This window comes from Podarcis erhardii (assembly GCF_964252035.2).
Source record: "Podarcis erhardii genome assembly, chromosome: 5".
Taxonomy (NCBI): Eukaryota; Metazoa; Chordata; class Lepidosauria; order Squamata; family Lacertidae; genus Podarcis; species Podarcis erhardii.
In genome coordinates this window covers 48,701,661-48,773,749 of record NC_138509.1, presented here as the reverse complement: position 1 = coordinate 48,773,749, position 72,089 = coordinate 48,701,661, and the positions used below count along the sequence as shown (strand labels likewise).

Here is a 72,089-nt window from a genome sequence, read left to right as displayed (position 1 = left end):
CTACTATTCAGTGGTCTGAAGTTCTCACTGCCTTTTCTATGTTTGAATGTACATCTTATTTGGATGTCAATCTCATTTGGATATCCGTCTGGACTGCTTATATTTAAGTGTGTGTGCATGTATTATTTTCATTGTTAATACCAGCTGATCATGTTTCCCCTCCACTTTTCGTTATATTTGCAAAACAAAACTTTTTTAAAAAAACAAGTTTCATAATCACTGCCCAGCATGTCCCTGGTTTCCAAAATGAACTGGTCGTTAAGGAAGGACTGGGTTGCCATAAAGGGTTTTTGTGAAAGTTTCGATTGTGTAGGTAACTTATGGTAGGTGAGATATCATGACAGGATCCATTTTGGGTCTTACACCTCTAAAAGAACATACAGCTGTCCAGTTAAAAAGCATTTATGTTGATAGCCTAATTCATTTTATGTGATTATAGTGGCTGTTCTCATTAGCTTAGTTCACGTCATTCCCTGGTTATTTTGTTAATTCATGTTGGTAAAAGACATGTCGTGCATTGGGATGGCAGCAGGAGCTAAGCATTATGGGAAGGAGAGGAAAGCATGCAGGAGTGTATTCATTTGTAGCTTATTGTCTCCCTTTTTGTCTGCCATTAAAAGGACTATTTTTCTAATGCAAAAATTTATTTTCCAAAGAACTTTGCTTCTGTTCTGTGTAAGGAACTTACTGGACATGCATGAGTGCATGTGCTTATGATCTTCCATGTGTCAGGTACTATTTAATTTTCCAGTCAGGTCTATTAAAATAATTACAACTGGATAAACATTACAATGCTAAAGCCTTAAAATGCCACAATGATATGCCATGTTATGGCTATATAGGGTTAGAGTCATGGTATAAACATCCCAAACAAACGAATGTTTATCTGTCAACCTGTAGACCATAGCCCTGAACTGATCCCACTTGGGAGACAGACTCTGAATAATGGGCCATTATATTTTCATGAGGTACACAATTGCCTTGAACTTGCCAGGAGTTCAGGTGTGGGTATATCTGTACTTTGAGCGGCGGCAGGAATGTCAGAGCCTGCATCCTTGCATTTATGCATCTGCTTGGCATAGCCCTTGTAGAGACCCAGCTCCATTTCACTTGAATAACTTAAGCTATTCATGAACAATGAGGTTCAAATTGTACTTTTCTTCAACACAACATTAACTCTCAAAGAGCTGGAAACTCAGTATTTTGTTCCTTCAGCTTAGATTCCAAATCAGTCACAGAGAACATTATATGAGCCGTAATCCCATTAAATATATCATCTTGCAAATATCTAAATCCAGTTAATTAACTTGTATTGCAAAAGAGCTCCAAGATAGAGGGGTTTTGGTGAGTAGCCATAGTTTTTAGCTCTCAAGTTATACTCCAGGTAAAATGTCAACGTGCCCCTCCTCCTTTATTTCATAACTGGGATAGGACAAAGTTACCAAACAATGATACTCTGTATATTATTTTAAGTAATGAAACACAGGTACTAGGTTTGTGTTTTTTTAAAGAACTGCTCTTCAGCTGATAAGCTCTAAATGAACAAAACTGCAAAATCAGGAGAATTAGGGCACAAAACTTTGCAAGTCTCTTTATTGAGTTCAATGGGCCTTACTCCCAGGTAAGTGTGGACAGGATTGCAGCCTTGTCTTAAAGTGCCTGTTACCATAGGGGGAAGCCACAGGAGAGGAAAACATTATTATACAGCAGAACCATTTCAGCATTTAAATAACTAAAAAATTTTGCCTGCTCTCCCAGGTCTATTTTTATTTTTAGTTGTACTTATGGCACTTTCTCTAAATTAGTTCATAAAGCCCAATGCACAGGACCTGACTTATGTGTTTCATATGTTGACTAGGGTGGGGTTTATTTTTTTGGGGGGGGGTGGTACTTCAAACTCATAAACATTATACTTTTTTAAAACAGTTAATTCAGTATGAAATGAAAAATAAACAGGAATATTACAAAAGGTGACCACTTATGAATCACCAAAAAATAGAGAAAATGTGTCACCCCCCAAAAAGAGGACACAGATTAGCCTTAAATTTCCATGTGTTGAATGATATGTATAGCTAGCTATAAATTTTGAAACAACTGCATCTCCTTATAGTGGAGAAGACTGTTAGCTGATGCCTTCTCAGTCTGCTGTCCAGGTTTGGACTGTTGATGGTCACTTCAAGGGACCTCCTCTCCCACCTTAAGGTTCTTGATCTTTAAACCAAGCTTCCACCAAACAGCCCCTCAAATAGAGGAATAGCCTTGGTAAGTAGGACCTGACAGCAAAGCTACACCTTCAAAAATAAAGCACCTGGACCAAACTTCTGAGATTGTTGTTGATTCAGTACAGTCTCAGAACCCTTTGAGCCTCAGAACAACAAAATTATTGATCCACTCAGTATACTTACATCTAGCAGGTGAGGCATGGGCACCTCCCAGATGGGGGGGGGGGATAGGCCTGAATGAATGACATGTGACAAATACACTAGAGCCTCCAAGTGTCCCCATTTCCCAGGGACAGTCCTGGATTTACAGAAGCTGTCCTGGTTTCTGTTTTGATGCTGGAATGTCCCACATTTCCCTAGGATGTCCCTATTTTTGGAGGGTATGAAGCTATCTGACTCCCGAGCCATCTGAAGGCAGCCCTCTACAGGGAATCTTTAATGTTTTATTATGCTTTTATATATGTTGGAAGCCACCCAGAATGGCTGGGGCAACCCAGCCAGATGGGCAGGGGGTTGGACTCGATGGCCCTTGTGGTCTCTTCCAACTCTATGATTCTATGAAATAGTTAAATAAATAAATAAATAAATAGGACGTCCCTATTTTCATCAAAGAAAGGTTGGAGGGTATGGTACACTACAAGTCTGTCCTATTGTCTTAAAGTACTGTTTCTTGTGTTCAAGTCCAGTATTATTAAGAAAATTGCTTATTATTATTATTAATTTAATTACCTGCCCTCAGAGGTGGGTTACAAGAATTAAAACACAAAGTCAAAAACAGTTCAAAGCAACTATTGCAGAAATAAGGTGGACCCTTTAAAAAGGAGCCACGTCAAACAAGGGCTAACTGGTTAAACTGGAAGGGCAGTTTTGTTTACCGCAAAGCCGTTAAAGGCGGCCTGCTTCTGCACGCCACATTCTATCCGTTTGCCTATGCAAGCCGGCTGCATGCACTCCAGCGGTACCCTAATGACATTATAATTAGGAGTATCATTGTGGTAATGACTTTTTTCATCTGGAGAAAAGACTGCAAGAGAAAAGTGCGTCTTATTTGGCTAGCTTCACCTGCCGCTCTGCGATGCCCTGGCTTCATTCTGACATCATAAAGGTAATGCAGGGTGTTTGACAAGGCCTCTGACTTGGTACTCATCTAATTAAAGAGAAATGCACCCCAAATTGTAGTGAATTATTTTACTTTTAAAAAATGCTGCCCATTCATCTTGCTTAAAGATTTACCTGCCTCTGTGAGTTCAATTAATGAAAGGGACAATGGGTCTCTTGTTAGCACAGCTACAGTCACTTGGTTCAGGGTCAGCAGGCCCAGGGAGAGGCAACGATGGCTAAATTTAGTCCCCCACCCGATCCCAATTTTATTTAAAAAATCCCAAAGACTGACAAGTTTCTGATTTTTATCAGGCCAGTTTAAGACTGAGGGGTTGGAATACAAAGCCTGTCTCGGTTTGCAAACTTTATTCAGCAGTTATTGGCTTGTTTAAGTTAAATACTACATATCAAACGCCACACAATGACATAAGAAGAGATGGAGGAGAATGACAACTACCTAGTGCAGGGAAAAAAGCTTTCCATAATTTAAAGGTACACTTAATTGTTTTTCATTATTTTTATTCTTGATGTTTTGAATGTGAAATCACTTCAAGCTATTTTATGGAAAGTGTTTTATAAATGGGATAAAATCATAGGAATACGAATAATAGTAAGAATAAATTGTGCCTTGAAAATAGATCTGTTGCAATGGTAGTTGGGAAAATAAGCTTGTGAAAAATGCATTTATAGAAAATGGAATGCATTCAAACCTGGCAATTTTGAAAATCCAAATGAGAAACGTATAGATGTTTATATTTGACCAAGATGTTCACTTATTTAATGTGAACCAATGAGTATAAACCAATGAGTATAAGTTTCAATATCTGCTTTCATTCAGGATGTGTATTTAAAGGTGTGCTGAGAATAAAGATACTGGGTTATATTCAAGGATTTCTGAATGTACAGTAGGAGGAGGGAAGGAAAGTTCTGTTCCACAAGTATTAACGCCTTGCACTAACAGAATGAGTGCATTGCTTACTGCCCAATGTGTTATTTCATTTTGCTGAGTTTTAACTTGAGGTTTATGTTGTCAGTACTTTCCAAAGTGTGTTTGCAAAACCATAGAACTGAGCTATCCAGTTGCATTTTAGGGAAAACCCATCTACTTAATATTCAATTGGGCTCAGGTTTTGCACAGGGCTTTGCTTTCATCTGGCAGGTCCCCCCCCCCCCATAAAAGTATCAAACCTGTGCTGCTCCTGCAGTAATATTCAGGAAATCTCATGGAAAGTGAAACAGGTTACAGCAAAGGCAAAGTAGGTAAATTAAATTTCAAAACAGGAGAAAGGCAGATGAACCTCAAACTGAATCTCCTGCTCATTGTGAGCAGGTTGTGGCAGAAAGGTAATTTTGTTTAGCCTCAAAAGCCTAGCAATTGTCTTCCACAAATGTATGGGCTCAATCATGTCCACCCTGTAATTTGGCTTGCCATGGCCACCTGTTCCCAATCCATCCTTCTTTCATTTGCATAGGTTTTCATGCCCGTTTGCAACCATTTTGGGGGGTGAAGACACACACTCCATTACCCAGGCAATGAAACCAGTGTTCACTGCCTTACTATACACAGTCCTGGCCAAGGTTCCAATATCTTTGCTGTGGTCCAGCTCTCCTTACGACAAATTGGGGTAGAACATGGCTGGAGATGCACATGCCACAGAAACATCAACATTGCACTACACATTGGGGAAGGCAATATTGGCTCAGAGGCCTTGGCAATAGGGGCACATTCCCTCTTCCCCATAAAAACCCACCCCGTGGAAACAGTTTATCACCGTTTTGTAATGGGGTGCAAAAATTGCTAAAAGGGGTGACACTTATGAGATAAGATGCAACAGTTCTGCAGCCTCAGAATGTTGGCTTACGTTAACAGGTGGATAGATTGTATCTGTGACTGAGGGGAAATTTGAGCCCTTCAGATTACTGCTTAATGCCAAAAGTTATCCAGTGATGATAGAGGAGGGGTAGGAAAATAGATATATACACCCCCCCCATGGACCAGGGTTGGCAGGTGGTCAGGAGCAATCAACTGATTATCAAGGCTTCACAAGCCCTGCCCATAATGCCTCACAATCCCCAACAATCAGCTGAAGTTTGGGGTTTGCCAAACCTGGTGGACAGCAATTTGCAACCCCCAGTGACCAGCTGATCACCACAGCTTGAGAAAGCTAGCAAAGCCCCAATGATCAGCTGATCACTGGAGCTTGCAAAGTTGGGTGCGCAGAGCTTTACACAGCTGCCTGCAACCCACCTTGCAGCTCACCTGCATCTTTACCTGCCCCACAATAGACCAGGCATAGGCAAACTCGGCCCTCCAGATGTTTTGGGACTACAATTCCCATCATCCCTGAACATTGGTCCTGTTAGCTAGGGATCATGGGAGTTGTAGTCCCAAAACATCTGGAGGGCTGAGTTTGCCTATGCCTGCAATAGACCTTACGGAAAGCATCATATGTGACGTCAGATATGTGGCAGTGGGTGTGGCTTGGCTGAAACAGCTTCATGGGCCAAAATAGGGAGCCTGGTGGTCATAATTACACTTGTGGGTTCTCCACCACTGACCTAGAGGAAGTGCACACTAAGATAGAAACAATATACTTCTAACTCCATTGTGGTCAGATCAAAGGACACAGCATCTCATGTTTAATTGTACCAACAAAGCTCTGTGGAAGAACATAGATTTGTTGGAAGTGATCTGAAGAGCCCATTATTGCTCGTAAAAAGACTCATAATATTAAGGACTGATTGGCTGACCGCAATGCACAAGCCTGTCAACTGCCAAAACAACCAACATTACTAGAGGCTGCATTATCACAAGACTGTTCCTCTTGTGTGTTTCTCCTAAGTTAATTTTGAGAATCCAATTTGCCACTTGCAGCAGTTTCCACAATTTTTATGCCATTGATGCCCATGAAATAGATTTAATGCAGGTGAGACCACTAGAAAAAGCCTTTCAAAACATAAGAAGCTGGTGAATGGACGAGGATGCATAAAAACATACTTTAAAATCTTTTAGTGTAATAATCATGGAGACTTCTCAGGATGTTTTAGTATATTCTAGACAGGCACAATCCCAGGTGTGAAATTTAAACGAAGCAACAACAACATATTATCATGAGTTAGTTTTATTTATTACTTTTAAAGAATTTTAATATTTACTTAGGAATAATTCATTAGAGAAGTGCAGTCCTATCCTATGGCATCAAAGACCTTGGATTTCAGAGGAATTCATTCCTATGCAAATCTATCTTCTAATAAGAGAAAAAGCCACACATCCCAGGGTTACTTCTGCGCAAACATGGATAAAATTGTGCTCAATCTGCAATACTATAATATATCTGAAGATTGCAACAGACTATGTTTGACTTTAAAGGGTATACCCAGGAAGCCGCCTTATACCAGGTCAGATGATTTATCCTCATAGGTCAGAACTGTCTACTTGGATTGACAGCAGATCTCTGGCAGAGGTCTTTCCCATCATCTGCTGGCTGATCCTTTCAACTGGCGATTCAAGGGATTGAACCTGGGACCTTCTGCATGCAAAGCAGATGCTCAACCACTGAGCTACATCCTCTCCCCATTGCATTTTCAGAATTACTGAATACATGCTTATTTTAGTTGCCCTTGAAGAAAGGTTTCATGTGTGAAATGTGTTGAACATACCACAATAAACTGATTTCTTTCTCTCCCACTTGCTCTGCTTTTGGGGACAGTCCTCTCTTTTTCCCCCTGACTGTAAATATCTTCAGCTTAATCCCAAGGAAACACTGCATTCCTTAAATCATTATTTTGCAAGAGACGCATTGCGCAAAGCCATGTACTCTCGGGACTGTCAAGGATGTTCACTCAGTTGTTGCTAGAGGGCAGAACGCAACCTTTCAAGCACTGCACCTGGGACACCCAAACTTTGTGAAAAGCGTGTTCCCAAAGCCAGCTGGTTGGCAGAGGCCATCCTGTCAAAGGAAATGATTCACTTAAACTGAATGGCAGATTGCGTGTGTGCAAACTTCTTCCTAGAATTTATTGCCATGCAAGAAGAATTAAAACGTTCCCGCCTCTGTGACTGGCATCTGTATTGCTACAACTCGCCATTCTGCATCTGCAGCTACTGATATGGTGGCTTCAGTGTTGGAAATGCTGAATTTGATGCACATCCATCTGCTGATTTTTATAGCACTTTTATAGGACTTCCTTTGGCCTTCCTTCACTTTCCTCCCTGAGGACTTCTGTGCCCCACCTTCCATGATGTTGAAAAGCCCTTTTCTCTCTTTCCAAGGGAAGAAATCTCAAATCTAAATCCTCTCTGGGACTTCCTCTTCACAGGGGCTACAATATTCCCTTCTGTTATCTCTTTGAAGATGCTGCCAAGTTGAGCTAGTGTTCTTCTGTGCACAACAGGGGTCCCTTGCAGGGAGTGTTTCATAGTTTGCCCAGCATATCTATACAGGCAGGGCAGCAAAGAGAAGAGGCACTCACTTGACCCCTAAAAAAGTGGTGCTTGAAACCTTTGCACATCTGCCTGGAGGACTGATCTCACATCTCAACCTAATTGCCAGTGTTTTGTGCCTAAGGCCAAGATGATATCTGGATTCAAATCACTGCTGGGTTGGGGTAGCACACTGCATCCAGATCTGTGTTCGACCATATTGACATCTGAAACTACTAAACAGAAAAGGAATCAAACCACACAACACTGATCACTAAGGTCCCTGTCCTCCTGTCAGTGGAAAAAATGAGATGTTTAAGCTTGCTGCATTTGTATGCATTTACACTTATGTAGCATTTGCATCCTGAGCAGTCTCTGTGATAATTTTACTAAAAGAAGCCAGATATATTATCCATTGCCACTCCAAGGTAAATTGGAACAGCTGTATTTGGGGAGTAAAATTGCCATTGCAATATCACCCATTCCTGCTGTTTGCAATGGGAAGAGCATTCCTCCCGTGGTGAATAGCTGGCGCGGGGCAAGAGATTCTGATTAGGACTCCATTTGCCTGGGGAGGGGGCTGAAATTCTCCTCCCTGCATACCACAGTCCCCCCCCCCCCATGCTGGCTATTTGTTTAACAAAATCAGCTAAGCAATGCCAAACTGTGACATGCGTCATATCTAGTTTGGCCCTAATAGAAAACAACATCATAGCACAGTTAATGTATTGTATCAAGGCAATTACAGAAAAAGTCAGCGATACAGCAAAATGAAGAAATGTTCAGCTGAAGCAATTCAGAGTCACTATCTGAGTTTCAAAATGTTCTTCCATCAAATGAACTTGTTATTCTCCGTGTAAATGTCCACACGGGCACAAAAACGTCTTTCAGTAAAGGGCATATTTGCTATTCAAAATTTCTCCTAATTATTAATTCAAAAATAACAGATTTGGGTAGTTTTAATTTTTCAGCGCTGATGTCACTTCTAGGGAATTGGTGGGCAAACCATAACCCTTTCCAGAAACCTGCAATTACCTCTTGGAATAAAGACATCAATGTCGTGATTCAAGAAATAATGGCTAATGATATGTCTACCAGAAGGAAATGGCGTTATTAATTACCTCACTGTGAACACACCATTTATTGACAGCTTTGAGGGCCATTCGTCCAATTAAGTAGACTGAGTAAAGCTTCAATTAGCCCATCTGTACAGCTTTGTCGAGCAAAAACATGAGAGCATTGTTTCCCAACAGGTGCAAGAGTAAATCTGAAGTAGCACTATAGATTCTAAAGGTGTTACTCCATGTTACATGAGTAGCATTAACTAACCACAAAGATCTGAATTTGGACAGTTTTTTATAGTGCATATAAACTTTGCTACAGTAAAAATAGTATTTTAAAAATAGTATCTACCATGTTTGATTGCTACTAAATATTCTGCAATACCACATGAATTCAAAATGAAAAGACAAGGTCCATCCTACTCCATGAGACCCTGGTGAAAGAAATATGCCAGTTATGATGACCACAGCATGTGGAAAACATCAGGTTGGGAAAACCAAGTCAACCCCATCCTGGCTAGCGCTAATGGAAGTTGAAGGCCAGATTAGGGTGCTCTATCCAACTTGCGGCTTCAACTAGACAAAAGAAAGAACTTCTTCATACAGTGCATGGTTAAAGTTGTTGTGCTCAGCTCACCGACAATTGGGAAACACTGGCCTGCGAGAGCTCCAAAGGTGTCATGGGCTTTGAAGACACTCGGACGCAGGACAAAACGAACCAAGAGGAAGGCATGTTTGGCAAACCCTCACCACGATCAACTCCCGCCTGGAAACCTATGTCCCCACTGTGGAAGGATGTGTGGATCCAGAATTGGCCTCCACAGTCACTTACGGACTCACTGTTAAAACCATGTTTATGGAAGACAATCTTACTTGGCTACAAGTGATTGCAAAAGAAGAAGAAGAGAAGCAGCAGCAGCTCAGGATCTGCTTGTGGACTTTCCATAAGCATCTTGTTGGCCAATGTGAACAGGATTTTGGACTAGATGGTGTAACCGGAAGAGCAAAATTGGGGTTAGCAGGACCTTGAAAGCTGTGTAGTATTTATTGTGTCCCAACCATTTTGCATTAATAGTTTGCAGAAAAGAGTTATTCAACAACAACCTTGTTTGAAATTGGGAAATGCAGCATATGAGTTCATAATGCACAGTCTTCATCCTACTCACTTCTGTTCAGGGAACACTAACTGAGTTTTTCCAGTTCTGGATTTGATGGTGACTGGTGGGCTGAGTAATAAAAACTTGGGCAACAGTTACTCACCTATCAATGAATGGTGCACATGGCTGTTGAAGGTAGGTGGATGAGTACTTATTGATGAGCACTAGAAGTAACCACTGAAACTAGGAGAAGACAGTGGCATGCCAGAAGAAGAGGGGAGTAAGGGAAGGAATGATTGGCAGGAGGATAGGCTATATGGGAATGGAGTGTGCAGATCAGAGGCTTAGGAGAGATATCATCCTGTGGCTTCTTCATAGGGATGTAGGAAGACATTCATTTCTCTTTTTTTTATAAATATTTATTGAAAGTTTTTTTTTTAATAAATTACAATACAAATAAAGAAACAAGGTAACACATATCGTAACATATTTTCTTAACTTCTTTGGACTCCCTTGCATCTCCCGCTCCTGCGTTCCTAATTTATAAATATCTAACCAGCAATTTATCACCTTATTTCCATTCTTGTTATCTAATTTTCCAATGTTGTGTCTCTAATTTTAGATATCATTTATTCAAACCTTAAAAGTTTAAATTTAGCCTAATAATTATCCAAAATTTGTCTTTTCTTAAATTTAACTTATCTTCATATATCACTTCATCTAGCTTAATGGTGCCAAGTTGTTTATAATCTAGCATCCTTCTTAACATTCATACAATTTACAATGTTTCTGTAGGTAGGTCTTAAATTTCTTCCAGTCTTCTTCTACCGTCTCCTCTCCCAGGTCTCGGATTCTGCCGGTCATCTCGGCCAGTTCCATGTAGTCTATCAGTTGCATCTGCCATTCTTCCAGTGTGGGTAAATCTTGGGTTTTCCAGTGCTTGGCGACGAGTATCCTTGCTGCTGTTGTTGCATACATAAAGAATGTTCGGTCCTTCTTTAACACCCTCTGGCCGACAATACCCAGAAGGAAGGCCTCTGGTTTCTTAGGAAAGGTATACTTAAATACCTTTTTCAGGTCATTATATATTATTTCCCAGAAAGCCTTCACTCTAGGGCAAGTCCACCAGAGGTGAAAGAACGTTCCTTCATTTTCTTTACATTTCCAACATTTGTTATCAGACAAATGGTATATTTTTGCAAGTTTGACTGGGGTCATGTACCATCTATATATCATTTTCATAACATTTTCTTTCAAAGCATTACATGCAGTGAAATTCAGCCCAATGGTCCACAACCTTTCCCAGTCCTCAAACATGATATTATACCCAATGTCCTGTGCCCACTTTATCATAGCCGATTTGACCGTTTCATCTTGTGTGTTCCATTTTAACAGCAAGTTATACATTCTTGAAAGTACCTTAGTCTTAGGCTCTAACAATTCCGTTTCCAACTTCGATTTTTCCACCTGGAATCCTAACTTTTTGTCAAGTTTAAAAACTTCTTTAATCTGAGCGTAATGTAACCAATCTCGCACTTTGTCTTTCATTTTCTCCAGACTCTGCAATTTCCAATTATCTCCATCTTTTTCTAATATTTCCCAATACTTCGGCCATTCGGCCTCCATATTGAGTCTTTTCCGGGCCAGGAAGACATTCATTTCTACCCTGACCTGTTGCATTCAACACTATTTCTGTTCCACTGCAGTTCAGCTTCAAACAAAAACTATGTTATTTGTTTCTCCATCTGCCGTGGCAGAATTTTTACATAATTAATTATGTTATCAATAATCATTACATTATTCCACTCCATTCCATTTCAATGTAAAGGAAACACAATAGAACTGGGGGGGGGGTCATTCATTACATATCTTACATATCATTTACAGAATGAAAATAACTACAGCAAATAAGTATGGATTATTTCTATTCTGGACATAGCATGAATAAGCAAACATAGCAATTTCCGCTCCTGTTTCCATTTCCATTGGAATTCTCTGACATCCCTACCTCTTGGAAGTAGTTTACTTATCCCAACAGGATCACAAGGCAGCTTGCAATAACTGCAAGCAATAAAACCCAAAACAAAATGCAATTCACAGTAACTAAGAACAGAGAGCTAAAATAAGAGCCAAGTAAACTCATTGTAAGGAGCAAACAACAAAAGCAAAACACCTCAGGTCAAACCAAAGGCCTCAGTGAAGAAACATGTTTTTATGTTTCACTGAAAGGCCATCATAGCAGAAGCCCCTTGGACTTTTCAGGGAAAGAAGTTCCATGGTCTGGGTGCCACAATGGAAAAGGCCATGTCCTAAGTCCCAGCCACACAAATAATCAATGGGAATGGGGACACAGAGCAAGGCCTCTGATGATAAACACATAGAACATGAGGAGTCCCATGTGGGAAAAGGCAGAGGGTTAACCCTTTACCAACCTGCTGGCATCGTATCCAAGACTTTGCCTCCTGTAGCATATGAAAGAGGTGGCTGAATTCACTGGAAAGCACTGACCCAGTACCAGCCTACATTTATCTACAGTGGTACCTACCTCGGTTCTTGAACGTAATCCTTTCCGGCAGACCATTCGAGTTCCAAAACAAACAAAAAATGAGGCGCAAACAGCTGTCTGCAAATTCAGCTGAGAAAATTGAAAGACACGCAGTGGAAGCCATTCAACTTCCGAGGAGCATTTGAAAATGGAAGCATTTACTTCTGGTTTTTGGTGTTCGGGTTCTGAACGGTTCGTCAACAGAGACATTAAAAACCGAGGTACCACTGTAGATTATGAAGTAGACATGGCTAGCCTGAAAACTTGTGCCATATCAAATCTGAGTACTGTAGGCATTACCCATAGCCAGAATTAACTGCCCACCATAGCTATAAAATGTGATGGCTAACCAGCTATAAAACCAAGACCACCCTAGCCTCTCCCAGCTTCCAATCTGTCTGAGGCAACACCAGAACTGAAAAATTGCCTTCAGCTGCGTACACAACATACATTTAAAGAGCATTATTTTACCCCGAAGAATTCAGGAAACCAGTTTCTTAAGCGCTCTGGGAATTGTATTAATGCAAGGGGCAAACTACAATTCCCAGGATTCCTTGGATGAAATAATGTGCTTTCCGTGTATGGTATGCAGGCAGCCCTAGTCGCTTTTGTTGTCAGGGCCTTTTGTTTTGTTTGAACAGCAGCAGATCATTATTAACATGTCCTGAACCTTGACAATCCTGCAGCATTTCAAGCCCCAATGGGATAGAGAAAGAGCAGCAACATTTGCAAACATGCCGAACAGCATCAAAAGCGTACAAACGCTTTCGGCACGTGCCCCTGGGAGCAAACTTTTTGCATTCACCTGCAACCTAAGGCTTGATCACACTCCGAAATTCAATATTTATTGCCACATGAAATGTGAGAAATGCTTTCACTCCAGCAGAAAGTGACATTACTGCCAAATGGCAGGTGATCACAAGGGCTCCATTTCAACAGTGCACCACATACCAACAGACTCGCAGCCGCGTAGCATCCAAGACTGCCGAACGTATTACAATTATTGCATCTAATTGCACATAAATACTTCAAGTGAAACATTTTCAAATGACAGCCTCTGCAAACTGAACAGAACTCCAATAATTATCGAAGATGCTTTATGACAACACAGAGGTTAGCCAAGACATAACTCACCCATGGAAAAATTGTCTTGGCAGCAAAGTTTCAGTTAAATATTTCATCATAATAGCTACATGAAGGCTAAGGGCCTAACGCGGTAAGACACCATTCATGCAATTACCAATTGCAGTATTGCTGTTATTATTACTATTACTATTACTCAGTGCCTTTCTACTAGAAAAAAATGGTGCTGGTACTCACCATGAAGTACCCTTTTCGGCCAACCAGCTGTGGGTGCTGCTGGGTGGGCTGGGCTGTGGGCTGGGCTTGATGCAGGGCGAGAATCTGCTGAGTACCCAGAGCTGGACTCACCACAGCCGGGAGATGTGGCCTTCCTCCTCTGTGCCATCCATGAGGCCTTTGAGGAAGTTGGAGTCCTCTTGGTGCTGCCCGGCCTGGCTGCCGCCAAGGACCCACCCTGCTTGCTGCCTGCCAAGCGCTTTCTGCCGACCTCAGAGCTGGCTGAATGGTGGCAGCAGGTGCAGCAGCAGCCTGAAAGCTTCCTGAAGCTGTGCTGCCACAAGAGGAAGACAAGGAAGAAGCGCCACTGCTGGGGCTGGCAGTGCCAAGGGGCCCACTGCCATGGACACATGAGAAAAGGTGCACCCTTCTGACACACTCGCTTTAGAAGCCAAGATTTATTTTTTGGAGGGGGAGTGTCGGTACTGTGTACTGGTGAGTACCACCATAAAAGAAGCACTGCTATTACTATTACTGTTAGAAAGCATAGCCCCTGACACATATTGGGCTCTTGGCAGGGAGAATAGGTGGACTTTAACCTGTTCTCCCACAATGGGGGCGCCAATCAAAACTGGTTCTGGTGCCTAGCAAACTTAACACTAGTTGTTTAGTCCTTTATCTAGTAGCCTACCTTAATGTACACAATCTAAGCATTTTGAAGCACATCAGAACTATATGGGTTTTGTATGCTAATATTATTTATAACAAATACCACAAGGAAAATGGGAAAGTGTTGTGGATAGACATATATTTTATGATGATTTGAAATCCGAACTTGTGTGTTGGAAACAGAGCTGAATATTCTTTCTGGCATGGTTTTAGAACTTCCTCTAGATATGATTAAGAAGCAGGTTTGTCAGATGGCACTGCTTTCATCGTGGCACATGCTGAGCTGCTAATGAAACCATGGGGACTGCAGAATTTTAATCATTTGCCGTGTCCTACCAACCTACACAGAGCTGTGTAATGCATCTCATGCATGGAAAAATTTGCATTGTACCTGTACATTGTACAGAAGGCTGGGGGAAAGGCTTAAAATGGAAAGCTTACAACATACTATGCTAAAGGGTGAGCCATTTGATATCACAGCAATCACTGCCTCTTATTCCCATTTTAGTCCCCGAAGACACCTTCCTGCAGAAGGCATGGGTATTTTCAGTTGTGGTCTGTACCTAACACAAATAAAATAGTGGGGTTCTGGACAGGCACAGACAATGCTTGCTATCATTAACAGAAGTCATTTTGTCTTTTCCAGGTAAGATCTTCTTCTGCACCACAAAAATGTTGCAGAACTTCACATTCTGGATGCCAACCCATATGTTCATATATGGAAGGCAGCTTCCAAGAATAACACATTCAAGTTTTGCAAACAAGCAGGCTCCAACAGCAACAAGAAATGCACCGCTGTAGACAAGATGCCTCAGAGACAAATGTACTGCATGCCACATCATGCATCTCAGAACAGGGATTCCCAAATTAAGTTTCATGAGATCTTTGCCTAGCTGCCAAGCACACTGACACCTTGATGTGGGATTTTCAATACTGACATATGCTGTCTTATTCCTGCACAACATACACAGACTATCAGGCTGCCATAAACAACCACATCAATGACTAAAGATCACGCAACCAAGGCTGGGGTTAGGCAGTTGTTAGAATAACCGTAGGCTTAGTGCAGCGGATGTGGGGGGTGGGGGAGCTACATTTATAAACATTTGTTTTGAACAATTTTGGCAGCATTAGGCATGCAAAAGTAACAGTGTTCAAATGTTTGGAGGCACCCTCTGCACTCAGGGCTAAGACTGGCAGAATATCATGGAAATCAGAATTAACCTTTAGGCACCACTCTTCAACACTAAACATTTGTACAGGCAAGTTAAAATATCACATAAGTATAAGGTAGTAGTGCCAGCCCCTGTAGGCAGCTTCATAGGCATATGGCTGAGGAGAGGAGGAACATGAGATGCAAAAGTCAAATTAACATGGTCACAAGAGCTAAGGCTTTCCCCCTTTACCTTGATTCACCCCAGTCTCTATTCTGGTGCTAAACATTGCTAAGATGTGTGTTCCCAACTGAACCCCAGCTGGCAAAGCATCTCATCCCCAGTTACAAAGGTAAACAGCTAAGCAGACAGGTTGGTTAAAACACCTATGGGAGTTCAGGGACAGGGCAAAGAAGCCAGGGTAGTCAACCCTTCTATTTTTGAGATCATACATATCCCAACTTCCCAGGTGATAAAGCCCAACAACAACAAACAGTTATGAAGTAGAAAGGGAACAATGAGGGCAATAGAGCACAGAATGCCCCATGTATCTACTGCCAACTGGGTGTAGACAGAATGTCCCATCTGCCTACTGGGTGCCTGGTGTATTCTTGGTACAAAAAACTTCTGGCTCTCAGGGAACAATTTTGTTCCCTCAAGATGAAGATAGCTGTCCTACAGAAGCAGAAATGGGAGAGAGGTTTATGAACAAAGCCTTCAAAGATGTGATAGCAGAGTCTCATTTGGATGACTTTGTCCAGTTCTGAGGGCCACACCTCAAAAAGAATATTGTTGAGCTGGGAAAGGTTTAGGAAAGGGAAAACAAAAGGTTCAGGGGCTAGAGCAAATCCCTTATGAGGAAAGGTTACACATTTGGAGCTACATAGTTTAGAGGGAGGGGGGAAAGAGTAAGTTGGACACAATTTAGAAATGTGTATAATAGTGCACGCTGTGGAAAAAATGAACTGAGGTAAGTTCTTCATCCTCTCTTGTAATACTAGAACTAAGGGCCATCCAATGACGCTGAAGACTGGAAGATTCAGAACAGACAAAAGGAAGTACTTCTCCACACACAATTAATTTGATTTTAATTGATTTTTATAATGTAATATTTTTAGAATGTGTGAATATCTGATTGTTTGATTGTTGATTGTTGTTAGCCGCCCTGAGCCCGGCTTCGGCTGGGGAGGGCGGGATATAAATAAAATTTATTATTATTATTATTATTATAGCTAAACTACAGAACTGACTCCCACAGGCTATAGTGATGCTCACCAATGAACAGCTTTATAAGGGGATTAGTCCAATTCATGAAGGACAAGGCTATCAATGATTGCTAGTCACAATGGCTATATGTTACCTCGAGTATCACAGACAATGCATCTGAATACCAGTCACAGTGGAACAGTGGGATGGTGCTATTGGCCTCATGTGGGCTTTCCATAGGCATCTAGCTGACCACTGAGAGAAACAGGAAGCTAGACCTTTGGTCTGATGCAGGAAAGCTATTCTTATATTCTTAACTCATTCATGCTAGAATATGAACCTGGTGTGCTAGCAGAAGCCAGGTCAAAGACTCCCACTAAAATGGGGCTTCCCTCATATACTCCCTCGTTGTTGTTGTTGTTTAGTCGTGTCTGACTCTTCGTGACCCCATGGACCAGAGCACGCCAGGCACTCCTGTCTTCCACTGCCTCCCGCAGTTTGGTCAAACTCATGCTGGTAGCTTCAAGAACACTGTCCAACCATCTCGTCCTCTGTCGTCCCCTTCTTCTTGTGCCCTCAATCTTTCCCAGCATCAGGGTCTTTTCCAGGGAGTCTTCTCTTCTCATGAGGTGGCCAAAGTATTGGAGCCTCAGCTTCAGGATCTGTCCTTCCAGTGAGCACTCAGGGCTGATTTTCTTGAGAATGGAGAGGTTTGATCTTGCAGTCCATGGGACTCTCAAGAGTCTCCTCCAACACCATAATTCAAAAGCATCAATTCTTCAGCGATCAGCCTTCTTTATGGTCCAGCTCTCACTTCCATACTTCCATACACTCCCTCATACATTCCCCCCAAATCTTCTCCAGAGGGTCAGGAGAAACCCCATAACAATGCATGGGAGAAAGAGAGGGTTGAACATTACATCTGGCAAGCCAAAATGCTTGTTCTGATGGAATGATCCTAATAGCATGGTGTTGAATTCTCTGTGCCTTTCAATTAACAGGCTGGTTAATCCAATTAAATGCTCCCAGATCTATTTGCCAGCCCCTCACCTCCCTGTTCTTGGTTATCACTAGTGCTCCAATAAGACCAAAACAATTGCAGAACATTGCCCGCAATACTCATCTCCTATGGATGGTTCTGGTGGAAACCATGGGCAATGGTACCAAAAGCCAATGAGAGATCTAGTAAGAACAACAGGGTCTCACTCCCACTGTCCCTTTCCCAACAGAGATCATGCTTCAAGGCAACCAAGGCAGATTCAGTCCTGAACCCGAGTCTGAACCCAGGTAGGTATATGCTTAATGCATTAAATGGTAGGTTGTTTTCTGAATCCACATGAAAATTAGCATGCAAATACATATTAACATAGAGCTAGTATGGTGCAGTGTTTAGAGTGCTTTACTAGGACCTGAAAGACCAGGATTTAAATCTCAAAACATCCATGAAGCTCACTGCATGACCTTGCACCAGTCACTGTCTCTTATGTCTAACCTACCTCACAGGCACATTATGAAGATGAATGGTGAGGGGAAAACTTTATAGCCACACTGAGTCCATTGTAGGAGAGGTGGAACAAAAATACTAAAGATATTATTACAAAATACATGTTTTAAATGCATTCATATTATTTCAATGTATACATTTCTAAATGTATTTCATTCTAAATTACATATATCAACATATTTTGATGCATTTTTGAGCTGAGAACTATGCTGCAAAGTTTAGAGAAGTTCAAACTCTGAAGGAGAATTGTCCTTAGTTCTGTACTGCAGTCCAGGAGTTGCACTGGAATTCTGCATTAGAATCCACACAGAAATGAAATTCTTCAAACATCGCCACATGCAAGAAGATTTTTTTATTTTACATTTTATTACTGAGATCTTTCCCAGTCGCTAATCTTGAACTTGGCTTCAGTTAGGCACTTCTGGATGCCAGCCATATAATTATTTAACTGATGACTAGATCAAAAACATGCTTTAGCTCATGAGAGTAAAGCATTCCTTCCAGCATCTCAAAATGAAAGGGAGCACTCCTGCAATCCTAGTCCTCCTTTAGTCCATACAGATGGACAAAGTACCTCAGGCTAAGCCCTCTCACTCCAAGATAGTTGGGTCATCTATCATCCTGCCAAGGGCTAAGGGGAATGTTATTACACATCAGGAGCAGATGCATGGAGAAATGAACGGGGAAAGATCATCTGCATCCACTCTGCCTTCTGCCACTCACACCCATTTCTTTAAGCAGTTCAGAAAGCAGTGAGTTCTCCAGCTTTGACAGATAGCTTTTAACTTGAGGTGTGATGGACAAGAGCAGCTTCTTTGTAAAAACAACAACAACTAGCCGCTTTAGAAAGTTCCTTACAGTTTTGCACAGATGCCGAGGCACCTTACAAACCGTTTCAACTGCTCAGTTGGGATAATCCACGCACTTCATTTGCAAAACCTCTCTCTAAAACCCAGCAAAAATAAACAAGATTCACTGTAGTTCCATTTAAGAAATCTATCTAGCATCAGCAGACCACACAATTCCAACTGACATCAGTGTCAAATATCTTGTTGCAAAATTGAACCATTTCCACAGTGAGCAAATCAACTTTCTTCCTTTGACTCTCATTAAACTGCGTGCTCCATTTCCCGGCAAGTTTTCCTTTCAACAGCTGTATCAATTCAACTGCACATGATAAATTCCATACAAAAGAATGCATGTTGGAGATCAAATGGGAATCCCCAACCAGTTCCATTACCTTTCAAGCTCCAACGCTGACTGTGGGTGGAACTCTAAGTGAACATCTGAGACAATGCTTCCAGCCGCTCCCAACTTTGTTCTTGATTATCTGCCCAGCCAAACTTGGGTTTTTGGTTCTCAGAAATTCAGCAACATGCTCTATTGATAAAAGACTTCTATGATCCTGATTCCCTTCTTCCAACATTCTTGCCATAATATCATATTTTTCAACTTGATATCCCCCAAGTGTAAGGCATGGTTTCAAAAGCCCCAGGAATGGGCTGCTTAACTTAGGATATTGCCTCCAGATCTGTTACTGAATTGTAGCAACATTTGCTCTGTATATTTCTTGGAAGCACCCGGCTGTAGACTTTAACTCTCGAAGAATAGCAAAAGAAAAGATGCAGCTCTCAAAAACCATCTAAACAACTTTATTATCACAATATTACACAACAAGCTTTTAAATACTTTTCTATATAGTTACTTCTGCAAAATTGGTTTTGTTATTATTGAAGTGTTTATTATTACACATTTATTTTAATTTGTATACTATGATTGAAGATGTGGCTTTTTAATAAAGCTTTGGCTGATTAAATAACTTTTGGCTTGGTTTAGGTTGAGTTTTAGTGTCTGCTGGATTTATTCATTTGTGTGTTATTTTACTGGAATTAGTTTGAAATGTTCTTTGTTTTTATATTGCATCATTATGTAATATGTTAGTCACCTTTTTTGCATTTCCATGAAATGTAAGTGGGATAGAAATTGTCTGAATGAATGGAATAAGTGATACTTTGGAAATAGTTAAAATAACTCTATATTTTATGATGAAATATTAGTTAGAAAATAATATTTGTTATGTGGGGACGCTCTAATTTATTTGGTGTTTGTTGGCCCCTTTGACAAATATGAAATCTGTATAATATGCATATGCTCTCTCTTTTTGTTATATCATTTTGTTATATCATTATCTTGTATTCAACTTTGGGGGATTTTTTGTTTTTCTAAATTTTTTACTTATCTGAAAATTAAGTAATTTTTTTAAAAAACACACAAACAAACCACATTCTGTTATGCAAAATTCTCATCAATAACTATGAAAATATAAACACAAGTAGAATTTTGGTAGACGTAGGTTTGTCTATTGTTTTATTAATTCTATTCCAGCCCTATTTTCTTCTTATTATGTGGTCATGGGAAGTTTCAAAAGCCGTTTTTTGTTTTGTTTTCATTAAGGGCATTGCTGAAGAGAAAACAGTCAGACAATCGTCGGTGCCTGTGAAGCTACGTCGTTTGAAATCCATCCCTCTTTATTTCAGCATCCACTTTACCTGGCAAAAGCTGGCATGGAACTTAACGAAACATCTATAAATGTATTGTGGAACTTGAAAGATTAAGATCAACAGGTTTGCCTTCACACAGAGTAAGCTCTTTATATATATAAAGAAATCCAGCGAAGAGAGGGCATTATCTCAGAACGATTGGTGAGATTTACTATGGTTTTGACTTTCTAATCAAGGATACATGTCGCTTTCAGACATGTTGCTTTTCCCTACAAATCTCTCATATTTAGAGGTGCTTCTATCAATGAGCAAGATGAGGCTTGTATATATCACAACTGGTCTGCGTCATATGTTTTACCAGTTGCCTCTTCCCAAAAACATTTGTAAACATCATTTGCCTTTTATGTGAAGTGCTAATGTGTAACCTTCTTGCATTTGATTGGGTGGACAAAGATAGGGTTGCTATTATTATTTATTAAGTTTATAGCACTCACCTTCCTCCAAAATTGCCCAGGACATACATATCTTATGCCAGCATAAGCGTGGAATAATAAGGTTATCATGTTTTAGCAATGCCATTATGACATCAAACCTTTAAGTTGACGGGAGTCCTGCACCTTTGTTAACTATGTTCAATGGGAAGAAGCAGATTGCACAGGGACCTACTTTCCATATCAGCATAAATTTAAGACAGAAAAATAACTATCATTATTAAAGAGGGATGCAACCTGTTAAAAATACCTCCACGTGTTAAGTTTACCTTCTGGAGCCTGAATTTTCTTTTCTCTCCCTAGCATGGGTCTTGACTCTCTTTCCTGCTTCAGCTCCAGGAGGTATCTTCCTTGATCTTCTTGTTGCACCTTTCATTTTCCATGTATATTTCACACTTCTCTCTTCCTCACTAAAAAGACGAATTGGTTATTCTCACATAGCGTCCTACAGCAAAGCTTCTCATCCCAAGGCAAAATGTAAAATTCTTTCCTGGAGAGTCCTTGGGTTCTCCAAGCATGCCTCTTGTCAACTGTGTGGTTGGAATTGCAGTCATCTCTATATGTCCGTAGTGTTTTCATTGGCAAAAGGATGGCTGTATTAGTGTTGCTGAAGGATTTTAACGCTGTCTGGGGTCATTGTGGTGCTTGTAAATGTAGTTGCTGCTCTCCTAACCATGTTGTTCTTAGTTAATTACATTTCTATCTCGCCTTTTCTCCAAGGAGTTAAAAGTGGCATTAGTTGTTCTCCCATGACACGTCTTATCCTATGGGAAGCCTGTGATGTAGGTAATTGAGAAAAGATAGCTGGTCCAAGGTCACTGAGTGAGCTTCATGGCTGGCTGGAGACACTTTTAAGAACTATACCACACTAGCTTAGTTCCTACTGACCACAGCTCCTAGTGATCTGTAGTGGAGGCAGAACTGTAGACTTTTTCTTGGTAGTGTGCTTGCTTCCTATGGGTGGAAGGCACAATTAGGCAACATTGGCATGGTATTACCATAGTTGTCATCTGTTGATTGGGGCCTTCAGTATGTAGCTAATATGGGATGGAGCCAGGACGACTCTTTTGATTGTTTCTTGTTGATAACATTGTTTGGGACTCTGTAGGAGTGGCCACATCTATTGGTACGATCACTTTTTTTTTCCAACTTGCATTCTTGTACTTTTGATGTTGCTGCTGCACAAGATATCACCTAATAAAAATGATCTAAGCACTGGCCATTTTAGCTGGACTCCTGCTTCTGCTGCTCCATCTTCCACCACACTACTAGCTGAAAGCAGTGTGTGCGTGTGTTTAAAACCATGCCTTGGATTCTCTAAAATTTTGAAATTGCAAGAATTTGTGTGTTATAATCCAGTAACTGTTGAAATGGCACAAATCCCCTTTAATTGAATAAATTTGCTGAAAAGCTTCATTGATGTAATGGTTTTATAAGTCATTTAACTAGAAAAGATTTTGCTCTTTAAGCCAGCTGTAACTTGCCCTGAGCATTGTATGAATTCTTCAGCGGAACAGATAGCTTTTTTATTTGGTTGAACGTGATGTTCAGTAGTTTTGTTTATCAATGTAGAAAAACATGTCTCAACACAGTCGGTACTGTACTTCTGTCTTCATGAAAACCATCCTTCTGTCTATCATACCAATAATCCAGATAGATTGAAATTTACCAAACTGTAGTCCTAAAATTCATATCTAACTGAAACTGAAATACTTTTTGACGCCTCCTAAACATGGAAGCTGAAGTAATATATTATGCATGTGTGTGTCTGGATATATAAAATAAACATTCTCTTGATTATGGTTGAGGTTTTTATGTAATAACGTAGATAAAACCATAAGAAGGGTGACATTCTAATTAACCCTAGGTTTTGGGATAGCTCCAAGTCTGCAGTTTTCTTTCAGCCTAGTTGCACCAGGTGTCTAACAGAGGCTCTGAGTCTGGGCAGAACCAAATGTTACAAAGAACAATGAGAAGCCTTTCTTTAATGTCATGTTTTAAGACTTAGCCCTTTCCTGGACAGGAGCCTGCCCCATTCCTTGCATGGAGAAGCTCTGGCAAAGTGGCATTAGTTTGTTGGTAACATTAGATCTGAAATACAGTGAAATGTTTGGCTGGCAAAACAAATCCAAGATCCAAGCTACATGAGCCATGGAAGATCTGTGATAAGCATTAATTTTCCGTAAAATATCACCCATGGGGCATATTAATTAGAGCACTGGTTTGTGTGTCTACCCATTCATTTTTCAGTTTACATCATGGCTGCCACTTCTTTAGCCACTATTAACTGTGGCATATTAATGACATACACAACATGGGCAATTTAAATAGGGGAAGCAGCCTAAGGAAAATGGGTTATTTGTCCCTCAACTTGGCTTCTGGGGAGCAGCAGGAAAGGGCTATTACCTTCATGCTTCACTTATGGACTGCCTCTTTCGGACACTTTGTAGAGTTGCCATATGTCCTCTTTTTCCAGGACACACCCTCTTTTTCATGGGTAGAGTTGGCCTAGCGATCCATAGTTAAAAGTAGAAGTTGGCAAATGTGTCCCTCTTTTTTGCTGTTCAAAATATGGCAACCCTACCTATAGGAAAAAAGAATACTAAACTAGCTGGACCTTTGGTCTGATCTGGAAGGGCCATCCTTGTTCTCCAAACTATGCGTAAGAAATATGTTCTTCTAATATGGAGGCTTTTAAAGAGAAAACTTGCAAAGGCTTTTCCTGCCTGTTGATATGCCTGCTCATCACTTTATGTACTCCTTGTTGGAGCAAAAAAGTTTCTAACAAATTGTATTTCGGAAGAATTAGGAATGAAATTATGCATGATCTTGTTCACAAACTATTTTGAAAGTATTCAGGCATGCTCTCTCTCTTTCTCTCTCTCTCATACACACATACAAAATATGCTCTCTAGGTGAATTTTAATAACTAGCTGCTTGTAAATTGTGCTATTTTAATGGTAAAATCTCACCACCACAGAATAGCAGGACTGATAACTGATCAGCTCCACATCTGGTTAAAGCAGATTTCTGCTTTGTCTTTTCTATCTTGCTATGGAGCTAATACATTGACTTAACCAAAGAGCAAGGAGAACACAGGTTTTTCTAATGCTATTGTTCGCTCTCTTGTATAAATGGCATGATATTCATTAATGAGACCCTTTGAAGTTACCTCTAAAGGTGTCCTGGGGAGTCAATTTTCAAGGAATTCCTAATGGAAACCGCAGATATCTGAGAATGAGGCCCACATCACCTTAACAAGGCCTGCATGAATCATTTAGAGGAGGAGGTGACATGACACATTGCAGTGTTTTTCCTTGTTAAAGCTATTGGCACCAAGCGACAGGCACCTACGCAGGGCAACAATAGAAGCAATCTGGTCTGCCACAGTCAGCCTGTGACACCAGATTTCTTAAGACGTTCCCTGCTGATATTGGTTAGTTTAATCCCTAAAGATTTATAAAAGTGTCCTAGAGACCTAGAAAATGGAGGCGACAGCAGGCTGAAGCAATACATTTGCCCCTGACATATGTCTTACAGATAACCCCTTAGTTACTAACCCATCTGCTAAACTTCCTAACATTTGTCATTGTCTTGCACTGGAAATCAGAGCTCCACACAGATCTCTTCCTCCCACCCCACAACTGAGCTGAACTATATTTAAGATTTGTTTCAGTGTGTTGTCCGAATGGGGGATGCGGTTAAGCTGTCTCCTTAACCACAATCTGTAACACAATCTGCGCTGAGCTACGAAATAAAAGGACTGGGGAGAAGCCACCCAGCAGCGACCCTCTTCCCGTGAGCCAGTGCACTTACGCTAAGTCGTGAATTACCTTTACATTCAATGGGAACATGGGCACTCATTCTATTTGTAGTTGTCCTGTTATTATTGTGGTTTTATTTCTTAGATGATTTATTTTATCATTTGTGTTTTTGCTGTCCAGAGCTCCTTTGGAAAGAAAGGTGGGACATCAATTTAATAATGAATGAGCAAAAACATTTCTTCTCTTGAGGCACTTTTTCAAATGAAATTTCCAGGCAGGATTAAAAAAAAAAAAAGACACAGATTTAGGCATGGAGGATGAGCAGTTGGGTACAATCCTGCTCATGATTATCTACAATGGCTGCATGGGAAGCAGGTGCATTTCCAAGCACAATTTAAAGCACAGGTTAATATCCTGTTTTGAACCAGGTTTTCTAAAGGAATGCTTGCAAATGTACAAGTCTTCCTGGGCTTTAAGATCAGCCACAGGTGTAACTACATTCCTATTCCCCCCCCCCAAAAAAAATCTTCTCCAGAAGTGTCCCAACCCACCCCTAAAGCTGATTTTGAGGGCACATAGGGATCAGAGGTGGGGAAAATTCCATTAGCAGAATTCTGGGCAGAATGAGAGCACTGGATACCACCTTGTGGACCAAACCTTCCTGTGTTGAGCAGATTAAGTCTGAATGGGGCTCCTATGAATTGCCTCCAAGTGATTGGGGAACCTGCTTTATCAGGGCTTCTGATCACAAAAGGTTCTACTATTATTATTCTGTCCATGTTCAAGTGAATGTGGGAAGATAGCTCCCTTTGCATAAGAATGTCAAGGTGGGGCATGTGTGAGGGGATGCTGGGGACAGCAACCCTTATCTCCTACCTGGGTTGATAATTCTGCAGCCCAGATAATTCAGAAAAACATTCTGCGTTGACACCATCTGTACTTTTCTGCACTTAGTTTCCTTTCTAACTTCCTGGTTTACAATTCCTTCACCCTGACTGCGAATGAAAACATATGCCATAAATAAATGTGTTAGCCTTTAAGATGCCAGAAGACTTTTTCTTTGCTGGAGGACACTAACATGGGCAACTCTCCAGGAATATAAAGGTAAAAGACCCCTGGACGGTTAAGTCCAGTCAAAGGCGACTATGGGGTTGCAGAGCTCATCTTGCTTTCAGTCCAGGGGAGCTGGCGTTTGTCCGCAGACAGCTTTCCAGGTCATGTGGCCAGAATGACTAAACTGCTTCTGGTGCAATGGGACATCATGACGGAAACTAGAGTGTGCAGAAATGGCATTTACCTTCCCTCCACAGTGGTACCTATTTATCTACTTGCACTGGTGTGTTTTCGAACTGCTAGGTTGGCAGGGGCTGGGATAGAACAACGGGAGCTCACCCTGATGCGGGGATTTGAACTGCTGATCTTCTGACTGGCAAGCCCAAGAGGCCCAGTGGTTTAGACCACAGCGAATGTCTTGTGTTGGAAATCATGACATCAGAAAATGCAGGGCTGGTGTAGGCTACAGTTGAAGTTACCACATCCATCACATTATTAATGCAACTGAAACACACACTGCAAGGAGCAACAGAAGACCTACTGCTTAAAATGAACTGAAATGACTTGCTTACTTCATGACTACTCTTTTTATTTTCTTACAAAATTGCTGCTTTTATCTATTTTTCAGGTTTATGATTGAGAAGCTAAGTACAAATACTACTCTCAAAATTCCCAGACAATTTATGCCACCCATTTGCATCACTGATCATCAAACTTGTATTAGTTAATTTTTCAAAGTATGAATATTACAAACCTTGAAGTGGATTTTAAATCCTTGCTGCACTGAATATTTTAGAATGACCAGACAAATGGCTGTGGCTATGGAGTGCACAGTAGCATTTTATTGATGTCTGACATGCAACAATAACTGGAATGAATCTCTAAAATTAAGATTACAATTTTGATCAAATAAAACATGTTCAAGTTTACAAAAGCAATCAAAATGATAGTTCATGCATTTCATCATTCTATATATACAGGTGTCACGTAAGATGTGACTTTTAATTTTGGAAGGGGAAGATACAAATGATTAGTCATTGCACAAAAACAAAGGAACCCTCTTTTATCCAAGACATGCGCCTATCTTTTGTATAGTTGTTGTAAGTCTCTAGTACAGCATCTTATTGTACTAAATACAGTTGCAACCAATTCAGAACAGAATGTGCTGTATTTGCTGCAGATTCCCGGAACATAGAAATGCTCTTCAGACATTACTCATGTGAAAAGGGACATGTACAAATGGTTGTGGGGATGTGCATGTGGTCCCACCTCATTGCTGCACTACTTGTGGCTGCACACAAATTTATCTGTACTGTAAGCACTGGAAGAGCAGTTTGTAAAGTCACACAAGGAGCCACCATGAATAAAGAAGGTTCTCTGCTGCAGATGTCACAGCTGAGCTCCCAATAGCAGGTAACAACTGAAGAGGCCTGTATTCCACAGGACTAAGTGATGGCCAACAATGCTGCTGGCAGAGGTACCTTAATTGATAGATATCAATCTGAGAATCTTCACCAAAGAAGTCAATCGGTTAAAGTGCTGTAACTGTTGCATAATACTGCTGGTAATGGTACCTAGATTTAGAGTCAATTTGGACACGCATAAATGGGGATGTCAGAATGCAAGTCATACTGCTACACGACCTGCTTCTCCTGCTCAGCCCTTAGAATGCCTGGGAGAAAAATATTTTAACAGAACCCACAACAGACTTGTTCATCTATCAGTGCTGTAATCCTTCATTAGTTGCTTGGGAGCAAAGAATTTTGACACACAACAAACATATTTTAGAATACATACATTTTCAATTCTTCCACTTCTACAGCTTTTAAGGACACACGGAGCTCAGCTTGTGGAGAAACCCTTAGCCTAAGTTACATTTTTAAAAAATATATAGTTGTAAATAATGTTCCACTGCAGCAGTAAATATATTTTAAGACATACGTTTCCTTTTTAATTGAGCAAAGAGCTTGGGGTGGGAGGTGGGAATAACGGTTCGTTAAAATGCTTAATTGAGGATATGACCCCATTCATAAAGCGCTCAAATACAAGGCAAGGTTTTAACAGCTGGAACATTACAACTAGCCCTTGATTTACAGCAAACAACAATAGATGTAGCTAAGCATAATCTATGAATAAGTCTACATTCATTGGAAAGTGGCAATCAAGTTCAACATAAACATTTAAAATACAGCAGTGAAAAGTAATATAACACTAAACATTCTTTCTGGTAGTAACTTTTCACTTGATAGCTACAACCCTAAGAATGGCCTTCATATACTTTACTAGAAATGCTAGCCATTCTGCTCTTAGGCGGTGCAATTTGAAAAGGAATAAAGTACGATTGCCAAAAAGCCCTTCATGCTAATTTTTCACAAGACAGAGAATAGAAGGATGGGTAAAATGTGGGAATTCCCAATACTGTCCATCTTGGTGATGAACTGTACGTGGCATGAAAGGGTGGGTTTTGAAGCTCCTAAAACAACTCAGCAGAAATTGTTTGATGCTACAGGTAAATAAAAAAATATTGGGGGGCAGTGTTTTATTATAAAATGAATATTGTATATAGTTTAAATAGAAACATAGAATCTGAAGACATACAAATACTGGAGTGTGCTCTCACCAAAGTTATTCTCAGGCCAGAGTTGCCTTGCGAATTGCCGAGGTGGTACAGGAACAACCACCCTCCTTTCATAAGCAGCCTCTCCTAATTTCTGCTTATAGCTGAACCTTGGTCATTGCTCCTAGAAGCATATATTTGTACAGGACAGTCCTGTGCCTACCCTATGATTTCTGTGATAGTGTAGCTCAGAATTGCTCAGAGAATATGGATCACTATTCAAAGTTATATTTCCAGTAGTCACTTTTTGTCACAAATTATGAAGAGGTTTTGTTGCTTATAAACACTGTAATTTTCTGTTTTAACTATAATAATTTTACGAATGTATTTGCCATTGTTTCTGATATTTGCACTTAAATATTGGAAATACAAAGGTGCTTGAATTCACTTATAGATCAGATTGAAAGCACACGACAACCCTTCACAAAATGTTAACTAAAGTTCTTGTTAACTCTGTGTATGAGAAAAGCTCTATAGTCAAACAGTTTGATCTTTCACATTAAGATGCTAACAGAAGTAATTCGAAAGGTGATTGAAAATAAAAGAGTTAATAATTAACATGAGTTCAGAATTCTGTGGTTTATACTCTTCTGTTGTAGCTGAGGAATGCTCATTGAAGACACATAATGAACTTGCATATAATGGAAGTTCAAGTTAAACATCAGTGGCCCTGTGATTTCCAATATCACGGACGGTAGTCATTAAGTATGGTACTTTGGATCTGCAAGCTTTAAGTGAGCAATGGAATTTTAAAATACATTCTGGTATAAATGATGATGGTAAAGCATCTGTTTCAAACACAGTAGTTAACCTTAAAACACAAAAATAGCTTAGAATATGCATCCTTTGGTATTCATCTAAAGTGAAAGTACGTAGACTTACAGAAAAAGATTTTCATGTTCTTCTAAGACACAGTACCAACATTTAGAGTTACTCATGTATTAGGAATTACAAAATTGCTATAGGAAAGTGGAAATGAATCTGTCCATGGCACAATATTCTGCTTAATGTGGCTGAGGATATTCAATAATAGAAACACTCCCCTTTCCATCATCTTCTGATGACAGCTCTGCCCTATCATTTTAGTTAAAAGAATGTTTTGATTAAGGAAAGGTTCTTGACATGGTAACAACAAAAAATTAGAGCTATTTCAATTAGTATTCTTTTTCAGTCTAAAAGGATGGGGAAACCCTCTTTATGTCCATGCTTGAGAAATGTAGATTACAAGCAAGAAAAATGAAAATCTGAAAAGAAAAAGAAACCCTCTTCTTAACACTTCGTGTACCTTATGTTAAAACCTATATTTCACTTCATGTTAGCAAACGTTCTGTTTAAAGTTTTGTATAAAGCAAACTAAAACAACGCAAAGTTTTTATTACTGGTATAGCAAACTATCTTTCTCATCGTGGCAGTGATTCCCATTAGAATCGCATTTTGCCACTTTGCAACAGGCACACAACACTATACACAAATGTCACCTAGTCAAGAGACATGCTTAACCAAATACATCTGTCACTCTTAAGTGAAGGTCAATATTTGATTTGGACACAGAATATAGTACTTAAGAAAAGAACAACAAGCACTCTCCTAGATTGGGAAACACAAGCGAGCACACAATTTCCATTTCCCAAATTTGGCAAAAGCCAAGGAAAGATGTAAATGCTGACATGTCCATCAGCATTATCTCCCATAATTCATATAAACTTTCAGAAAATGAGGTATTCATTCATCACTTTCCTATGCTTTCTTTACTTAATGCATATTTGCATGCCATATCCTCATATTTAGTATCCATACCAATTTTAATATATTGCTACTTGCCATTTCAAAAGCCCCTGACTCTTATTGGGCACAAATGCTTCAAATACATTCCATTCAGGAACCATTGCTGTCAGCATCCTTATGTAAAAACACATGACACTTCCTCACTGATAATCCTCTACTGGTGATTCCTGGTCATAAAATGCTAACAATAAAATCTCACATCTTCAGATTTTCCTTCGTGTTTAGAGCTGCAAAACACATTCCGCTTGTGCGCATACACATAGACAGCATGCTGTAACATCAAAGAGACTGATTGAAGTGCAAAATAAATATTCAAGTATGTGTCTGGGATTGTATAGCTCATAGTGGTATACAAGTTACTACAAAATTTAAAAACAAAACAAAAGACGCCTGCATGTAAATTTTAAGAGGAATGTTTCATAGCAAATGGAATTTAAATCTTACTTTTCCAAAAAGCGCTAAGCAGCTTGTGTGGGTTGCCAGTTTTGACAATACTAATCAGTATTTGGAGTAAAACTCTCTCAGGATGTAAAGAGTTAAAAAGGGAAGCGAAGATATCAAAACACTGAAATAAGCAGTCCACCTTATTGAAGAAATACCATCGGGTGTTGGCACTGGCTTAGCTTTTTGAAAATTTGCCAGCTCGCCGAGAAGGTTCATATGGCACTCGGAGAATACTAGGAGTTTCTTCCATTACTCGCACAAGAAGATTGTCAATATAGTCCTCAAGTTCACGAATATGGGTGTCCTTCTTCTTCAGTTGTTCTTTATGTTTCACTAATTCTTGTAAGACCTCTTCATGTGTAAGGTTACGATACCCTGCAGCAGCATCAAAAGGATTTGCATCCTAGAATAAAGAGAGGTGGGTTTTTTTGAGGGGGAACATTACAGAACTTCAAACCACATTAATACCAGTACTAGTACTAGAAGAGAGGATGTGAATCGGAAACCACATATAGCAACTCCTTCCCCCTTTGACATAGTATCTGACTAGCACAATAACAGCCTATTTACATAAAGAGGAACAGAGAAAAGCAGCTGTTGGTACCTTGAACAAGCTGTTTATCTGGTTCAGCAAATGCATAGCTAGAGGATTCATCAAGTCTATGTATACCTTGTAAATGCATTTTTACAATGCTCCAAGTTCATGCTGGCTTAAAAGTGTAATATGCCAAATTCTTTAAAAATGTGAAAAGTATAGTCAATCTTGTCTAACCTAACTCCTCCACCCAGTCATTAAATACTGGACTGTAATACATCAGCCACTGATGCTGTGTAACTCTCATCTTCATGGAACATGAGGATAACACCCAGTGGGTCACAAACTTCATGAATTAGTGAACAGTTTGCTGTAACAGAATCCCAGATTCTTAATACCTCACAAATCATTATACAAAGAAATGCTGAAGGAGCACCAGAATATAGGAATACTGTCTCACTAAAGTACATATCCTTTGCACCAAATGGACTGATATGGACTAAGGACTTGATTCTTAGGCTATACCTACCATGTGGAGCCACTGGAAATATTTCTACTGGGTGGTCAGATCATCTGAGAATATTCACTACAGGGATCTCCCACTGTGTGTAGTACAAGCTTTACATGGTACTTTGTAACCCATGCTAGCATGAAAACTACATGTAAGTTATTTCAAGTGTTTGCCCGGTGTATTTCTGTGTGGTTTAATTGGAATAGGCTCTGATAGCCAGGACAACAACTGACAACACCACCTGTGCCAGGACCCCCTGTACTGTTTTTCAGTCAGTTCGCCATTACACACGAAAACATGGGTTGAACCACCGGTTGACAATTCTCCTTTTTCTAACAACGATTATGTTATATAATGAAGTCAGTCTCAAACAAGATCATTTCTGATTTGTGAGCATTTGCTTACATATAGTCTAATTCATTAAGCAATCACAGTACCAGGAGAATATTGCAACCATCAGAATGATTTTGCTGATTAATTCTGGCAGCACTTCAGTAAGAAAGGAAAGAGAAGTTGCAGCAAAATATAAATACTGAGTTTATAGTACACCAACTTTTCAAGCTCTCACTGTTGGTCTGTAGCAAAAGCAGGAGCAGATTGTAATTGAGATCTAAGGGAAACAGGCCTCCATCTGGGACCCACAGTACAGCATTATTAAGTGAACATTTCTCTGGAACATTTCCCACTTTCCTGGCAGAAGATGCTGCAAGGGAACCAGTCTATATTTGAAAAGAATCCAAAACGATTAAAATGGATAATAGATGTGGTTCAAAAACATTTCTTGGTTGCTTCCCAACAGTGAGATAATTCTTTTGCACTCTTGCTTTTTAATGAATCCAGGCGCTATTTTAAGACTTGTCTGCATCTATCACTTTCTATATTTAAATAGCAAGTTATGGATAATTCACATATGCACATACCACTGACTGCTCAAAAACCTGTGGCTCAATGAGTGAACTGTCTCCTTTGAGAAGTATTGTATTTGTGGTTATGTCTGGTATGGTGATTTGTCTGCGATGACCATTTCACAAGTGCAAGTCATCATTTGAAGTTGCAAGTCATCAAATCACAAATATGTATAAAAATACTGCTGCCTTTTGAAAGCAGTTATATTAGTATCAGGAACACAAAATAGGGTTTTTTATTTAAAAGTATAACAGCCAGACTCATCAGCACTGTCAGACAAACAGAACTGGACAACGGTTCTACAAAAATTCCGTAGTTGCATCCCAAGCACTTTGGCAGATGGATGGCCAATGAAGAACTGACAACTGAAAAATCCCTGTTTAGCTGAAAGCTTGCTGAACCTTCTGAGTCCCAGCTAACCCCAATATCTCACCCCAATATATTTATCTATTGGCCTCTTTAAATCTGACCGCTTGCCCTAATCCTATGTGTGGGAGAGAGAGAGAACACATTCCTCTGTGCTCCATTTTTCCTTTCTTTTGGTAGCTCCTCTCTGCCACTTTACATGCCAAGCCTCGTCTACCATGGGAATGTGGAGAACGGAATTGTGTAAACCAAGGCATATCCAAAAACTACTGTTTGAACTGCCTTTCTTTCACAACTCAACCTTTAGGAATGCAGCCAAGGATTTATGTAGCTTCTTAAGCCTTGTTTGTCTAATTACCCATTCTAGTCCTCCTGTGTCTGTGATACAAAAATCAGAGCACTTGGATTTAAGCAGATTTCAATGGGACTAAATAGTTTATGGATCAGGCTGCTTATGTTCTTTTTCCAGACTGCTTAATGTGTGTTGCAACGTTTGAACAAAGTAAGAAATATACTACAATTATGAGACAGCAGTTAGCTGGAAAGGAAGACCTATTTAAACTGACCTACAGGGCTGCTGATGTTGCATACAGAATTTTGAGCTAGCCTACAAAATAAAATTAGAAACTCACAACACTGATGGGCAAATTTAATTGATTTACAGTCTAATCCTATACATGTCTACTGGGAAGGATTCTCCTCTGAGTTCAGTAACTTACTCCCAGGTAAGCATGCAGTGAAGCTGTGGGTGGGTGGAAATTTTTTAGGGGAAAATTGAAATATATGCAGTGCTTGCATCCCTATCAAATCTATATATGTTTCACACTATGATGACACACCTAATTCATAACTCAACATATACAATTGTACAATCTGATAAATTTATTATATTTTCAGTGTGATTCTATGGATGTTTATTCAGACTCACTCAGTTTAGTGGGGCTTAGCACTGCAGCCTTAGAAGTAAGAATAATGAAATGTCAGAGGCTGTGCTAAAAATTGTGGGGGTGGATCCCTGGAAAAAGCAAACATTCTCTCCACCCCCAATTTCCCCAGACCTTGATAATAACTTGGATAATAGTGCAGAATGGAAGTATTTTAAAAAATATAAAATTAGTGTGTAAAATATAGCTGATTAGAAAAGGCAAGCTAGTGAGCCAGTATAAATGTTACAAGTTAAAACAGTCAACTGTTAAATTTTTGAGCTCTTGATAATAACTGTAAACAGAAGAATTTTTGACTGGTTTACACTTCAGCCAACTTTCCTTTATCAATTACCACAATTAAGAATATTTACATCTCGAAGTAATATTTTGTAGATTAATGTGTTTAAGAGAAACTTACAATGTGGTAAGTTTTTGTCTTAAGGATTTGAATTCAAAACCAATTCAGTATATTCATGTATAGTTATTTTATCTCTGCGATACAAATGAAGGGTTTGGATAATCAAAAATGTTTGTGTGTATGTACACAAACTAAAACTAAAACCATGTTTGTAAACGAAAGTAAGAAAATCTGACGTACTTCTAACCTACAAAAAAGCTAGTAGCAGTCATATAGTTTTTAATTATATAATATATCCCAGATGGTTCTGTGTGATGTATCTTTAAGATGTTCATTTATAAAACAGACCATATGATTATTTCAAGTAAAATGGTCATATGCATACAAGTGCCATAGCTATTGAAAACTACAATTTTAGTACTTCAAGTAAAATGAAAACATGTGTTCAACGACTGAGGACAAATCTTTCTGGAAAATATTCTGCTGTAACTTCCTAAACAACAACAACAACAAAGAATCCCACAGACTATGATACTTATTCAGGAAAGAGCAAGGAAAAGGGTAAGATTTCAAATGTGTAAACATGTTGAGAAAGGCTTGATAACCAAATATTATTTGGGTACAAACTGATAGTCACAACTGCTGGGAAACGGAGAGATAAAATGACAACTTGGCATACTTTGATCATCTGTTTATTGTTCTAATGAGGAACTTTGCTTTGGGAATATCATCTAAACCACTTTCTCATCTCTTGTCCTACTTGCTTCATCTCCCTTTCAGTTCCTAATTAGGCTTTAAAGAGCTCTTGCTGCCCTTTCAACTGGCTATTGCTCCTGTTTAAACACTGTTCATTCAAAGACAGGTGTTGGCATCACCAGAGCACAAGGCATATAAACTTAATTACCAAACACCACTTCCAAGGGAATAAAAGAAATAATTCATTGGAGGAACATCATTTAAATTACTTCAAACTACTTACAGAATAATCTTACAACATTTGAATTTTTACAATAGTTGTGTTTCAAATTTACTATATAAAAACATCCTCTAACTGTATTTTGCCCAAAATGAACTGGGCACCAGCATTACAAGTAACAAAGGTTAGCTCATTCCTAGAGAGGAACAAGTCCAAAACTGGATTATTTTATCACCTTTAATTTCTCTAAGGAAAACTAATTGCTTTCTTAAAAAAAATTCGTTCGCTAGCAATTTATTGCATAATGTTGGCTGTTATCATTAAAATACACAGAAGCCAATTAAGCATTTTCCAGACAATATACTGAAAACCATCTCTAAGGCTGCAATCCTACACACACCTACTGGCAGTTAAGTATAAGCCACAAATGAATTCAGTGAGTGATATTAGTCATACTCAGAGTAGACCCATTTTAAATAATTGATTTCAATGGGTATACATTGTGTGTGACTAATGTTGGATATTAAATATATATATATGTAAGATATGCCTATGGACTTAAGTTATGACTAAATTTCACTAGAATGCACCCCAAAACAAGTTAAAACATTTTAAATAAAAATATTACCTAACTCATAGAATAGGCTTGAGCACTAGTATATTTCTAAAGCAATGGGAAGGTTTTTGTTTTGTTTTGTTTTTATTCTCACCACATTAGCTATTCTCCTGAATTTTCAGGGTCATTCCAATATTCCAAACAAAAACAGATTACTTTGTGAGCATTTTTAATCATCACAAGAGTTCATTTGTTATTTGTATTAGCAATCTTGATATATTTACTCTTCAACTTAGCACACTCACTTTGTTAAATCCTCCTAAAACATCTCATAAAGATTCATAGGATTTGGAATTGTGAAAGACTAGTTGAGTTCATTGTCTTCCAGTAAATCTGTTCCTTAAGAGTGTGTATTCCACTGAGCAGACTGAATAAAGACTGAATAAAGACTATTGCTGCAGCTAATTTATTAACCATAACTCCATTATGGTACTGCATGCTGACTGCTCTGGTTGTCTCAATTAACATGACTAAGAGACTAGAACGACTTAGAATCATAGAATCATAGAGTTGGAAGAGACCACAAGGGCCATCGAGTCCAACCCCCTGCCAAGCAGGAAACAAGCAGACTTCCCTGCAAGGAAAAGCTGAAGAAGAGATGAGGCTGTCCATGCTAGAAAAGGGAAGAGCTAGATGTGGGAGGGACATGGTAACTGCTCTTAAAATTATGGATGAAAGATTTTATTTTTCTTTCATGTAAGGAATGCTAAGAGGGGAAGTGGGGTTATGTTGGTGAGCACACCAGCAAACCAGTCAAACGCACTGCCAGCTCCATGTTAAGCAAGTATGAGAAGAATCCCTACATGAATTCCAAGAGAGACATGTGTACAACTCCTCTACATAAAGCTGGATCCTAGGTCAGTCATGCTTCCACCCCCACCTCACATGTGGCAGAGCTCCACGCATGTATGTCAGAATAAAAGGAGAGCACATTCTTATAACAGCTGGTGGTGGTGGTGGTGGTGTGGGTGGGTGGGTGGGTGTGTAGCTGGTGCAGCAAATCGATGCTCCATTTGCTAGAATTCTTCATAACAACCACAGAACTAAAAATCACCACATTACATTGATTGGCAGCCAGTTTAGGACAGACAAAAACATTTATATAATATAAATAAATATGTCGTTATCATAATCTACTTATGTAGATCTATGGTGTGATCGCACTTGAAAATTGTGTTCAGTTCTAGCAGCTGCATTAAAAAAAAAAAGATGTAGAGTTGGAAAGGTTGTATGGAGCAAGACAAACCAAGAGACAGTATGTCTTTGAATACCAGTTGCTGGGACTCATTAGCTATTGCGCTAATGTCCTTTTTCTGGGCTTCTTATAGGCATCAGATTTGCTACTAGGAGAACAGAATGCTGGACTTTGATGACCCGGCAGGGTTATGTTCTTATATAATTAACTGAAACTCACTACCACACTAGCTGTGATGGTGGTTGCTAAATTGAGTCCACATGTTCAGAGGCAGTAGACCCGCAAATATCAGGTGTTGGAATGAACAACAATGAAAGACTGCCTTGCTTATGAGCTTCTTAGAAGCATCTGGCTAGACACAGTTAGATGCAAAATGCTGGACGTGCAACACCCTTGGGCCTAATTCAGTAAGGTAATTCTTATGTTTATATATATAATACAACAAAGTAAATATTTATGACACACTTAAAGGTAAAGGTAAAAGGACCGCCGACCATTAGGTCCAGTCATGACTGACTCTGGGGTTGCGGCGCTCATCCCGCTTTATTGGCCAAGGGAGCCAGCGTACAGCTTCCGGGTCATATGGCCAGCCTGACTAAGCCGCTTCTGGCAAACCAGAGCAGCACACGGAAACGCCGTTTACTTTCCCGCCGGAGCAGTACCTATTTATCTACTTGCACTTTGACGTGCTTTCGAACTGCTAGGTTGGCAGGAGCAGGGACCGAGCAACGGGAGCTCACCCCGTCATGGGGATTCGAACCGCCAACCTTCTGATCGGCAAGTCCTAGGCTCTGTGGTTTAACCCACAGCGCAATGACACACTTAAATAGGGTTAAATAGGTTAAATAGGGTTAAATAAAATTTACCCTGTTTTATTTAAAACAACTCTCCGACATCAAGTGGAGTATTGATTAAGCAGTAACTTACCACAGTTTTCCTGAGGTCTTCGATATGCGCAGGATTCACATTAAAACTATGGAAGCAAACAAAATTATATAATAAATTCCTTTTTCCTTTTTCCTTTTTTCATATACAGGTAGAACAGAGTCACCTTCAATTCCCACCAGCAGCCTTACCACCCACAAAATAACAACATATAATGTTACAATCAGGTTTGCCCCATCATTGTCACTGAGGAAGTCTTTTTAGTCATTACAATCATACCTGGGAACGGAAGGAAGGCAGAAGTGTGTCAGAGAGTTAAAATGCTAGTGAAAGTCACATGTAATCCAGCTGTTAACTTAAAGAGACCCAGTGGTGGGTGTACCATTTTGTGATCCCTCCTCCAAACTCAGTCACCCCGCCTGCCACATTTGCAAACTATTGTTGTTTGCAAGGCACTAAGTAATGACTTGCTACTATTACATGGCAAATATGTCCAAAACAAAACATCAATTATCCATGATTCGATCTTGCAAAAGGAAGCTGCCACAATTTATATTACTGAGATCTGTGCGGAAGAGCTAGGACTAAATTTCTCCTAACTGTGCCTGATAAGTAGGGGGACTGGTTTGCTATGATCTATAAAGATTTGATCTCCCGTTCCAGACTTGACAGTCAGGACTGAGGACTGTTAGAGTACCATCCACCACATTGCCCAATAGTTTCCCTGCATGAGCTGACAGAGGTGGCATGTATCTGGTTTGGTGTTGAAGACTCCCATGATGTAAACTCTGAAGGACTTCAACATCCTTGCCAAAGCTACCTTCACAGTCACCAGGACAACCATGGGGCAGTCCCAGTGTGTCATCAATCCAACAGAATGACACAAGAAAAAATGGTTATTTTCAAGCCTACTCTTGTGTCAGTGAAGAAGTAATGCTTCCCAGCCTTCTTCAAAGCACCATCCAACAGGGCTGTCCTGAAACTCATTCAACAAAATTTAATACACCCATGGGCTTGGCTGAAATGCCAATGATGAAAGAAGAAGAAGAAGAAGAAGAAGAAGAAGAAGAAGAAGAAGAAGAAGAAGAAGAAGAAGGAAAAAATGTTTTAGAAAGCTCTTCAGGACACCAATGAGGCAAGGCCTACCCTAAAGTGCAGGAGTCTGTCGTTGGAGGAGACAATTAACAAGCTGACCTTCATTCCTATTGTGTAGGAGGGGCAATCATGAAGGGTGAAAAATTTATCCCCTCCACTTACCAGAAAAAGGGAGATATAAATCAATATTATCATCATCATCATCATCATCATATTATTATTATTATTATTATTATTATTATTATTATTATTAAACTGTAGTGACTCCACCAAGGGTTGCATTTTTAAATTCAATGCATCATCAACTCTAAATTGCAAGAAATAGTTTCTTAAGAGCTAGCAAACAAGGAACAGTAGATAATTTTTCCTAGTTCTCTCAGAATGACTATGGGAAAATTCACAGGGACAATTCTAAATATAAAAGCCTTAAGATATGTTTTGGCACCTCAGATACACTCCTTGGTATAATTACCACTATCTCTGTATTGCTATTAATTGTGCAACTGCAATAATTATAAGATGACTTACATGCCTTTTTGAATCTCAAAAATAAAAATGCCCTCATGGAACATAATTTGCTAAAACAGTTTATACAAGAAACAAAAAGTTGTCTTTATGAAAGGCAAGATTTTAATTGTACAATTTTTAAAAAATAAGAGTTGCTAGGATCAAAAGATTATAAATTTAATTGTCACAGATTAAAAGCCCCTACAGTTTGGTATGTGTTAGTAGATCCATTTCAACATTTGCTGTTCAAAGATCTAAATGACATTCATTTGACTTTGTACTTAAAGATCTGAAAATCAGGATTATTTATTGCCAATTCTTAAAACCAATACATTTTAACCCTTTTGTAAGGAGGCTATTGGAACAGCCTCAGTATGACCAAGGTAGATTAGAGAGGGACTATTACTTCCCTTGATTAGGACACTCTACTTCTTTTCAAGCAGTCTAGAATAGCATTAGTGGGGGGTTTTTTGGGGGGGTTGTTTGTTTTGCAGCACACTGGGTACTCATGTTAAGCTTGTGGTTTACTAAGACCCCCTATATTCTTTTCACATGTACTACTGGCAATCCAGGTGTTCCCCATCTTATATTTTGGAGCTGGTTCTTCTTGCCTAAGTGTAGAACCTTACATTTGTCCCAACTGAAATTCATTTTGTTAGTTTGGGCCCAGTTCTCTAAACTGTTAAGGTAATCCTGAATTCCAATTCTGTCTTCTATAGCATTAGCTAGTTTGGTGTCATCCCAGTTGGGCGTCACCTGCAAATTTGATGACGCCCAATACCTGACGCTCAATACCTGATGAGCAATACCTCAATACCTTCATCCAAGTAAATAATAAAGACACTGAACAACAGTGGGCCCAGGAGAGAACCCTGCAGCACTCCACTTGTCACTTTTTTCAGGGATGACAAGAAACCATTAGTGAGTACTCTTTGGGTTCGGTCAACCTGCTACAAATCCACCTAACAGTTACTTTGTCCAACCCACATTTTACCAGCTTCTTGGAAAGGATATCATGGGGGACTTTGTCAGAAGCCTTACTGAAATCAAGAAATACTACATCCACAGCATTCCCCTGATCCACCAGGTTTGTAACTCTATCAAAAAAGAAAATGAGATTCGTCTGGCATGATTTGTTTTTGAGAAACCCATGCTGGGTCTTAGTAATCATAGCATCTTTTTCTAAGTGCTCACAGACTGATTGTTGAATTATCTGTTCTAGGACCTTTCCTGATACTGACGTGAAGCTGAGTGGTTGGTAGTTACCTGGGTCCTCTTTTTTCCCCTTTCGAAGATGGGAAACAACATTTCCCCACCTCCAGTCTCCAGGAATTCTCATCAGGCCCTGGAGATGTGAATTCATTTAAAGCAGCTAGGTGTTCCCTTAACACCTCTTTCCCTATGTTTGGGCTGCAGCTCCCTCCTTGCATCATTTATTCTGTTGGGCACTGCTTTCCTTCAGAGTGAAGACAGAGGCAAAATAGGCGTTCAGCAGTTCTGCCTTCTCCCTGTCACCCAATAGCATTTCTCCATCATCTCCATGCAAGGGACATACTGCTTGCTTGTTCTTGCTTCAAACATAGTCAAAGAAACCTTTTTAATTATCTTAACCTCCCTTGCAAGCCTGAGTTCATTCAGAGATTTGGCCCTCCTTACCTTCTCCCTGCAGCTGTTGGCATCTCTTTATGATTTCTCCTTTCTTCCATTTCTTATATATGCACTGCTTACATCTCAGATAAGCTGTAAGCTCCTTATGCAGCCACACCAGTTTCTTTAGGTGCCTCCCACTTTTCTTTCTTGCTGGAACTTGTCTACCATTGTGCCTTCAATATTTCAGCCTTTTGAAAGTCCAGAGTGCATGTCCAACTTCACTCAGCTTTCCCTTGCCTGTGGTGTTTACCTCTCCTACAATTTTTACCCATATGCAGTAAGTAACCCAGGGATTCAGAGTGCAGTGTCATCAATATGCAGATGACACCTTTCTCTCTCTCTCTCTCTCTCTCTCTCCATTCCATCTGAACAGGGGAGACATATCCATTTCATCTGGCTTCTGGGTTCCTGTTCATTGTGACTTCTGTTTGGCTATTTTGTAATTGAACTGCAAACTGGATAATTCTGTAATTTTACAGTTGTTGTTTTTTGTATTTTAAAACCAAGGGACACTTTGTAATTAACTTCACTCAGATATAACACACAAACACATACACTATTTATGTGCTTTGCCAGTATTTCTATAGTACCTACCAATATTCAGGATTCTTAAACACACACACTTACTCTCACACAGAGAGAGTAAAAAATAGTTCAGGAAAAGTGAAAAGAACCACACTTTGCAAGTATGGAAAAAAAGTAAGTCTCAAGACAGAAAACAATGGAACTATTAAGATTGTTTGAAACTTTACAAATACCTGTATTGTCAACAAGAGGCATTCCAAGTTAATGCCCAACACCCTAAAGCCATCAAGCCTGAACATTAAAGCTCATCAGCGTGCAGAAGAATGAAAATTCACAGATGAGGCAAATAATGTTGCAGCTGAGACTGACAGACAAGAAAGCAGAAAGATAAACATAACAGATGGAGATTACTTAAAATATTTAATTTTTTCCTTAAGCTGTGATTTTTTAAAAAAAATATGTTTGAAGTAGCAAAAGAACATTTCAAAACATAAGCTGTAAATATAGATTACAAGATACAAGTCAAACCTGCTTTGCTTCTATTTGCCATGATACAGCAGACTAAAAAATATGTCAATCTGCTCAAAATCACTTTAAAATTTTGCTATTTTCATTCTTGTCTTCAGAATGTTAGTTTTGCCTGTAATTAGTTCCTTTTTCAGGAGTTAGAAGATCTTTTAATCAATTAGTGTCTTTCCTAGAGCAATTTACTAGGAAACAAAAGTTGAAAAACACAATAATCACTTTCTAATAAACACATTAACAATTTTTTTTTTTAAAAAAAAATCTTTCTTGCATTATGAAGTATATGTACTTCATCAGTTCATGTTGGCAGATTTACAAAATGCTACTCTGGTAATCTAGGAATCATTTATATTACTGCAAAAAGAGGTTTAAAAAAGGAAGAGCAATTTATGATTACTATTTTTTTTAAAAATCACCAATAAATAAAAGCACAATTTTACTTCAAAAGTAATTAGGGGCACCCTTCTGACTAAACTAACATGCAGCATATATATATATGTTACTTTGTGACACAATTATCTCAGTTTTCTGTTCCGCTGTTCCCAAAATGCAACAAACTCCAGATGTGATCTGGGGTTAATCAATCTCACTTTAACGGGTACATCCCTAGCAGTACCATCTTAAATCATTTATTTCATTGGGATTCATGCCACAGTAACTCTTTGACAGGCCTATTGTGGGGCTGCCTTTGACAACTTCTTGGAAACAAAATACAGGTGCTAGATTACTGATTGGGACTGTTCCCAAGCACACTTCAACATGCTGGTTGTTACCCTTTGAAACAGCTTGCGGCCTGGCTACATGACTCTCCCTCTAAATGACTGAAAATGTCCCATGCATTAAACCATCAATTTTGGTCTTGGTCAGCATCTGGATGGATGATCACCTGAGAACCATGTGAATGCCACTTCATGTTCCACGATGGAAGAAAAGCAGGATATAAATGAAAGTAAATAAAAAAAATGTTATTTCACCCCTACACACATAAGCCTGCCTAAACCCTCTCACATTCTTCTCTTGAGTCTCTCTGCTAGTTGAGGGACTTCTCAGTTGAGTCCCTCTTGGCTATGGAATGCCCTCTTTAGAGACGTTAACTTTAATGTCTTTTCAACACCAGCCCAAGACTTTAATTACCTGGGCATTCTGTTACGTTTTTATAGGAGGTTTTAGAACTGTTTTATAATGTCACTAGGTTTTTGTGAATTTTAATTTTATTAAATTTATTAAAACTCTGTTTTATGAAGTACAGCTGGCTCATCTTCTGTGAAAGAATATAAGCAGAAGGAAGGAGAAGGTGATGCGCTAAGCAACAACCTGTACTAATGTCTGGGAAATAACTACCAAATGAACTTACTTTTCTAGAAATGCAGGAAAAGGTGGCAAGAGATATCGAAGAGACAAAGATTACAACTTCCACAAGAGCTGAACTTAGTGGAACAGAAGCCAAATACATGATAACGCTACATGTGAATAAAACTACAGATCAGATAAAGCTGGAATATAGCTACTCCAGAATTAGCTTTTAAGCAGCAAGTTTAATACAGAATATTTGAAAAATGTTACAGAAATGTCATACTGACACCTGACTGTTCTGGAGTCAGATATTTAGAAAGCTTCCTTCCCCAACTTCAAAGGATTCACGGTAAAAGAACTTTTCAGTAGAGAAATGCTCATATATTTATTTTATTTTTATTTATTTGGGGACAGCCTAGACACAAGAGGGACATAGCTTAGATGGTTATATAAGCATGTTAGCCCTACTGCTGGGATGCAATCCAGTGGTCCCTGGAAGGGCATTCCAGGGCCAGAGGATAAATCAGATTTGCCACCTGATGTTGAAGACAGAGATTTAATGTTGGAAAGGCCAATCCAATGTCAGAGACTCCTTCACCGACACCTCAACCCAACCAACCTTCTACCTACTTGTACTGTATAAAAGTAACAATAAAGATGATAATGATATAGCTGTTCTTATTGGCCCAGTCATAGGCACCGACTCCATGGGCCTGAGGGGGCCCGAGCCCCCTCAAAAATTCGTTTGGGGGGGCTCCACCCCCCAATAATTTAAGAAAATTATTAGTTATATTATGCTTTGTAAAATCACAAAATTATGTTGGTATATTTTATTTTCCTTGTTTGACGATAGTTACCTTTTAAAATACATTCAGTAATGAGTTAAAACAAAGCCACTCCCGATCTAGAGAGGGGGTGGGGTTGCGGGCTCTCGACCCATCAACAATCTCGCGGGGCTGGCGTCAGCCCCGCGAGAAGCGGGGATTCCCCCTAGCTCATTAATATTCACCGCCCACGGCGGCAGCCAATCGGCTGCCGCAAAGGGCAGGCCCTCACAGGTTCACTTAAGGTCGGGGCAGCCCGGGGCTCGCCCCTTTCGTTCCCCCAGCAGCAGCAGTTTGGAGGTCTTGGGCCCCCCCATTATTTTTTATAAGTCGGTATGGGCCCCCGCCCCCCCCCAATATTTTTTATAAGTCGGCGCCCCTGGGCCCAGTTATTATCAATTTATGTTGCCAAAGGCAGAGTGAAACAAAAATGATTGGCAATGACAAAACTGTCCAGTGTGCATGTTATTTACATAATTTTTTTTTATATATATAATATTTTATTAAGTTTTATCCAAGAAAGAAATTACATGGGGAAAAAACACACAGAACAAATAAACACTCAAGCAAATAAACATTCAAGCATAATACAAGAACCAAACAATTAACATGTATGAAGAACAGAGAAAAAACAAGAAAAAAGAAAAATAGTAAAACACTAAAAAGATTCAAAAAGTTAAAAATAAAAACCCCTCTCTTTAATTTCTTACCGTCCATAAACTTATTTCTTTGACTTCCTCACACCCCCCTTTCTTCTATTCCAGTTTAGAATTAATTAGCAAATTCCTTCATTATTTGTTCCTGATTTTTATCTGATATCTATCCCTTCTCTCATATTCTTATTTTACCTTTTTTACTAGAACCTCTTCCTTTCATTTCAATGTCATCAACATTCAAAAATTTTACAATGTTTTTGTAGATAGATTTTAAATTTCTTCCAATCCTCTTCCACCAACTCTTCTCCCTGATCTCGGATTCTGCCCGTCATTTCTGCCATTTCCATATAGTCCATTACTTGCATCTGCCACTCTTCCAAGGTGGGTAAGTCCTGAGTCTTCCAATGCTTTGCAATGAGTATTCTTGCTGCTGCTGTAGCGTACATAAAGAAAGTTCTATCCTTCTTTGACATCAATTGGCCGACGTTATTTACAGCCCCATAATTATGTAAGTGGGTACAGTCTTGGAGCCTAAGAACTTAATAGGAGTAGATAAACCTGCACTACTAAACTCACAACCATCATGAGTGCTAGTTGCAAGAAAGACCCAAAAAGGGGAGGGTGACAAACTGAAACTGCAGAGTTTCGAGAAATTAAAGGATAAAGTGCGAGATTGGCTTCATTATTTTCAAATAAGGGAGGCCTATAATTTAGATAAAAAAATTGGCTTCCAGGTGGAAAAATCAAAATTAGAAACAGAACTGTTAGAACCCAAAGCTAAGATACTATCAAGTATGTATAACTTGCTGTTGAAATGGAACACTGAGGATGAAATGGTAAAATCTGCTATGATAAAATGGGCACAAGATATCGGACATGACATTATGTTTGCTGACTGGGAACAGTTGTGGACCACAGGTATGAAATTTACGGCATGCAATGCCTTAAGAGAGAATATTATGAAAATGATATACAGGTGGTACATGACTCCAGTCAAGCTTGCAAAAATCTATCATTTGCCCGATAATAAATGTTGGAAATGTAAAGAGACTGAAGGTACATTCTTTCACTTTTGGTGGACGTGCCCAAGGATTAAGGCTTTCTGGGAGATGATCTATAATGAAATAAAAAAGGTATTTAAATATACTTTCCTGAAGAAACCAGAGGCCTTTCTCCTGGGCATGGTCGGCCAATTGGTGCCAAAGAAGGATAGAACTTTCTTTATGTACGCTACAGCAGCAGCAAGGATACTCATTCCAAAGCATTGGAAGACACAAGACCTACCCACCTTAGAAGAATGGCAGATGCAAGTAATGGACTACATGGAGTTGGCGGAAATGACTGGGAGAATCCGAGACCAGGGAGAAGAGTTGGTGGAAGTAGATTGGAAGAAGTTTAAAATCTATCTACAGAAACACTGTAAAATTATTGAATGTTAATGACGTTGGAATGAAACGAAGTGGTTCTAGCAATAAGGCAAAATAAGAATATGCAAGAATGGATTGATATCAGATGAAAATGTGAAGTTAGAATATGTGAGGATAAACAATTAAGGGTAAATTAAGAGGGTATGAATTTGCTGAACAAATTTTTAAATGGAATACAAAAAAGGGAGGTGTGAGGAAGTCATGAAAATAAGTAAATGAACGATAAGATACTAGAAAGAGGGATTTTTATTTTTATTTTTTTCTTTTATGTTAAATTATTGTTTACTGTTTTGTAATTCTTTTTTTTGTTAAAAACTTAATAAATATTATTTTTTTTAAAAAAAAGAAAGACCCAAAAAGGGAAATATTTAAAAGATGTTCCCTCTAGAGCTTAACAGGGAAAGCATGCAAAAATATATAGGGATGCAAAGGGATGCAAGGCCCGGTTCCAAGAATAAATAAACAATATTCTGATTTAGTTGCAAAGTAATATGGTTTAGTGCTCAGATTTTCACCATCATTTAACGAAATATGACGGTGTCAATTGGAAACTTGATTAAAACTGATGATTCCACCCTGTCTAGACATAAATCCCATTTATTTCAGTGAAACTATGAGTTCCACCTAGAACCCTCTTTCAGTTAGGGATGATCACTTTCAAGGTGGGTTGGGGCACAAACGCCCTTCAATGCTGCCCCCATTTCAGCTGATGCCCACTTCTAGGGGTGCCAACTTGAACAAACTATGGGGGGGGGAGGTAAGTCCCGCCCCGCATAATCAATCACAAGATGCAGTACACACACACCATTTGAACGGCAATGCCCATCAACTTTGGGGGGCCCTGGTCCCCTCAAATATTTTACTGGGAGGAGGCAAAGGGACCTTGGCCCCTATAAGCTGGCTCCTACCACCAACATTCAAGTGACGTCTACTCCAACTTTGGCACCTTTAGTTCTTGCTGCTATCTAAGAGTGAATTGTGTCTCATTCGACGATAAATTACCTCATTAAAATACTATTTTCTTAATATGCCATTTTCATTTTTCTCTTTTCTCCCTAGTAATCATTGTAAAGGGCACTACATTTATTGCCAATTTTTAAATGGAATTTCGATCTTAAAAGGGTCCTCACGGGTGGGTGGGTGTTGCTATTACCCTGACTGTTATATTGCAGAAATGTAATCTAAGGAGTTTATATATAATAAAAAAAATACTAATTAGACACCTCACTGAGACACCTATCTATTCACATTCTCAAATCCGGCATTTGATCATGCTAGTAACAACCTGTCCCCTTTAACTACTGGACTATTTGTTACCCTGTGTCCAGTGCCTAAGAGCTTGTTAATTACCCAAACTCTCTTTCTGTAGGTCTTGTTAATTACCCGTCTCCTGTCTCAAAGGACCTTGTTAATAACTTCCACAATCCCTCTAAAGAGGGCCTAACAACACATTAAAATTAAAGATGCTTTTCTTTTAGCACCTGTCAAGTGCTGTAAATTGAGAAATTTTCACATCAGTGTATTAGCCTACTGTAGCGTAGCTTTAAAAAACAAACATTTTTTTTACGGAAATGTTGCACATAGCGCTAGCTATTTTATGGGAAGTTTGTATATTAAGTTGACATTTGTCCTTTGGTATGCTCACTGTACAAGACTGCCATGACAGAGAGCTGCAGATTAACCCCTTGAAAGCCAGTGCAATGAATGATTGCAATTAGACTAATGAAAGCAATCAAACAGCTTGCAAATGCAAACTTTCAAAGATGTGGATTGGGCTTAAAAACAACATAACCCTATTACCACCAAATGCTAACGGGTAGGAGCTACCAGAGCCTAACACAGACTTGTCATTAACATACAACCTTGTCACCATTAGTGACTAAAAATTGCCTGCTGCCCAAGGTATGGTAACTAGGCAATAATTCAGATGCTCTGATGTAGCACCCATTTTTAAAATTCTCAACCTGTGGGTCCCCAGATGTTGTTGAACTACAACTCCCATCAGCCCTAGCTAGCAAGGCCAGAGCTCAGGGATGATGGGAGTTGTAGTCCAAAACATCTGGGGGCCCACAGGTTGAGAACTGCTGCTAGCAGCATTGGGGGGGGGGGGAATCAGTCCAACATTTTGTCAGTTGCAAATCCACGCAATAAGCTTATTCCTAAAGCTTTTGCAAAGGCCTTTGCTCTTTGAATTCTTTTGGTGCCCCACCAAGACCTAGTAAATTATGACAGAGATTCAGTCAGCTGAATTGTTCATGTTCTCAAAATATAATCCTTTTTTTTTTTTAATTTAGGCTACAGGCAAATGCATTCTTTTTCACCCAGGGCCTTTGGATCTTAATTTTCTGCTTATCTTTCAATAGGGTGAGCTTAGATCTGTTTTTAATTTGCATTTTGTAAGTCACCTTTAATTTCATTTGGGGGGGGAGCAACTAAATATAATAATTAATAATCATAGATAAAGTGCGGAACACATCTACTTTTTACTACTTCACTACTTTTAGTAGCATAAGAAAGACAGTATGTCCATTCAGATCTAATTCCAAAACCATGATTTAATGCTAGCCAGCTCACAAGCTTTGTGTGCATTACTACCTTCTCTGTTTTCACACACTGTAATAGCAAACTATAGTTTGCTGTGCAAAAGAAATCAGAGTACACGTGTGAAAGTGAGAGTGACCAAAACATGGGTCAGCATTACATCTTTAGTCTGTTCCTCTAAAAAGGTCCACCCTACAAAGGAGGGAGAATTTCAAGGACAATAAGAGGTTTTTCTTGTTTAGATTTAATTGACTTAAATCCTGCATTTTTAGCCCTGACTTTTAAAGTAGCTAAAAATGTTAAATAATTATAAAAAACACCACAGTATAAAAAGTTACAATACAACCTTTTTTTAAACTAAACAAAAACAAGCCAGTTATTCAATAAAACAGAACTCAAACAATGCAGCCAAAATTCTTTCCTGAATAAAGTTTGTGTAATTTTTTTTTTTTAAAAAAAATAACTGGGCAATGAATCAGGCAGGCTAGCTTCTCTGGGTGGAAAGCACACTGCAAAATGTGCTTGATCTCTCAGGCACTGTCCAAAACTTTGATAATAAGAATACACTGAACAGGGTCTTATTATTTTAAGGCGGATTTGGGGGCATATTCCTCCAGTGCTCAGAGAATTCTATCTAATCAGTTAAGGGTAGAATTGGCCTTTGCATGCCGAGCTATGCAAGGCTGTTATTGGGGGAAGGAAAGGATAGAGCTTCCCACACAACAGCTGAGTGAGCTCCTTTATAGCACAGCAGTAGCCATCTGGGGTTAAATATTACTTTTGAAATATACTTCTAGAAGAAAAAAAATGATAACCTTGATGATTTTTTTTAAAAAAGGTTTGCCCAAACTCTGTTTTCATTTTTATAAAACTGACTCCAAGACATCATATCTCAAATACAGTAAAGCTTACCTAGAAGATGGCAGCACTTTTGTTGGCTTGAAGCTTGTTGTAAAGGGATTAGTTGAATCAAAATCAAAACTGTCCTGATGATTTTCGCCGAGTGCACTAGGTGATTTCAAATCAGCAGAAGCATCTGATCCTCCATTGCTAAGTCTGTCAGACCGCTTACTATCTTTTTTCCCAGTCACTCTTTCAAAGAGACTAACCTTCTCCTTTTTCTCTTTCTTAATGTCTTTTTTTATTTCAGCAGGTTTTGAAAACAGACCTACGTTTTGGTCCCATGACATGGGGCTTTCTTCAAATGGATTCTTCTGCCTTGGCAGGGTGGCAAACTTCTGAGGCAACGAAGCACTCACATTTTTAAAAGGGTCATTTTGTGCTCCAAAAGCTGAGTCGCTGTCATCAACTGTGCTGTCTGGCTGACTCACTTTAGTTGTATCTGCACTTAACGTCCGTCTGTGCGGAGATTTTACATTTCCTGCAAATCATTTAGTCATTAGTATACAACAAGAGACATCACATCATATTTGGCAATACCCACACAAAAGCTTGCATAACTGCATTTAGAACAGGAAGGGGAACCTGTGGCCCTTTGGGTATTGCTGGACTACAACTCCCATCATCTCTGACCCGGCTGGCTGAGATTTCCCATCCTCATTTCTGAATGTACTCAATTGATCATTATTACAACAACCAGTCAAACTGTTGTTGATTTTTTAAAAAGGGGAGGGGCATGATCCACCCAAACACAGGGATGTCCAAGTCCCATTTGATTTAGTAAGAGATTTGGGCACATACTTGGTACTTAGTATGAAATAATGTTTCTGTATTAAAGATTTATTGTAACATTCTATATGCACTACAAAAGGTTCTGGAAGGCTGTCATGGTTTAAAAGAAAAGTGGATATTATTGACTCAAGTTTTTTATAAAATGGCAAAACAATGTTGTTATTATTATTAATTTCCTACACTTCCTTCAAGGAACATAGGAAAAAGTAGAGAAAATAGAAAACACAGGCTGGATCACGATCTTCCTGAGGCATTGACGGTTGAGTGGGAATTTGAATCCAGGACTCCTCGATCCTGGCTTGACACTCTAACTTATGGTTGGGGAACCTCTGGCCCAGCACTTCTCCCCATTTATTACTATTATTATTTATTAGACTTATATACCACCCTTCATTAGGGCCGCAGGTGGCACTGTGGGTTAAACCACAGAGCCTAGGACTTGCCGATCACAAGGTCGGTGGTTCGAATCCCCGCAACGGGGTGAGCTCCAGCTGCTCGGCCTCTGCTGCTGCCAACCTAGCAGTTTGAAAGCACGTCAAAAGTGCAAGTAGATAAATAGATACCGCTCCAGCGGGAAGGTAAACAACATTTCCATGCACTGCTCTGGTTTGCCAGAAGCGGCTTAGTCATGCTGGCCACATGACCCGGAAGCTGTACGCTGGCTCCCTCAGTCAATAAAACGAGATGAGCACCGCAACCCCAGAGTTGGCCATGACTGGACCTAATGGTCAGGGGTCCCTTTACCTTTAACCACCCTTCATTATAAGATATCAGGATGGTTCACAAGAGTAAGAATAAGGTAAGAGCACAAATAAACAGTTAAAAGAAAGAAACCAAACCACACTCACCTCCCCCTCCCCTGACATCATGTCAGGTGTGAAGAAGGTGGTGATGTGGTTAAAAAGGAACAATCAGGAGCTTAAAGTGAGATCCCAATTTTTCCACTTAGGGAGCAAGACACGCCAACACGATTAGCTGGTGGGTGTGGTAAGTATACCATGAGCCAATAGCACCAAGCAATTTGCACTGAAACTCCTGCTAAAAAAGAATGGGGAAGTTCCATTTCAGCAGTGGTTTCAACACAAAATGTTTGGTGCTACTGGAGGAGCAAAGCCTCTTGTGCTGTGGTTACCCAAAAACACAAACAACCCATTGGATTATGAGCGCTTGGGAAGCTCTGCACAACAAACTTTGGGAGTGGATGGGGCAACTAATCACATGGCATCATAATGACAGCTACACTGCCTGCCTAAAGATGGACTCTGGGGATGCGGGGCCAGATAAGGATCTGATCCACGAGGCTAAAAAAAAGATTCCATACCTCTGTGTTCCAACCACTACGCTACACTTGATATATGTACAATTAGCTTCAGTATCTACTTTATGCTTACTATGCTATGAAATTAGAGGACAATATTATAACAATCTCCTAAGACTCAATGAACCACCAGATAAAATGTGCAAAATGGGCCAAATGGTCAACACAGTATTATAATCTAGTGTTGCACTGGTCCAACAAGCTAACTTATATCTCATCAACAGAATGTAACTTTAATTGGGAACAGACAACGTGAAAAATTAACAATTCTGATGTACAGAGCTCTAAAGTTTCTTGATTTCCCCAAGCTTTTCAATCACTAATCTTGTTGTATCTCTGCTGGTTCCTTTTAATGTTTTGATACTGCCAGTAATTATTGTTTTATTGTATTTCTATTTTGTGTTTTATTGTATTGTTCTTTGATGGTATTTTATTTACCAGCCTGAACATTTTTAACTGAACGGCACGCTGCAGCTTGAGTGGGTCCTGGAATTATTTATCTCTCAAGCTTTCCTAAAAACATCACCCACCTGTCAGCTGTTTCCAGAAACCTTTGCACCTAATATTTGGTGATAAGCTGCTTGAACAGGATTGCTGCTGGTACATTACTGATGTGCCCCATTTGCCTTTACCTTACAGTGTAGTCAATATATACTGCTCTGTGAGCTTTTGCAACCACACATTTCTATAAAGTAAGAGCGAAAAGATAACAGGCTGGAAGCAACGAGCAAGAGTCTGTCAAAGTTTCTTACATCAAACAGCATCGACAATTTTCACTTACCACTTTCATCCGCAGAACCAACAGACTCAAGCTGACGTCTGAAGAGGTATGCATTGGCAACTGTGCCCGATTTAATTTTTTCCGAAGTCACCTGGGGCCCAGTTAAATCGGACATTGAATGAGCTGAAGATAGTCGCTGAGGTCCCAACAGGAAAGGCTTTTTTGGTTTAGATTTTAACTGTATTTCACCAAGGGAAGTTACAGTGTTAGTTTCTGGCATGTGACTGCTTGGAATGATTGCAGAGGATGTATCCAAAAATGTTCCATCAGTCTTCCGACCCTTCATTTTGTCCTTTAGTTTAGCAAATGGAGATTTAGTTTTGTCCTTCATTGAAAGGTCAAACATGCTTGCTGTCATATTGTTCCTCATAAACTGAATATTGACCTTTATTTCTCCTCTGTCTTTAGTTCTCTTTCCTTGTTTGGACTCCAGGCTAAACCACCTTCAAGATAAGATAACAACACACTGTAAGTTGTGTAACATTGTATCAAAAAAAATATTATTTAAACTGCTGCTTTTTTGATCTCCCTTTAATCCTATCAGATAAATCATGTAATTGTTAAGAACAAATAATCCAAGAAATAAAAATCGCCTGCAACCAGAGATTTGGGCTGGTGTTTTAAATATATGTATTTCATAATAAGAAAAGCTGCCTTAAATCAGGGCAGATCACCTGTCTACCTAGCCCAGTAAGGTCAATGCTGCCTGGCAGCAAGTTCATCGCATTACCTATATAGATATGGGTAAATGCTCTATAAAGAGCATTTGCATTACCTACTACTGGAGATGCCAGGGACTGAAACCAGGACCTTCTGCATGAAAAGCATGCGATCTACTATTCAGCCTCCTGCAAAATTCAGTTAAAATGATGCCCATGTAGACGAATACAGAAAACAAAAATTCACTTGTCCAGAGCCATGTATTTGGAAAGCTACAAAAAAGAATTAAGACGACTTCTTCTTTAAAACAAACAAACAACCAAATAAACCACCCTATGATACAATTTGATGAAATGTTACTTTATGAACAATTTTTTTCCCAAATAAACACTGCAGTTGTAAAATGTCCGTAAGAAAATAACTAAATTTGTAATGTGAAAATAAAAAAATGATTAAGACTAATGTATCTTCCATTATGCTTCCTTTAATGCAACACATAAATGAAAGTATCAATGTTCAATTTAGGAAACGATCCTTAAACCAGCCAAAGGCCAGCTGAGGGACTGTAGGAAGTGATGTCAAGTGCTGCTTTGCTAATGGAGAGGGAAGTCTTGCAGCGCTGGAGTCCCGCTCCCCAAGCACCCATGGAAAGCTCAGCAGGCGCAGATGTTCTGCTGCACCAAATGCCAAAACTGGGCTTGTCAGGAGTGGGCAAGGATCCACCGGATCCTTTGTGAGTACTTCTTCCCCTGATATCCTTCAAATAGACCAGCCCGAGAGATGGAACAGTATATTCCCTCCCACTGACTAGAGTTTGCGGGATGGGAAGAGAAAAAATAACGGGGCAAAGATAATGAAAATCATCCTGCACCTCCATCCCTACTGGAGTGAATTGGCAGGGCTCAGGAAGTAGCGGTGGCTCTGCCACAGAATCTCACCACAAGGATTGCCAGATTTGTTCTGCCTGATGCTTACAGAGATTTAAGAGTTTTCCCAAATACAGAGATTAGAAAATATATCAAAATGCCCTCAAAAGTACAGTAGTTCAATGCTTTTGTTTACTCCTGCTGTGATACTGATCCAAACCAAATACAAAATGCTTTCCAGTGAGAAATGCCAACCGGGTATAATATGAACCAGGCTGTGCACTTACTATTCAAATGAGATATCTTATCTCTTAGATTGCTGTAGTAATAATAATAATAATAATAATAATAATAATAATAATATTCCATTCTTTCTGGGAACGGACTAAATGAGGCATCACCCCGATCACCTAACAAACGCGGTACAGCCTTATTCATTCCTCAACTCTCCTGACAAGAAGAATGAGAAGAATGAGTTTGCCCAAGCCCTGCAGCAGGTTACGATTTCTCCCCAGGAAGTAACTAGCAAATAGGCCTTACGCCAGCACATATTGCCATGCTCAACTTCTAATCATGAAAGAGGCAATATGAATAGCTCGGGTGTTCTTGGTATAACAAAACTAGGACTGTAAATAAAGCCTTGAAGACCACCACCTGCTCCAAATCTCAACTAGCCATTCCAATAACCCCTTATTCCTTTTCTTTAAAAAGCTAATGATTTTTCACACTCATGAAAGGGAGAGCCATTCTGGAATAAAAATATTTATGTGCTAAGCTATATTAGCTATTGTTTTAGTTTCTTATATCTTGTGCCAGAATGAAGATATTAAAATATACGACAGAGGCCCTCTCATAACACCACTGCTTCAGGAAACTTTGCTGCCTTTATTTTTAAAGGCATATGTTTGTTTTAAGGTGCAACCACCAGCAACTTAGAAAGTGTTACGTGCAGCAGGCTATTAGTTTGTGGCTTAGTACGTGGTTAAAGTCACTATGGGCTGGCATACACACTTCTCTCTGTTAAAAGAAAGAAAGCCCTGCATGTTGCATGCACTGAAGCTTTCGTAGAAATTCTAGATCAGCTGGTAGCCTTCATTTTTCTTACAAGAAAAAACACACATGGGGGAATTGCTGACAAGGTTCAGCATTGTGCAGAATATTAAATATCTTTTTTTGTAATACTCTAGTGACTCTGAAGTCTGTCTCTTGGAGAACCATATGTACAGCTGTGTTGGAAGGAGGAAGCTATTAAATATATTAAAAACTAGAAATATTACCAATAAAGACACTTCATCAAATATGTGGATCTCATTTACCCACAAACTAAGCAATGTTCAGGTTACATCAACTTTAAAAAGTCACTTTGGATATAAGGCTCCGGGTCTGCTAAATGCATCTGAAAGCAAAAAACCACTATTTAATAAAATTTGTATTTATTATCAGTTTTGAAAGAAATCAAAATTATATTGTTAGGTATCAGCTTTTATTTTAAAACTATGGGGTCACAGCTGTGCGTCCTTAATTTTAATTTAAATGGCTGAAATTTTACTCTGTATTTCCATAATTGTGTTTTTTTCCAGGCAACACATACACAATTCAGCCATATACCATTTGAAAAAGCAATAGGCTACCTGCCTCCCAGTTTCTAAACATCACAGTGATAACATTTCCCTAATTTTTCCACCTCTGAACAAAGAGCATCTTCCATCTCTGCAGTGCATTCCTGATAGTAATGTCACACTATTATGTTGTCCTATCTCACAGTTCCGAAATCACTACGTACAGAATATTCAATTTCAGTAGTATCTTACTGAAGCTATAGTTCTTGTAAACAGCAATATGCAGACTGAAAATGGATATGTATACAGTCATACCTTGGGTTACGAACACTGCAGGTTGTGTGTTTTCGGGTTGTGGACCGTGCCAAACCCGGAAGTACCAGAACAGATTACTTCCGGGTTTTGGCGCTCGCGCATGCACAGAAAACCAAATAACGTCACGCGTGTGCGCAGACGCGGCGCTGCGGGTTGCGAACATGCCTCCCGCATGGATCATGTTCGCAACCCGAGGTATAACTGTATAGGTAGATTTCTGGGCCAACTCATAACCCTTTCCATGTTACAAAAGTCAGAACTGGACATTCCAAATAGCAGTTAAAAACAACACGATCTCACCCCTATTTTCAATGCTACAGCAAGAGTATTCCAGATCTTGAGTTAGTAACGCTAAAGCCCATATGCTGAAGTCCCTAAAATATGCATAGTCATGGGTCAAGATTGCACTGCCATACACACTCCAGAGCCCGGGATTTCACATTTGCATAGGAAGCTTACTCAAGCAGAGTCTCAAACATATAGATTAGAACTGTGCAAACTGTACACCACAATATCAAGCAATATGCATTGAAGTTTGGGTCAGCAGACACTGGCTTCTCTGTGTACATGTGTACACATGTACACATGGCTTCTATGCATTCTATGTGTACATCTTACACAAATGTAAAAGCCAATATGTAAGAAGCAGAAGTTTGTGGCTAATATTTTGTCCCAACACAACAAACAGGAGACATAGCCTTACTGAAAAGAGAACAGGCTGCTTTTTCATTCTTTCCCCCCTCTATCTCTTTTCGTCTATTTTGCATGCTATGTGCACTTCAGCACTAGAAAGTGGAACTTCTTGGATGGGCACTGTATAAGAAGGTGACAAGTAGCCTTCCTGGGTTTTCATTATGCTTGAAATTGCGGGTGGGGGAGGAAGTGTATGATTGTAGTACCATGAGGAGTATTCAGCCACCAAGAGCAAAGAATAATTTGAAAACACTTTATTAAAGGTATTTCTTAATGGCACACTCATTAAGGCAAGAAATGGGAAAACAGCTTGTGAATGGTTTCAAATGATGGCACAGATACTAGCCAAGAGATACTCCTAATACTGATGCAATTGTGGAACAAGTGGAACTCCAAACTGCAATGTGGGGAATACAGCAGTAGGCAGAGGAGCATCACCTTTCTCCAACAACAAAACATTGTTTATTGCTTGGCAAAAGCAATTTCTCTTTAATAAATGCACTTATTGGTGTAAAAGAATAAAAGGCATGCAGATGCTTCCGCAACTACAAGTAACAATTTCACATTTATTTTGTAATAAGCACTTAACTGAAACAGCATTATGACTACTGCAGTAAGTGTGTACGCTTGGGCATAAATCTTAAATTCACACAGAATCATAGAATTGTAGATAGGAAGGTATAACGGTCACCTAGTCTAAGCCAGCAAATGCAGGAATCTCAACTAAAGCCTACATGACAGATGGCCATCCAACCTCTGCTTAAAAGCCTCCAATGAAGGAGAGAGTCCATCACATCCAGAGGGAGGGTGTCCAACGTGAGGACATGGAATCAATTTTGTAGCTCCAAAGACGCAGCATGGCCCCTGACAGTCCTGCTCTCTTGTGTCACGTTCCCCCAGCGGTTCATCTCCTGAATCACTTTCCCGCCTGCCACTGGATAGCGCTTCCTCAGAGTAAGTTCCATTGAGCTCAATGGAAACTACTTTCAAATGCAAGTGCACAGGAATACACTACAGAAGCTGCAAAATTGGAATTTACAGTCTCTGACACTGAAGAAGTTCACATACAACAGCAACAATTTATTATTTATATCCCACCCATCCGGCTGGGTTTCCCCAGCCACTCTGGGCAGCTCCCAACAAATTAAAAACAGAATAAAACATCAAACATTAAAAACTTCCCTAAACAGGGCTGCTACAAGACAAGCAGATTAAAAATGCAAATTATAAATATACAGGCAATTCCTGATTTAGGCGCATCCTATATGTGTGCGATCGTGCACATGCGCACAGTCTGGAGGTTTTAAGATATTTCTAGCCCACCTTTCCTCCAAGAAGCTCAAGTGTCAAGGTGGGAGTCAGGAACCGGTCAGCAATAACTCACAAGGTGTCAATGAAGTAAATTTTTTACTCAAGGAAACAAAACAGCTCAGGCCTATTGAGCACAGCAACTCTTCCCAGCAGGTCTTGCCCCAATGGGGGAATTGCAACTGAAGGTCCACAGCTCCCTAAGTCTCCTCCTCTCCCAGGTCCTTCCTAAGCAATCTGAGACACCAATGTCTAGTCTGTCTCTGTTCCACCCTCTTCATACCTTTGTGGGTTCTGAGAGACCAGCAGGGAGGGGACCTGATCACAGTCAAGCTTTACTTGTCAGTTTATTTCAACATGTTTATAAAATGTAGGGTTGCCATATTTCAAAAAGTGAAAATCCAGGCACAAAAGTAGTTGAGTATTGTTGGCAGAGTTGTTGAACTTTTTTTTTTTTTTGCAAGATTTCAAAAGAAGCAGCAGCTTTTAAGCTGTTTTTAAGGAAATTCGACAAAATCTACATTTCCGACATGGGTTGCCATATATATGTTCAGATACGATTCTGCTGGCCAAATCCCAGCAATGTCCAGGAAATTCTGGATGTTTGGCAACCCTAATACAATGGATCTGGTGATGTTGCAATCAGTGAATCACTTCCCTATAATGAATTCATTTGCATTTCAGAAACATTTCAGTTTGACTGACTACAAACGACATTTCATTATTTCTTCATCATGTCATTCCATTAGTCTTCCATTAACCATTTTTAGCAGTGATCTGCAAATAAGAAACTATTTAATGATCATTTTACCTTATTTTATCTTAGACTTTGAAGTGGTGGACATTTCAACCAGACATTCTATTTTGACATGGTGTCAAAATTTGAATAGTAAACATTATGAAACCTTTATGGTTCTCTTGCAATGCTCAAGGCCCAGAACTCTATCCTACAACGAACAGCATTGCAGTTAAGAGTCTTAGACACAATTCACTGCCTATTAAATAATAAATTACATATATAGGCTGTTTTGTAACATGTAACACATGAATGAGGGGGATGTTAAACATATTACAGCATTATGGGGACAGATATCTATTAGCAACAGTTAAGTGCAAAAAAAACACCACCTGAAATAGTTAAGACTTCCAAGTTTGGAATCAAGGGTTAACTGGGAAAACTAGTATCTGAAGAAGTGTGCATGCACACGAACGCTCATACCAATAACAACCTTAGTTGGTCTCTAAGGTGCTACTGGAAGGATTTTTTAAATTTTGTTTCGACTACGGCAGACCAACATGGCTACCTACCTGTAACTAGGAAAACTTAGTTATTCTAAGATGTTATACCATCCCGATAAACCAAAAGCTGTATGACCGACACAAGTAGATACCACACACTCATATTGTGTCTGCCATTATAAATTACAATACCAAAGGCTTCACTGGGAACAAATTGATTATTGTCCTAAGGGATAATGTAAAAAAGCACAGTACTGTACTGAAGCATGTAACGGTTTAGACATTCATGTGTTATGGAATAACAGAAGAACAACCAATATTATGAGTGAAAGAACAGAAGACAGAGTGAACCTACAAAACAGAGTAGGCCAAAATGGTGTACAGTATTTTAAAAATAAACCATTTCTTTCAAATGACTATTCCCAAAATAGCAAACTTCATAGTATGGAGGTATACCAGTGGGATTTTCTTTCTTCTGCATTTCAGATTAGCATTTTGGTTTCATCCAAAGTGAAACTCCTGCACAGCTTGTTCTGCATCATCCAAATACTTTCTGTTGACAGGCTAGCAATCCTCAGCCCCCAATTGACTGATGAGACGCTACCTACCATTTGGGAATAATTACTATGTATGACCACACATCAGTAATGAAAGTGTGCATGTATAAATTTCAAAATCCTGAAAGGCTAGGTGCCCACGGGTAAGCACAAAATGATAATACAGTCATACACCTATTAATATTGCTCTGCATATAAACTGGTTTTTGGAGCATATGGGTAAACCTTAAAGCAAAAAAAGTTCCCAGCATATATAAGAAAATAGCACTTACTCAGTTTTCCTTCTTAGTTTGTCCTCAAAGATATCATTCAGATTTATCGCCACTTGTCCCAGAAACTTATCAAGCCCAACAAGTGACCTGTGCATCACTATCAGGCAGAGGACGTATTTCTCAGGATTCCCTTCCATCAGCAATCCCGGCAACTCAAAGGAGGCCTCTTCTTTCCATACAGGATCCAGGGTCTTCTCTGCCACGGAAGTGGAGTATTTCTCCTTTCCCAACTGTATGATTGTGTATGTATCATTAGTGCCACTTTTGCCCTTCGGCTTCAGGTCTCTGGCCTGCAGGACTGTGACCTGCACATGAGTTGGGAACCACTTCTGGGCTTGCTCAGCCAACATACTGTCGGCGGGGTGGGGGGTCTTAAGCAGCAACAGCGACACAGGTAACCTGTTCTACAGGCAGGTACACTTAATATTAAGGCAGCTCACTTTAGGCTGACAGACCTTTGAGGACATACAGGCACAAGGGTCTCAACTGCTCCTTGGTCAGCTTGCTAACAAGTGGGGCAAGATTCTAGCTTCGATTATGCCCTCAGTATTCATTTGAACTGTTTCCCTCCCCGCCCCCTCTTTCTAGCATCAGCCCCGTTTCCCTGCACTTGTGTTTAGGGCACAGCTTATATCTTAAGCCCACTGCTCTGACTCTGGCGAACGGGATTTCCACCTGCTACCCCCTTTGCTTTTTTAAAAGTGGCGGGGTGGAGGAGAGGGCAAAACCAGCACTGCAGGATTAAAAGAAGCAGGGAGGAAGTCCCCAAGGGAAACTTCTCTCTCCCTCCCTTCCTAGCAAACACCCTCTGCGCTTCCCCCAAAGCCTCAGGGACGAACCCAGCGCCCTAGGAGTGGGGCGGGGAAACCCCAAGAGAGCGGCATTTAAACACAACCATTGGGAGGTGGGCAAAGGGGGCACCTGCTGAGGGAAACCTGCGCCCGCCCGCCCGGGCGAGGCTGCGCCAGGCCTGTCTCGCTGCTTCCCCTTGCGGTTCTCTAATGCCTCCCTCCCCGCTCACTGAAGCAGCTGGGGGAGCGAGGCCGGGGCAGAGGGAGAGGCAAAGCCGCCGCTTCCCGCCCACGGAGGCGTCGCTTGGGGCGAAGCAGCGGCGCGTCCTACCGCGGGAGCGAGAGGGAGAGACGCCCCGCCGGCCCCTCAGCGCTGCCCGGCCGCCTCCCCTGGGCAGAGGCCGCGAGGCCGCCGGGCCGAAGCCGCCACTTCCGCCTTCCCCATTGTTGCCTTGAGCCGGCGCCGCTGAGTGGGAGAGGACGAGCAGCAGCAGCAGCAGCAGCGCCGCCTCTTTCCCTGGGCGGTCAGAGGGCGGAGGGCAGGGTTCACACCGCCGCCGCCGCGCTTCTCCTCGCTACTCCCGCTTTGCCATGCCCAGATCGCAGCTGCCTCCGCGCACGGGGGTGGGAGTGCTTTTATTTATTTATTCTCCCCCCCCCCCAAAAAAATATATCCTTTCCCAAGGCATACAGAGGAAGGAGGACGGGGCTCCCCGGCGAGCGGAGCATTCCCCGCAAGGCACCGGTGCGCCGAGATTGGGTGCGCGCAGCTGAGCATCCTTTGTAGGACATCTCTCTCGCTGCGCGCGTCTGGCGTGGCGTTTAAAGTCCGCTCTCCCCCCAGGACTGAGAGATCGGTCTTGCCTCTCTATGTACCCAGAGTGGGGGCTTTTTCTTAACACCGCCGTTGGACGGTGGGGCAGACGCGGGAAGCCTCCCGATGGGTGCCTAGTCCTTTCGAGCCGATCGGTTTTGTACTTCTACGCCGCTATCCCGCGACCAACTGTGTGCCCAAAGCGGCTTGCTACACAGCAGACATCCCCAGAGCAGCAAAACGGAGAACGTTGGAAATAACAGATGTACAAAAGGCAGAATGTTGTGTACTGAGTTGAATAGGATCCAAACTGCAGCAGTCTGATTGGTCCTAGAACAATAGGATCCAAAACGCAGCAGTCTGATTGGTCCTAGAACAATAGGATTCAGAATGCAACAGTCTGATTGGTCCTAGAACAATGCAGCAGTATGATTGGTTGACAGGAACCACCCAATCATTCTCCAGATAGAAGCGAATCCACAACCTGATTGGCTTACAGTAGAATTCCGGAATTAACCAATCATGTGCAGCCCATTGTGTAAATAATGTATATAAAGCAGATACTTTGAGGGGACATTCATTCATTCCTCCTCACCACTATGAGCTGAATAAAGAGCATGAAATCACTTTGCGACTCTGAGTATATTTCACTGGCGACGAGGATGGGATCCCGCTGAGCTGACTGCCACACACAGCGCCGCAGCACCACCACCTGCCGCACCGCTGCCTCGCACCGTGTATCCAGGCTTCAGCTCCGGGACACAAGGAACTCAGAATGGCAACCGACAGCAGCTTCTCGCCATTCAACCCAGCATCCGGAGACTGGGAAGCGTACGCCTCCCGTTTCACCTTCCTCCTAGAAGCCAAAGGGGTCACCAACGAAGAAGATGCCAAGAAGAGGGCGATATTCTTCAGCGTCTGCGGAGAGGAGACATTTGAAATCGCCCAGGCTCTCCTTGCGCCTGAAGATGTCGCTACTGTTCCATACAAAACAATAATGGAACAGCTGAAGGGGCACTTTTTGCCGCAGCCCTCAGTGGTGGCTCGTCAAAATGCCTTCTACGCAAAGCGGCAAGCCCCTGGGGAAGCCATAACTGGGTTTGTGACCTCTCTCCGCCAAGCCGCCTGGTTCTGCAACTTCTCAGAGCTGGAGAACATGCTTTGTGACCGCCTCGTCGGTGGCCTGAAGGATGAGAAGCTGCCACGATGCCCCATGCTAAGAAGGAGCCCCTACACAGACTGCTGGACAAGCAGGCTCCTTGGGTATGGGGCCAGCGCCAGGAGGCCGCATTCCAGGCAGTCAAGGACTTGCTTGTCTCAAACTCGGTCTTGGCACACTTTGACAAGAAGCTGCTGGTGGTGCTAGCATGCGACGCCTCGCCCTATGGCATCGGCGCTGTCCTGGGACACCAACTCCCGGATGGAAGAGAGGTACCGGTGGCATACTTTTCCCAGACACTCAACGCAACTGAGCGGAACTACTCGCAAATCGACAAGGAGGGTCTGGCAATCGTGAAGGGAGTAAAAAAATTCCATGATTTCTTGTACAGGCGGCCCTTCACCATGGTGACTGACCACAAGCCGTTGCTTGGCTTGTTTGCCCCCAAAAAGCAGACCCCCCCAAGTGCTGTGTCCTCAGGTGGTCAATTTTCCTTGCCAGCTACCAGTATGCACTGATTCACCGCCCTGGGAAGGCGATGGGCCATGCAGCCGCCCTCAGCAGGCTACCACTACCGGAAACAGGCCCCGACCCAGCACCTGCACAAGAGGTTATGAGCCTGGAGCTGCTTCCCGACTGCCCCATTCAGGCACAAGATGTTGCACACCATTCCAAGAAAGATGGGGTCATCTCCCGGGTCCTGGACTTGGTGTGGAGGTGATGGCCCAGCAGCAGCCCCGGGCCAGAATTTGCCGGCTACACAACCCGCAAACATGAACTGTCGGCCCACAAGGGGTGCCTGTTATGGGGAAGCATGGTCGTTGTTCCCCAGCCCCTCCGCAAAAGGGTCCTCACAGCCCTACATGAGACACACCCAGGGGTAGTAAGAATGAAGGCCCTTGCCAGGAGTTATGTGTGGTGGCCGGGGATTGATGGAGAGATAGAGGCCTGGGTCAAACACTGCCAGGCCTGCCAAGAATCCCACTGTGCTGGTCCCGGGGGAAGGTACCGTGGGTGTAAGCAGAGTCCACACGAAGAGGGGCGAGGTCCAAGACGGGGAGCCGGGCGGGGAACAGGTACGCTGGAACAGGAGGCCGAGCTGGGAACTGGAACACCGGATAGTCAGGAACAGGAGGCCAAGCAGGGATCAGGAACACAGGAAGGTCCAAAGCCAACAACGACGTTGCTCCCGCAACCTGGGGCCAGGCTGACTGGGCTTTTATCCTCTTCTAAGGCCGGGGGCGGTCCCGACCCCCAGGAGCCCCGCCTCCTCTGGCCTTAAGGCGAGCACTCCTCCTGGGGGCAACCAGTTCCCTTCGCCTCTCTGCCCTAAGCCTCTGCAGATCAGGAGAGGCCGAAGGGTTACTGGGCCCTGGAGGAGGCTCACCTGTGGCCACTGAGTCGTCAAGCCCCTCTGGGGCCAGAAGGGCTTCACCTGGGGCCAGCTCCTGATGCTCTGTCACAGGTGCAGGCTCTTCAGCATCTAGGCCTTGCCCCAGTTCAGCCGGCCCTGGAGGCGGGGACTCCTGTGCAGGCTGGGATTCCTCTGGTTCATCCTCAGAATCGGAATCCCAGGCCATCACACCATCCCCCCTCCCAGGCCCCCCCCTCAACCGAGGGTCCGGACCCGGCTTGCCGGGGTACGTCGCATGGAACTCTCGGAGGCAGGCAGGTGCGTGGACGTTGGCCGCTGGTTCCCAGGAACGGTCCTCCGGTCCATACCCCTTCCAGTCAATGAGATACTGCAGCTTTCCCCTGCGGTATCGGGAGTCCAGGATGCGTTCCACCTCATACTCAGGCTCTCCCTGAACCAACACTGGCTGCGGACGGGGACGGTTCGGGTGGAACTCGTCGGGTGGGGCCACCGGACTCAGCAGGGACCTGTGGAAGACCGGGTGAACCTTCAGGGTTGCGGGTAACCGGAGACGGAATGCTACAGGAGAGACTTGGTCCACGATAGGGAACGGGCCGGTGAAGCGGGCGTCCAACTTCCGCGAAGGTCGAGAGGGGTGGAGGTGGCGAGTGGAGAGCCAAACCAGGTCACCGACGCGAAGTTCCGGCCCCACCTGGCGGTGGCGGTCGGCCTGGGCTTTGTACGCTTCCTTGGCCTGGTGCAGTTGCTCCACCAAAAGCTGTTGCTGGGACTGGAGCTCTTGAAGCCACTCCGTCACCGCCGGGACCGCGGATGCCGGCAGCACATCTGGAAACAGCCGTGGATGATAACCGTAACTGGCCTGGAACGGGGTCTGCTGGGTGGATGCATTCACCGCGTTGTTGTAGGCGAACTCCGCCAATGCCAGGTGGTCGACCCAGTCATCCTGCTGGTAGCTGCAGTAACACCGGAGGTACTGCTCCAGCACCGCGTTCGCCCGTTCCGTCTGGCCATCGGTCTGTGGGTGGTAGGCTGACGAGAGGCAGACCTCTGTCCCGAGGGTCTGGTGTAATGCTCGCCAGAACCGGGATGTGAACTGAACGCCCCGGTCGGACACCACGCGCTCTGGTAGGCCATGCAGGCGGAAGACATGCTGAAGGTACAGCTGAGCGGTTTCCTTGGCTGTGGGTACAGATGGGCAGGGGGTGCAGTGCACCATCTTGGTGAAATGGTCGGAGAACACTAGAAGGCAGGTACAGCCACGAGACGGGGGTAAGTCCACTACAAAGTCCAACGAAACCGTGTGCCAAGGGCGCGGTGGAACTGGCAATGGCTGAAGTAGGCCGGGGGGTCGCCCGGTAGGACCCTTGGCGCGCCGGCAGACATCACAACCAGCAACGTAGCGAGCCACGTCGGCCTTCAGGCGGGGCCACCAAAACTCACGACTGACCAGATGGGTGGTCCGATACCGTCCAAAGTGCCCCGCTGCTGGGGCATCATGGGCCATCCGGAGAACCTCCAGCCGCAGTGGCCCTGGCGGGATGTACAGACGGCCGTGGTGCAGCAGAAGGCCCTGATGCAGGACCAGCCCCGGATACTGTGGGCTGGACCCTTCAGCCAGCTCCCGGAGTCGTTCCTGGGCCCAAGCGTCGACCCGCTGCTGTTCCCGCACCCGAGCCTGCAGTGGTTCCGCCTCCTGGGTGGCCAGGAACGCAGCTGGAGGTAGGATCGTGGTGGGTTCTGCTTGCTGTACCGTGTCAGCGTTGTCTTCTGGTTTCCAGGACAGGGCATCTGCCTTCTGGTTCTGAGAGCTAGGGATATAGCGGATCCGGAACTGGAACCGGGAAAAGAACAACGCCCACCGGATCTGTCTTTGGTTCAGCTTGCGGGTGGTCTGGAGGTACTCCAGATTCCGGTGGTCGGTTCTCACCTCCACTGGATGTCGTGCCCCCTCAAGATGGTGGCGCCAGACCTCAAAGGCCACCTTGATGGCCAGTAGTTCCCGCTCCCACACAGTATAGTTACGCTCCGCTGGTAGGAGCTGGCGGGAATAGAAGGCACAGGGCAAGAGTGGCGCTTCAGGTCCATTCTGTTGAGACAAGACGGCACCGAGAGCCGTACTGGAGGCGTCGGTCTCCACCACAAAGGGTCGAGAGGGGTCAGGATGTTGTAAGATCGGTGCCCTCTGGAAACAGGCCTTCAACCCCTGGAACGCCTCCTCTGCCTCCTCGTCCCAGGAAAACGGCGTCTTTGGGCGCAGTAGCCGGGTCAACGGGGTGGTGCGATGAGCATAATCTGCGATGAAGGTCCGGTAGTAGTTGGCGAACCCCAGGAAACGCTGTAGGTCCTTGCGGTTCCGGGGTGCCGCCCATTCTCGAACCGCTGCCACCTTCCCAGGGTCCATCTGCACCCCATCTGGAGAGAGCCGGTGACCAAGGAAGTCCACAGTCCGCTGATGGAACTCGCACTTGCTGAGCTTTGCGTACAAACGGTGCTCACGCAAGCGCTGCAGCACGGTCCGGACATGTCCCTCATGGCGAGCCGGGTCACGGGAGTAAACCAGTATGTCATCCAAGTACACCACCACGTACTTATCTAACAAATCCTGGAACACGTGGTTGATGTAGCGTTGGAACACAGCAGGCGCGTTGCATAAACCAAAAGGCATAACCAAGTATTCGAACTGCCCGTACCGGGTCCCAAACGCTGTCTTCCACTCATCCCCGGCTCGGATCCGAATCAAGTTGTAGGCCCCCCGGAGGTCCAGCTTGGTGAACACCTGTGCCCCTTGCACCCGCTCCAGCAACTCCGAAATAAGGGGCAAGGGGTACCGGTCTGGGATGGTGATTTTGTTCAGGGCTCGGTAATCATGGCAAGGACGGAGTTCCCCACATTTCTTCTTAACAAAGAGCACTGGTGCCGCAGTAGGCGAGGTGGAAGGCCTAATGAACCCACGCTCCAGGTTCTTGCGCAAGAAGTCCTGCAAAGCCTCGCGCTCTGGCTCTGTTAGAGAGTATAAGCGACTCACCGGTAGGGGCGCTCCGGGCTGGAGGTCTATGCCGCAGTCAAAAGACCGATGCGGCGGCAGCTGGTCTGCCCCCCGTTCCTCGAACACGTCTTGGTAGTCCCGGTACACGGCTGGGAGCGTGGGTGCTGCCTCCTCCGTGGGTGCGGCCGCTAGCATCTGCGACTGAGCATGGGAACATGGATCTGGGAAGTGTACGGTCCGTTTGACCCAGTCAATCTGAACGTTGTGAGCCTCTAGCCAGTCCATTCCGAGCACCAGGGGGAACCGGGGCATGGAGGCAATGTCCAAGGTTCGCACCTCCCGGTGCTGCTGGAGACACAGGACCAAGGGCTGGGTCTCCCGAGTGACGGCACCCGAACGCAGGAGCCGTCCGTCAATTGCCTCCACCTGTACCGGTTCTGGTTTGTTCTGAAGTGGCACCTGATGATGCACGGCAAAGGCAGCGTCCATATAGGAGCGGGTTGCCCCCGAATCTACCAAAGCGTGGGTAAGAATCCAGGGCCCACCTGGAGGGTAGAGACGCACCGGTACCATGAGATGTCGCAATTCTACTGGTGAGGGCCCTTCTTGCATGGTTTGGGACCCCACGTTGCTAGGGCCTTCGGCTACCGAGGTTGGCGGTTTCCCTGCGACTGGTAGCTTCTCGGGACAGGAACGGGCGTAATGTCCACCCCCACCGCAGTAAAGACACAGGTTCCCCTCCCGACGCCGCGACTTCTCCGAGGGGGAGAGCCGAGGTCGCGCAGCCCTGAGCGGCGTTGGCTCGACTGGTAACTCGGCTGTGGGCGTGGACCTGCTGGGAAGGACTGGCGCCAGGAGTCGGGAGTGCTGGCGGTCCCGGGTCTGGCGACGGTCCTCCAACCGATCGTCTATCTGCAGGCTCCGCTGAATGAGGGTATCCAGTGTGGTGGGACGATCCATCATGGCCAACTGGTCCAGTATCTCGTCCGACAGTCCCTCAAGATACTGGTCCCGTAGTGCAGAGTCATTCCAAGACAAGTCTTGTGCCAACAGCCGAAATTCTGTGGCGTAGGTGGCGGCTGTGGACTTGTCCTGTCTCAACCGACGAATCGCCCGATTGGCTTGGCTCTCCTTCAGTGGGTTACCAAACGCAGTCTCTAAGTGGTTACAAAACCCCACATAGTCCGTTAGCAAAGGAGAGTCTTGCCGGAGCAGTGGCAAAGTCCACTTGGCCGCCTGGTCCTTTAACAAACTGATTAAAAAATGCACCTTGGTGCGGTCGTCAGGGAAGTTCCGGGCTCGCCCCTGAATGTACAACTTGGCCTGGGCGAGGAACATGGGAAAACTGGCCTGGGTCCCATCAAATTTCTCTGGCAAGGCCACTGGGTACTTGCCTGGAGCTAGGGCGTCGGCCCCAGGATCTGGAAAGGCTTCCAACCGCTGCTGAAGCGCCGCAACCACATCGCTTAGCTGCTGAACGGTGTGGGTCAAGGCCTGGTTTTCCTGGGCCAATGCCACCAACGCAGCCGCCTGGTCAGCCATGGCCTCTGGCTCTTCCCGAACGCACCCCAACGAAGGGGGAGTGCGGGTGTGGCGGGAGCAAACTGTGCTGGTCCCGGGGGAAGGTACCGTGGGTGTAAGCAGAGTCCACACGAAGAGGGGCGAGGTCCAAGACGGGGAGCCGGGCGGGGAACAGGTACGCTGGAACAGGAGGCCGAGCTGGGAACTGGAACACCGGATAGTCAGGAACAGGAGGCCAAGCAGGGATCAGGAACACAGGAAGGTCCAAAGCCAACAACGACGTTGCTCCCGCAACCTGGGGCCAGGCTGACTGGGCTTTTATCCTCTTCTAAGGCCGGGGGCGGTCCCGACCCCCAGGAGCCCCGCCTCCTCTGGCCTTAAGGCGAGCACTCCTCCTGGGGGCAACCAGTTCCCTTCGCCTCTCTGCCCTAAGCCTCTGCAGATCAGGAGAGGCCGAAGGGTTACTGGGCCCTGGAGGAGGCTCACCTGTGGCCACTGAGTCGTCAAGCCCCTCTGGGGCCAGAAGGGCTTCACCTGGGGCCAGCTCCTGATGCTCTGTCACAGGTGCAGGCTCTTCAGCATCTAGGCCTTGCCCCAGTTCAGCCGGCCCTGGAGGCGGGGACTCCTGTGCAGGCTGGGATTCCTCTGGTTCATCCTCAGAATCGGAATCCCAGGCCATCACACCCACCCAGATCCCCCAAGGGCCCCAGTCCAGTCCTGGGAGTCCGCCCGAGCACCATGGTCACGCCTGCATGTGGACTTCGCTGGCCCCTTTCAGGGGAAAACATTCTTCATAGTGGTGGACTCCTACACCAAATGGCTGGAAGTCGCACTGGTACCGTCCACTTCTACGTCCGCAGCCATCTGGGTACTACGCAGGCTGTTTGCAACCCACGGGCTCCCTGACACTCTCATCTCAGACAACGGGACTGCATTTACATCAGGAGAAATCCAAACTTTCACAGCGCAGAACGCCATCCACCACATCCGTTCGGCGCCATTCCACCCTGCCACCAAGGACACCCTTCGCCGCATGACGCAAGGGGATTGGGAATACCGCCTTGCCACATTCCTTCTAGCACAGCACAGCACCCCCAGCTCAACGACTGGCCGGAGCCCTGCTGAACTACTAATGGGTCGGCGCCTTGCAATCAGATTGGACCGCCTTCACCCCGATAGAGCTCAGGATGAGGTAGTGGGGGGGGGAGGCAGGAACCCCCAGACCTTTGAGGCCCAGGACCCAGTGTACGCAAAGAATTTTGGAGCAGGCCCAGCATGAGTACCCGCCACAGTCACCAGGGTCACTGGCCCCATGTCGTACGAGGTGCTAACGGATGGGGGCAATGCTGGCGCCGCCACTGCAACCAGATACGGCGACGATTCCCGGGAGAAAACCAGGAGGACGACAGGTCAGAGGAGTCCCAAGGGAACAGTGGGGCAGTGAGGCCCATAGAGCAGGAGGGGCCAGCAGGAGAGGCAGAATCAGTAAATACAGAGAGGACACGCGAGGCCGAAAGGACACCAGAACCAGAACCACGACTGAGCAAGCCGGTTGCGCCAGACCAAACAGCCCCATCACAGCCAGCATTCTTGGAACACGAGCCAGAACCTGAACCCCGGACCAGGGAACACCCCAGGCGGCAACACACACGTAGGCCGCCGGCGTACCTTGAGGACTATGAATGTGAACTCGCGGGCAGGACTGGAACTTAGAGGGGAGGGATGTTATGTACTGAGTTGAATAGGATCCAAACTGCAGCAGTCTGATTGGTCCTAGAACAATAGGATCCAAAACGCAGCAGTCTGATTGGTCCTAGAACAATAGGATTCAGAATGCAGCAGTCTGATTGGTCCTAGAACAATGCAGCAGTATGATTGGTTGGCAGGAACCACCCAATCATTCTCCAGATAGAAGCGAATCCACAACCTGATTGGCTTACAGTAGAATTCCGGAATTAGCCAATCATGTGTAAATTAGCCCATTGTGTAAATAATGTATATAAAGCAGATACTTTGAGGGGACATTCATTCATTCCTTCCTCCTCACCACTATGAGCTGAATAAAGAGCATGAAATCACTTTGCGACTCTGAGTATATTTCACAGAACATGTCGGTAGTTTCAAAATAACTTGAAATTTAGCAAGCACAGAATGCTAATAGTGCTAGCACAGGACCCACACAATTTTGAGCTTTGATTCGCACAAAATCAACCCTGGTGATTGAAGTCAATGGGTGATAGTTAAAGCTAGTCATGATGGGAATAGGTCCACTGAAACTAATGGTCTTAAAAGACCATTGATTTCTACCGGTCTACATTGTGTGTGAACAGATTTGTTTTAACACTCATTATTCAGCATGTTAAAACCTTGACCTCTTTTCTGCCACAATAGAGCTGCTAAATTTTACTCGGAGTGGATCCACTGAAATTAACATGACGTAAGTTAGATCCTTTAATTTCAGTGCATCTACCCCGAGTAAAAGTTAGTTAATTATCTCCTTCAGTAAAAATTACATTTTTATGGGTCATGATGGCCTGAGAAACTACAGTGAAAACGAGAGCCAAACCTGAACTGAAAAGTGGAAAAACTCCAAAGAGGAATCGTAGGGAATGGGCACGATTGATATGCAGTGGAATGACCACAAGAACAATGAAGTAAACGATCCCCCAAAGTAGGAAAACAGCACAAAGCAGAACGATTCTCAGCATACCGGAAAAAAGTGGAATTAATGTACTGTACTGTTCTGAAGCAGAATTATAGTGCCACAATAATTCCACAAATGGAATAACAGCAATTAAGAATGGTAAATTCAGAGAAAAACTAGTTTTAGTATTTTATAATTCCCCAAAGTATGCAAGTCCACGAGTTTTAATGATAGTAGCATTTGTACCATATTATTGTTGCTGCATACTCCTTTCTTTCTGCCTTGCACAGCACCTGAAAAAAGGAGATTCAAGCTGAGCTCCAAAACTTTGAATGATTGGTACTGT

General features: G+C 42.3%; 1 protein-coding gene across 1 annotated transcript; it reads right to left on the bottom strand.

Moving 5' to 3' along the window:
- Window positions 1-26,912: 26,912 nt before the first annotated feature.
- On the bottom strand, window positions 26,913-62,296 carry RAB11FIP2 (RAB11 family interacting protein 2). Its single transcript, XM_081863741.1, has 5 exons — window positions 60,454-62,296; window positions 52,985-53,427; window positions 50,106-50,574; window positions 38,193-38,238; window positions 26,913-31,339 (listed from the first exon to the last, which is right to left on the bottom strand). Exons 1-5 carry the CDS (start codon window positions 60,801-60,803, stop codon window positions 31,112-31,114), a joined length of 1,536 nt encoding a protein of 511 aa, XP_081719867.1. The 5' UTR covers window positions 60,804-62,296; the 3' UTR covers window positions 26,913-31,111.
- Between the last annotated feature and the right edge of the window lie 9,793 nt (window positions 62,297-72,089).

What these genes read in the sequence shown, in the direction of transcription:
- RAB11FIP2 (XM_081863741.1), bottom strand. Translation starts at nt 60,803, where the DNA reads ATGTTGGCTGAGCAAGCCCAGAAGTGGTTCCCAACTCATGTGCAGGTC. An exon ending in TGGTTCTGCGGATGAAAGTG is followed by an intron (nt 50,575 to 52,984) that starts GTAAGTGAAAAT and finishes AATGATTTGCAG; the next exon opens with GAAATGTAAAATCTCCGCAC. An exon ending in AAAGTGCTGCCATCTTCTAG is followed by an intron (nt 38,239 to 50,105) that starts GTAAGCTTTACT and finishes TTGCTTCCATAG; the next exon opens with TTTTAATGTGAATCCTGCGC.